This window comes from Papilio machaon, chromosome 9 (genome assembly GCF_912999745.1).
Source record: "Papilio machaon chromosome 9, ilPapMach1.1, whole genome shotgun sequence".
NCBI classification, from domain to species: domain Eukaryota; kingdom Metazoa; phylum Arthropoda; class Insecta; order Lepidoptera; family Papilionidae; genus Papilio; species Papilio machaon.
The window spans coordinates 2,523,693-2,595,781 of record NC_059994.1 but is presented as its reverse complement, the minus strand read 5'-3'; the positions used below and the strand labels follow the sequence as shown (position 1 = coordinate 2,595,781).

Below are 72,089 nucleotides of genomic sequence, written 5' to 3'. Positions count from 1 at the left end.
ATACCTACAATCAAACATCCATCCATCCATCCGTCCATCCATCCATACATCCATCCATCTAAGCTTTCTCTAATATAATATTATTAAGAAATATATTTGTAAGATGATATAGATTTTAATTTTATATTTTATACGATAAACAGGAAAAATGGAGGAAAATTTTAGGACAAGGTTTATTTAAACCCAGAGCTTAATTAAACTCAGTGACAGCGACTTGTGACGTGATTAGTAAGAAAAGTAATTAAGGTCCGCATCTTCGAGTATTTTTTAATTTTAAATTTTCATGATTATGAATAAAATAATTACGGTTAATGAGAAAGAAAATCTAGGACTGTAACATACATAGTTATGAAACAAATACTTGCCACCATGGTATTAAAAAACTCGCCAATGGTTCAGGACACAGCGTGCTGCGGAATTTTATAAATGTACACTGCCAAAACATAGGCAGAAAAAATAGGTGCTAAGAACCGGTTTACGTAATATGCTAGCATAATTATATCATTTATAGCCTACATCAGGTTTCAAAAGCATTGTTACAACTGACCAACTAGAAGTAAACAAGTTTATTATGACTAGTAACCTTGTTGAAGCTATTTGCTGACTTGAACGTAAAACTAATCAGAATTAGTTGTACTTATAAAATAGGACCATTATCCGACTGTATGGTTAAACTTTAACTGAAATTAACTGAAATTGTGAAACGGATATTTTTCTGACCAATCATCTCCTTTGACATATAAGGGCGCACCCCTTATATGATGGAAGGAAGGACTTGAATTTAATAGAGATAGAGAACATAGAAGAGAAATAAATTAAACACTAAATAAGCACATTTGGTCAGATCAGTTAATTAAACATTAATTATTAAGTAGTGCGATATATAAATAAATAATAAATAACTGCTTTATTGTAACAGTCAAATACACAATTATGTGGGAGCCTTGGTTCCTGAACTAGGGCAAATCCCTGTGTTTCAGGAGGTAATCCCTATCATTAAATTGATTTTACATTTAATGACAAAAGTAAAGAAATAATTATTTATTATTTTGAAAAAAAAAAGTTGAAAAAAATAACTAACTTTTTTTTTACAATTGGTTTTATTGCATACGTTTATATCTATGAATCTAAACCTTACAACATCATATTGTTAAGTTCTACGAAGATAATAATATTACTACACTATTCGTAAAAATGTATTTACCTTCTAAAGCATTTTGTGTTGGATAATTCCCCTTACCGTCGGTATACTTTTAAGACGTGTATGGCTTCTCAAGGCGTCTATACAAGAAATTTATATAACCGCAGAGGATAAAGTTTTTTGTAACTTAACACCAACTCGTCACATATAAGGCTTTACTGGAATCGCATAAACAAAAATGTACGTTTATTACTTATGAATCGGCACAGGAATTAATACATCGTAAAATGCTTTGCTGGCTCAGGGGTTAAGCACTTGACTTGCAATCTGCAGGTCCTGGGTTCGAATCCCGCCATGTACCAATGTGTTTTTCGATTTTCGATTTACATATGTACATTTATCCGACGTTCTTACAGTGAAGGAAAACGTCGTGATGCAACCTGCACATATCTGAGAAGAAATTCAATGATATGTGTGAAGTCAACCAACCCGCACTTGGCCAGCGTGGTTGACTATGGCCTAGTCACCCCTAACTTGGGGTAGGCTCCGAGCCCCTCGGTGGGGACGTATAGTGAGCTAATGATGAAAATGCTTTCCCAAAGATTCAAAATACATGTAAGTTATCCCGAAACTTACATTCATAAGACTCGTTTTCAAGATCAATTCATACGTACTTCTTTCTCAATTTGTTATGTCCCTAATCTGATTGTAAATATATCTGAATTGTCCGTTAGTTTTACGTCTCTGTCAAATATTTTCATAGCGCCTATGCAAAGCTTTGGCCAAACGTAAAATTTTCGATGCATTTTTTAATAATGATAATAAAATAAAATCGATAAAAAGCTTCGTTACATTTCGCTTAAGTTTATTTACATATTATAGTTTTACATATAGTTATGTCATAATTTATCAACGCTTTCATCAGGTATTATAAATATCAAATTGCTCCGTTTTCTGACAAAGACGAAGCGAACAAAAACCCTTAACGATCTATCATTCATTACACGAAATGTTTACGAACTTGTTACGGCAGATAGTTATTTTTAGCCGACTTCAAAAAGAAGGAGGTTATCAATTCGACTGTATTTTTTTTTTTATGTGTGTTACCGCGAAACTCCGCCCCTGGTGGTCCGATTTTGATGAAAAATATTTTAATCGAAAGGAAGTGCTTGCAGGTGGGTCCCATTTTTTTTTTTTAAATAACTAGAAGACTAGTAGATTTTGAATATAGCTTCAAAATTTGTTGCGAAAATTAGGGACATTTTTGTTTTCAGCGCTTACGTAGGCTAAACTATAGGACCTACATAAAAATGATGTATGGCGAATTGTAGCTCTTTAAATGTGCTAAATAAAAGTTCGCGATAGCATATATCTATCTTTTATAGTTTTCTCACAACAACCATTTTTTTCTTCAGAAACATCAATTAAATTCATGCCCTATTTCCGACCCTATTATTCGAGTTCAGTATTAACCCTTATGTAAATAAACATGTTCATTATCAAGAGAATTTAATGTAGATTATATTTGCAATTGAAACTATATCATTCTGTCTAATAGTTTAGGAGATATCGTAAGAATAAAATTACGCGGAAACGAAAAATGCTACATCACGTTACAATGAATAGCACAAATTTGCTTTCTGGGCTTACGTAGGTCAAACTATATGACTTACATAAAAATGATGTATTGAGTAATTGTAGATCCTTAAATTTGCTAAATAAAAGTCTTCGGTGGCATATATCTATCATCTATGGATGTCTCACAAAAACCATGTTATTGTGAACAAACTTCGATTAAAATGCACACGAAAAACACGAAAAACGTAAGCTTACGGCGCTATTATATTATATTCGATATAAATCCTTATCCAAATAAATATGTTTGATGGCTAGAGTATTAAATGCAGATTACATTAGCCTTTAAACTATGTAATTCTGATCAATAGTTTGGGAGATATTAAATAATTAAAAACTACGCGCATTCGAAAAATGCTACTGCGGCGCGCGGCTGGACAAAATTAAAGGCACGCTACGATGTATTAGTTCGGTAATTTTCAATTTGTATACCGATTTTGATAATTATTTCATTGTTTAAAGGATAAGTGGTTATCTGCTGCATTCTAAATTAGTTTTTGAATTGAAGTACACACATATTAAATAGGAAAGTCCTTTTCTTTATTTGTCTTATTTATGTCTTTATATGTATTAAGGAAATTTGTAATTGAACTTCAAATTCACTAAAAATTATGAAATAAAACAAAAATTTTAAGAAAAAAAAATAGCCGAATTCAAAAAAAAACAATCTCAAACAAAATGCACTCAAAAGTAACCTAAAAAACCAATTTCAAACAAAATGCACTCAAAAGTAACCTAAAAAACCAATTTCAAACAAAATGCACTTAAAAGTAACATAAAAAATGCAAACAAAATGCACTAAAAAGAAACAAAATAATGTCATGAAAACCCTCTAAACTCTAGTAGTTAGTAGTAGGGGCTCAGTTTTCCGCAACTCCACGACAAGCGCGTATTTTGCGTGTCTCTAAACTCTAAAGAAAGTTCTCTTCTTTCTTGTAACATGTCTATATTGTATAATTATAGTTATTTTTTTAATGATCAAGTAATTGTATTTTTGTGTTGCTTATGAAAAAACTATCAATTTATTCAAATACGTATACCGTATAATACGACTTTTTTAAATGCTAATCCTCATATTTCTGAAGGTTTAATTAATTAATACTATTATATTATAAAACAGTATAAAATGACTTTTTCTAATTGATAACTGCCCCTTGCGATAATAAGAAAGGACTAGTTAGAGTATTTATTAGAGACTGAGTAAACGCATGTCATTGCATTATTTATACACTAGCTGTCACCCGCGACTCTGTCCACGTGGCATTAAAAAAACTAACAACTAAAACTACGTGTTTTTCCAGACTATGTTCTAGATGTGTGCCCATTCTGGAGACACCTTCAAACAAACATCCAACAAGATAATTACCTATACGAAATACTAATAATTTTTTATAAAAAAAAAAACAATTAAAATACATATTTTGTCTCAGGATATATAATATAATATAATATAATATAATATAATATAATATAATATAATATAATATAATATAATATAATATAATATAATATAATATAATATAATATAATATAATATAATATAATATAATAAATAAATAAATAATTATGTCACTTAACTATTTATTCCAAAACCCGTTCAATTTCCGCTACTTAGAAATGTCACGGCTAATAAATTGGGTTGGATAGAATCTTGACGTAAATCTTTAATGAAATTTCATTTTATTAAACGTCAAAACCAGACTAAGATTTGCGCATAATCTATAGAAATTCTAGGAATTTACTTATATACGGTAGTATCTTTCGTATAGATAGTAGTTTTTTTTTTTTTGTAACAAGCATTGTAAAGGGTCCCTGATTAATAAGAGAAATAAAGATTATGTTAATGTTATTAAATAAATGGCAGTGTTGAGAGAAAAATTATTCATTAGAAAAGTCAATATACATCTATACATCTACAAACATCGAAAAAAAAACGAGATATATATTCCAATATTGTATTTAATTGAATTTCATAAACTCTGTCTACCCATCTTTTACGACCAGGATTAGTTATGAATTTATTTCATTCCCTTCTTTATTCAAACCAGCGGACAACGAAGAATCATTGCAGCGAACTTTCCAACGGCTGTTTTAATTAAAGTTTCCCTTTTACGTGATCTCAGTGTAGTTAGAGGTCCCCGAGGCGTCGTTACACTTAGCGGCGTGACAATTAACTTGGCTAAAGTGTTTAGGGTATCTTACACATTTATCCGTGATGTCTCCAAAGTACACTAAGGTCATTCGTACACAAGGCAACATATACTAAAATTTTATGATTGCGTCGCGAGAATTTTGTTACGCGCGTTCCGTAAACACAACGTTGAATCGTCGGCGCTAGATTTGGCCAGTACACGCATAGCTACTACATGTCAACTGTATAGATTTGTACCGCCATTTTGAAAATTGTAACAACTTTTCTCACGACGATCTTGATAAACAGTTTAGGAGCGACTGATGATAGCGATAAAAGAATTAAATTTCGTCGACGCGCGCTTTGTACGAATCTTAACATTGTATCTCGTAAGCCGCTTAGCGACTAAAATCACCGGGTTTTGTAGATGTAGTTTGCCTTGTGTACGAAGGGTCTAATAGACACGGAATTTGTTTAGAGTACACAGATGAACAATCTTACACACTTAAGTATAATTTCGTATTATTATTTTACCAGTCTGATTTATTTATTCGTAAATGACAAGATAAAGTAAGTGAAATAGATAGACTAGTAAAAATAAAATGTACCTTTCCATTTTCTCATTATGAAATCATATTTTATAATTATTTAAGCCAGACAATACAAAAGCTTTGGATTAAAAGTGTTTCTGAGATTTAAATTTTTGAACAATTGTTGCTTAAACAGAACTGAAAGTGTGGGAAGGGGAGAGGATTAAAATTAGACCTTCAACATATACGAGTAAATTCATCAGACAAAACACATAAATACTTCCACTTCACATTGTAAAACATACAGCAATATATAACGGTACCTATATTATTTCTAAAATAAGCACCGAATCAAGTTATCACAAAAGGTTTTGTTAATTTCACATGTTAATAAGATTTCGTTCTAATTCTGTTAACCTGTGAAGGCATCCTTAATGCTCACGCCCGGTAGCGAGTCGCCTGACACACTTAGCCCAGCCGACATCGAACGTGTCAACGATCTTCAATTATCTCAATTGAGACCCAACTCCGCTCAAGTACGGTTTGTCGCTTGAAAAGACAATTTAGGTGTTAGCAAGTGAGAAATAAATGTAAGACAGTTAACTTTTCGCTTATCAGTACTAATATTATAAAGCGAAAAGATTTGATTGTTTGTTTGCATTGAATAGGCTCCGAAACTATTGAACATATTTGAAAAATTCTAAATCAATCGAAAGTACTTGTGTAAAACATTGTTCTCGCATTATTGTTTTTTTTTTTTTTTTTAAAGTGTGCGGGGTCACGGAAGTAAGCTCACGCGTTCCCGTGGCCCCGCCATAATGCGTCAGAGGGCAGTCAGGTTTTAGTGGGTATTCCGGTCGCATTCTGCGGCCGGCGAGTCCCACACTGCCTACGCCATTGCACAGCCCGGCGTAGGGGTGCGTAAATGCATTTCCTGACGTTAAAAAAAAAAGGACGGAAACCTGGTGCACCGACTTTACGTAAGTGGGACTAGGTCAAGAAGTTGACGATTATGAAATATAAATACAATTTTTCTAGATACTTTCATATGCCTTTGTATCATCCTTAAAAATAAGAAAAATCCAATAACATTTAAGGCTCGGGAGCTAAGCGAGCAAACCATTACTTACAATCTAAGGAGCTTTATTGAACTGCAAGAAACGACTCTAACCGGCAAAGATTTATAGCAGATATTGTAATAAAGTTACATTATGATCAAAGATTACACCAGATTTTATGAAATGTAATTTAAACTATTTATTTTACTGCATTTATTTAGGTTATTAAATCGATGTTCCTACATAAACTACGGTAACCCACAATTTTGCAATTTGTACCTTATTTTATGTTTTTCTTTTATTAACTTAATAAATATTAATTTATGTTTTTTGAAAGTACTGTTCGAAATAAGAACTGTACACTTTACTAGTCCATTGTATATTCAAGATGATGTGTCGTATTTAATCGTATTTAAGTTTAAAAATTTTGAAACAGAACCTTAAGTGTTTCAATTTAAAATAAGAGCAAACGGGTATGTTAGTTTTTTTACCAAGTTTTTCCTTTATTTATAGGAATCTTAAGCCGTATATTATTGTAAAAAATTCTTTTTCATCTACGACTTTTTATTTCATTTCGTGAATTCTTTTCGGTTTTAATTAAAGCGGGTCGTCAGACTGTTCTCATTTCAGCAAAACATAGAATTCAAGTTATTGCAACGCGTGAAAAAATTGGATTGTTCATCCGATTTTATTATTTTCTAAAACTTCACGTCTGACACTAGTTGAAAACTCAAAGGTAAGCGTCTTACAAAAGTCTTGTACTCGTAAATCTGTTCGTTCGTATTAAGTTAAACTTTATAATTTTCCAACAAAAAAAAATATAACCTCAAAGCATTGTTTAATATAAAACTATTAAATATTATAAATACAATAAAAAGAATAGCAAATTGCTTTCCAATGTTTTGTAGAATTACTTATCTTTAATAGGAAATTTCTCATCTATTAAGTACATTAAAATCCTAATGGTTATTTCATACATCTACTAACAGTAATGTTCTTTACAAAAACTTACTTTTCACAATACTTTATACTCTTAGTTTACTTAGAACGCTGTCATATGAGCCATAGCGAAGCGATAAAATACTCTGAACTTAAATCTAAGCACTAGAACTGGTCTAGTTTTTATTTGTTTTCATGGTGATGAAGCTCGAGCGAGAATGAAGTGTTGACACGAGATATGACGTCACACTTTTGAAAGCAGTTCGGATAACACGCTATAAAATCGATGTCAACTAACACAGTTTTAAAGAAAGACTTTTGCATTTCAACTTCTCTTGATCTATGAAAAAGAAAATGATAACTCATATAATAGTGAAGTATGAATTTCCCCTGTCTTGTGATTAAATACTCTGACATTATTCAACTTTTTAAGAGTATCTGTACTTTTAATAATAAACATATATAACATAAATAAATAAATAAGAAAGATTACTTTTAAAAATATAACATACGAAGGAGTACAACTTTATAACTCGTAACCTTCATTCATAAAAAATTAAGTTCATATAATCAATTTAAATTAAAGCTAGCTCAATACATTTTAGATTGTTGTAAAAAATACATTGACAACTAAAACGGCGATCATTCTGTATTAGTAGTATAGTAGTATAGTGGTATAGTGTGCGATATTGTTCTTATGTAAGTGACTTTTTCTTTGAAAACTTTCTGTGTTAATGATACTTATTCAACCGATTAAATTTTGTTACTTTATTTTCAGATAAATTATTAGGAAATTGTTTACTAAACAAACTAGTAGCAACTTTTTTGGTGCAAGAATTTATTCTTCAAGAATTGTTCACAATTTAAACGGATTGACATACCTGAGCGGCAAGTGTTCTTAGACTTCAAGAATAACTAAGACCGAGGGTTCCCAGCGGCAGCTTTTGTTTACTTTTATATGTTGCTGAATCAAGCTCTTATTTTACTAAATCTACAAACGTACGAAAGAGAATGAAACTGGCTTAGGATTTTTTAACATGATTTTTTTTTATATCAAAAGGTGGCAAACGAGCAAACCGCCGCCTGAATTCGCCGAAATAGCGAGGCGACCGTTGCCCATAGACGTCTACAAATGCAGATGCGTTGCCTACCTTTAATCAACAGAGAAGGGTACGCATGGAAAGAGGATGTTTCACCTTCCTATGCGTCCCCCCTTTCGCTAAAAACGTTTAACTTTTAATTGATATTTACTACCTTTAAGCTATAAAGAAGAGGAAAAGATTTACAAAAGACAAATAAACCAAGGAAATATGACAGGAGGAAAGACTTGGTCTTGATAATTCAAACTATATAAAATACACGAAATATAGATAAAATATGGTTATCACGTTGAATATACAAACTCACTTTTGTTTTTTTTTTTTTATAGGAGAAGGGGGAACTTATGTGATCATTTAGATGAATACTGGAGTTATCTTTTTACTCGTATTACTAGGATTAAAAGTAAAAATAAGAAAAAAACATAATTTATCAATTTTCGTAAAATATTACAACAGAATTTGTAAATATTCTGAAATAACCAGGAAATTGCTAACAACCTTACACCACAAATTTTGTGCATCTGACAGCAACTGATCAAAAGAATTTTTCAGTCACGGGTGTAAATATTTCATTGAGGCATTTCTGAATCCTTACAGTTCAATAGTAAAACGAAATTCCTATGATCCGAGAAATTACCTATTGTTTTACTAGTTTTCGCCCGCAACGGATTCGCGTATGGATTTTTTTTTGGGCGGCGCTAAGCCGCCCTCTCGTTCCCCCTAACATGTTTTGGGTCAGAGACCTGGTGTGCGGATTTATTTTTATTTCTTTATTTAAAATAACTTAAATCTAATATCACAGTGTTAATTGTTAAGTCTAAGCTTAATTAGTAGCCATTGTATTCTTTCAGACTATTCTTTACATATATTATAAATTTCATCAAAATCCGTTCAGCCGTTCCGGCGATACCTTTAAACAAACATCTATCCATCCATTTAAACTTTCGCTTTTATAATATTAGTAACATAGTTACAATACTTATGAATTCAAGAGTTAATGATACGATACTATTGATATGCTGTAGATCTCCAACAAGGTAGAGGATAACATTGTAAAAGGAAATATACAAGCAATGTAAATACGAAATAGTGTCGACGAGCGTAATTAGGCTTTACGCTTTTGTAAGCGTCAACAGTAATGAATGGAGACACTTTGAATATATTGCCTTCTGCATATTCCATACGAAATCCCAAAGGTAACATGCATTATTTAAAATGTTGTAATGTTCCTGTACAAATCATATCTATGAGTTTTACATTTTACTGTTTTTTTTTTTAATTAATTTTGAGTTTCATCAGACCTAAGTAACATATCGTCAATTTTTTATAATGTATTAAAACATAACAGTTAAGTAAAAAAAATTAGCAACATAAATAGGCTGGAATAATTTTGTTTTCAATGTATATTTTGTCATTGATTTAAATATAAAAATGATTGCCTTCTGATTACAAAATCAACGGAAATGTAGTTGATACTGGATGAGCAAGAGTCCAATGGGCTGCGATATTTTTCTCGCGTATGACGGTAGTCCATCCAAGCTGGACAATGACTCTCGCTTATAGATGTTTCTCGCTTATCCATGCTCCAGTTTATTTTACAATGAAACAGGAATATGAGATAAATTATTTGACTGTTATTGGAATATTAATTTATTTTGATATGGTTAACGGTCAGTTTCAACTCGGCCAATATCTGATATTCGGTTAAATTAAAATTTCATAAGTTAACATTATCGACTATTAATGTACTGTTAAAGTAATTATAATTCGAAAATAATGTCAATTTTTCATTATATTATCGTAAAATCGAATTAATCTTTTAAAATAACACATATAGCAATGTCATAAAACCCAAAGTAAGGACATTACTGTCTAGGTAGAAAGTGTCATCGGGCATCATATTAAGACCCTAGGTCTTGAAAACTTACTTGAAACTTACCGCCTTCGCTGTACTAAATTTGACATTATTGTACCTTGATAGGACGATATTTCTGTGAGTTAGGTACGCCTAACAAGAGGCCGTTTAGGCTAGTAATTATGTCGAAATATTAATAAAATTTAAACATATGCTATATCTTAGCCAGGAATCTAATTTAGGACAAAGTACTTGATTTAAGTTCTTTTCAAATGTTAAAATAATTTTTATAATATTTATCATTCATTACACGATGGATTCCTATTAAAAAAGTTAAGAAATGAAAGAAATAGATAGACTAGATTTGCTTGTATTTACTTTCAAATAGCAACGGGCAACAGTTGCAATAAAGTGCTATTGTACAAAGCGCAGGCTAATAATCCAAATAAGGATTAAACGAAAACATACTCCAAATACAACATAGAAGCTTCAATATCGTTTGTAACAAAAACATAGAACACATTTCGATTTTGGTAATACAGGAAAAAATTCAAGGAGATAAGACGGATATTGTTCCAGTTCGAAACAGGATACTTACTTTTTTTCTAATCCAGAAAAAAATGATGGAATAATAATGATTCTTCTGAACTCGTTGTTTTGGCAATAAAAAACAACAGAATATAGTAAAAATAACAATTGAAAAAAGAGTAACGAAGGCTCAATTTTAATGTAAATTTTATTAACGGCCAGTAAGAACAATAAATACATTTTCTTAACAGCAAAAGAAATAACTCTGTATATAAAACTGGAATAAATTTCTTTACATTTCCCTAACAGTCTATTGAATTTGAATATCAATGAATCAAACCATTCAATTCATTGTCTAATCAATCAAGGAAAGTCCTCTTCACTTCTATGTCTTCGACGGCAACATTTTAATCATAATAATTGACAACAAATTGTACACCATTCATTTCCTCTGTAGTTTTCCAGAGTGCACGTACAAGTTCTATTTATATGTTGAAAGCAGCTCACATGTTATTTTTTGGTTTAAGATGTATTTTCCATGTATTTAAAAAATTAAGTTTTCAAAGTCTTTGTTATGTCTTATGAGTATTTTCAAATAGAAAAATCCATTTTATAACTTTTTTTCAAATATTTCATCTATCTTCATCATCATCAACCGGGACTTATCCCTATGGAGGGTCGGCACAGTATGTATTACTCCTCTATACATCTCTATCAGCCGTCATATCTGAATTCCCCTTCTTACGCATGTCCTCTTTCACACAATCCATCCATACTTTCCTTGGTCTCAATCAATCGACTAATATCATTACTTTTTTTGTTTATATGATCATCATCTCTCCGTATAACATGTCCAAACCACGCTAACCTTCTGCTCCTCAATTTCTCGATAACTGACACTACTTTTAAGCTTCCTCTGATATATACATTCTTAACTTAAACTTATCCAAAATATTAATATCTCAATAATATTCCTAACACTGGTTTTAATTCCTAAGCATGGATCATATCCCCATTTGAATCACGACTTGATTTAAATATTCCAATTGATTATTCCGTCAACTCGTTAGTTAACGAACAATTAAACAATGTTTGTAACAAACATAACTCTATCGGAATAACAATTAACCGGACTGCCGCCAACGATTTGAAAATAACATATTCATTAAATATACATCCGAATAATTTTTGTATTAGCTTGTATAAATACAGGTTTTTTTATCTACTTAATTATAAATTTAGTAATGTACTGCAGGTTAAAGATGTTTAAAGTCGCGTGTAACTGTCTCAAGTTCTCCGAATTTTATAAAAAATATAGTAATATTTGTAAGACAAGCATAGTTAATTACTTTGAAATAGGTCCCGTTTTGTGCTAATAATAATGCTTTGTCTAATGAATCCTGAAAATCCTGAATCTCTGCTTACCCTTCTGGGTATGGGCGTGAATGGTATGATATATTCAGGTAATAAATTAGCCAAATATAAATGTTTAAACTAAAATTATTGTCGGTTTAATTTTTATCAAGAATATTAAATAAAGCGCCTACTGATAAAATGCTGCAAAACAAGCTTGTATTTTAATAAAAGAATAGGCTTTTATAAGGGATTCGGGCAAGCATTTAAGCGAAAAGGTAACGATGTCCACTCAGGTTTATACCTGATTCAAGTATCATCCGTAGCTATAGAAAGTTATGCGGCAAACATTATACGGCCGCTTCTGAACGACCGAAATCCGAGAGGCACGTTTTCATTGGGTCGCTTTAAGTATTCAAAAGTATTTTTAATTTGATCCCTATCGTTGGACAACCATTGTGCCCATTTCATGAATAAAAGTAATTATTAAATTAAATTCCGAGTAAGAAAACCGAGTAAGTAAAATAAAAATATAGATACATATATAGCAAAATTACAAGTTAAAAGATGCTGGCTAGAAAGTCCACAGGTGGATATGCGCTTCTATAAAGATATTCGAATATATTACTCCTTCCATTCTCAATAGGATTTTCCTATTACTTGAGTGTAATGCATTTTCGCTCTACACCAAGCACGTGGTAAATCAGCACTTAAAAATTCAATCCACAATTCAATTTTTGCCCGTACCTAAATTGAACATAGATTGCTCACGTACACGTGGTATAAAATTAAATTTTATTTGTGGTTTGTAGTCAGAGAAATACGGAGTTAACTAATTGAAAATATATATCAGAACTTAACGAGATATTCTTACAAATATACATATAAATTTTTGTAGTTTTGTTTGTTTGTAGTTCTTTATTTTAAGATATGATACAAGTTTTAATGATAATTCACTTTAAAAGCTACAGGTGAATGAGAGATGTAATAAACTTGAGTGGCATTATGAAATAAGGAATATTACTTGTCTATGACATGTATTTTCACTCAAAATCAGGAGCTATATTCAAGAATAATGTAAAAATAGAATACTTTAAAGAATACATATGTACGTATATAGATCTTAGGTATTACATAATGGAAGTAAATGTAGTCGTTTTAACTGACTATTCTACGTTCTCGTCGCATTTCTTCTGGATTTAAAGTTAAGCACTAGTCGTAACTTTTATCAGAAAGTGTCAGTACACCAATATAGAAAGCGAAGTATTAAACTAATCATTTGTTGAGCTATTCATAGCGTAATATTATTTCTATTTGTAATGTAAACAAAGATAAAAATGCTAATATGTGTTACTTAATTTTATAGATAACGTTCAAAATAGGTGACCTATATACAAGATAAGTGTGCCAAGATAAAACTTGTTTACGTTTTGTAATAGTCATATCTGTGGATATGATGGTGAATTTTATGTTCCTATTATCAGATGAAAATTTCGTAACATGTCTTAGATGTTTTATAATTGAAAGGGAAATCTCGGATTCCTCAGTGCTGTATATTGGATGTACTTTGAAAAATGAAAAATGTAAATAGGTTTTTAGAGTAAAAATATTAATTAGTTTTAATTCAATTTTATTGTCGAAATATATTGTTCTACAGGAATTATTTTTACTTTGCCACATTATTCGCTGACAAATTTGGAATATTAATTTTAATTCCATTTTATTTAAGCATATTTGTAGCTAATTAACAATAGTGTTAAAGTCATTAATTAAAGTAACCGTACTGAAACCATGCAGTCAGAACATTCTGCTCAGTTTCAAAACCACAAATTAGATTGTAGACGGATTGAAATGTTTATTTGGCATAGCTGTGTTAAATTATTATAGTAACATTACTTTGACGTTTCATAAGTTTCTCACAATTAGATATTATCATTAAAATTAAGTATTCAAAGTCAAAAGTAATTGTGTTAATTTAAAACTCATTTTGTGTCAAAGTGAAGATAATGATTGTTTTTGTTGTGAGACTATGTGTGATTGAGTGAATAAATTTTGAAACATCCTCTATTTAAAACCAAAATAAATACATGGTATAGCTGAATTCAATATAAAGTATGTTAAATTAAAAAAATAAAATATACAATAAATAAAATAAATTGAGCAAAATGAAGCGTGAGTTATTCGATTGTTGGGATCCAAAGCTATAGTATTTGGACAATAGACATTCTTGTAAGTCTCATACTGAACACAGAGAAGTTACAGAATGTAGCACTAGGTCAGAACTTTAACGAAACGGCGAAGTATACGACATAGGAAATAACTGAAGTAGTTAGAAATCTATCATCTTAATTTAAACAACAGGATGGCGAAAATAATGACTGTTTTGAGAACGAATATTCATCCTTCATCCATCGTTATCCTAATTTTTTACTTACTGTTGTCATAATCTATCTATTCGAATGAAAGTTGTTTTTACTAAGCGTTCTAAAGTTAAATATAATACCAGCCTCTGTGTCTAAATCTAATCTCCTTATAAGAAAGGACTAGATAAATAGACTAGACTCAATAGACTCAACTAAGATGTCTTAGTAAAATTTTCAAAACTTATTCGAATTAATGCAACAAACAATAACATTACTTCCTTTGTAGTTAACGATACTAAAAACTAAAGACTTCCAAAAAAAAACGTTTAGAATGCGCCGTTGTTTAGGTAATTTGATTGGTCATTTAAACTGAATTAAGATTTGTTAACTTAACTTTGTCTATGTTGACCATATTTATAAGTTTTATTAATGACAAACAATATGTTACCTTTATATTTTTAAATATTTTTTTTACAATTTCATTTTAAATATCTTTAAAGTATGAAATCGGATTTGAGAATAAAATATAAGAAGTTAAATAGATTTTTCGTTAAGCTCCCTTTGTTTTATAGTATTAGTGAGATTGAGTTATTATTTAATCAAGAAATCCAGGGATCTAGATACTCTTTAATCTAAAATTCACAAGCTTTAAGAACTCGTTGACCCGAAGAATAAATTACCGTTCCCAACTCATCAATGTAACTCTATGTGTATGTTAGGTATCATGTTTTGAAAAGGAACATAGTATTTATCAAGTATCTTAAATATAATATAAAAGCTAAAATATATCATTAAAAGCCCTTTAGGCAAGGTTCCGAAGATACTGGCAGTGTTCCCCCTTTGAATAGGTAAACTAATTCTTTGTCCGAGGTAGCTGCCAGCTCTTCGGTCTCCTGTGAAGTACATAGTATTATAATGTGCGAGGACATTCGGTTGACTGTCATTATTTAATTAGATGTTCTTAGGTGCGCACAATATGTTATTATTTACCCTAACTAAAACTTAAGAAAACGATGCTTTTTCAAGTTAAAATACTAATAAAAAATATATACAAATATTTATTTTTATTGGTATAAATATCTTGAAATTCCAAATACTATGTAAGATTGATTATTTGCCGATATTTTCTCGGAACTAATCTTACTTATATTATAGATGCTATTAATTAAACATTAATAAGAAATATAACGCTATTTAAATAACTCAATCGAAACAAAAAATTACCCTCTTACCTGAGACAAAATAAATGATAACGTCTCATGAGCAAGTTCACTCACGTTCGCTTCCCTTTAATTGAAATTATTCTCGGAATTCTAATGTCTTGTTATTTGGAAAATAAAGGTAATGGCAAGCTCTTGAGTGGTATCATTGATTTCTTTTTGAACGATTGTTTTAAGAAAGAGTATAAATGTATAATGGAGTATATTAATACCCTAGTGGTAGATGGATCAGCGGCTTAGAGGTGATATTTTATTTATTGTTCGGGATATTGTTGTTTGACTTAATTTCCTTTAGCTATTATCTTTGAAGATGCGATTAAGTCAAGCAATCGTTACAAAATAGGTATAATTGAGTAAGACAGGTGCTGGTGTGGTAATAAATACTTAACCAAATAATGTGTTTATATTTGCCTTGTCTAAATATTCACTGGTACTTAAATTTCATTTAACTGCGCCCGCTTTTGAACAATTTGACCCGGAGGTCACCCACGCAATGTTAGCAATGAATGTATAATTTAGTGAACGATTCCACTCCCTGTTTTGTTTATTTTGTTCGACTGATCATCGACAATTGTGACTTATTTGAGTACCTTGTTCTTTGAACTTTTGTGGTACTTAATTCTTGGATCTTTAAAATGAGCATTTGCCCCTTCTATGTATCGTCAGATATTTACAAAGCCAACGCAAGAGAAAATGATCTGTGAATTCGCCGACTCAACTAGATCAGTAATTTCACTTTTACCAAAACGACTTATTCCTATGTGGAGGTGTAATATTTTACTTTTAGGTTTCTTCTCGTGTAGGATGTCAAGGTTTATAACATACCATACCAACTTAGTGTGAACGAGAGATATTGTACTTCTACGGTATGACTCATTAGTAAGATCTGTCCCTTCTTTTTTATTCTTTTATAGCAAGCAATATCTTCGTGCCAAAAAAACTAATATCAGTTAATCTGATTTTCGTTTATATTGTAAGTAGATAGGAGGAGGGTTTAGTCACTTGAATCAAATGAACCGCTACTGTTCTAGATTCGTTAGATCAGAATAAAAACCAAAGTTTGCATTTCCATATATCAAACATTTATTTATTTAGAACTTGACATTTTAACCAAGTACACCGGGCATAAGATTTTTTTTTGGAAATGTAACACAATCTCTTTGAATTAATAGACATTTATAAGAGGAAATTACAAGACATGCTTATAATATACACTTTCATAAAGAAGGTTATTTATTACAACATTCATTGAAATACTTATTTCTTAAACAAATCCTTAAAATCGATTTAGTTTTGGTCTGGAATTTATTATAGCGAAAAAAATAGAAATTTTTATAAAATTACGCTATGATTTTTTACAAATTTGTTCTCGTATATTATTTTATAATGTAACTTATATGAAATTGAAACGCTTAAGGCACAGCGAAATTACATCTAACTAGAATTTACAACTATAGACATACGTCTTTAAAAGTTGCAGGTAACATCGATTTTACTGTCACGAGTTGTGATATGTACAAAAATATTTCATAAATTTTATTATCTATATTACAAATTCCACTTATTATTTAACCATAGACACAGATTAAACTCAATTCAATAGTAAAATGATTCGATAGAATATAATGTTAGAGCACCACAGATATAAATAATAATTTATTCACATTCATACGAACAATAACACAAATTAATCTAAGATATCCATAATAAAGAGAAAAAAACATTAAAACCAGGTTCACCCCACTATTTTATAATATACACTCACACTTTAATCCATTGGCACTATTTAGCTATTGTAGTCTCTTTTATATCGGTCCCAAATCTAGAACCGATATTCCTCAAATCAGGCAACCGTATTTTCCCGTCTTTGTCTTTCTAGTTGTTTTCTATGACTATGACGTTTTCGTGCTATAATTGCCACAAGCGCTATTATAACTACTAACGCAACACCTATTCCTATCCACCAATATGTATTGTAGGATGCTTCTTTAGGTCTTGTTTCTTCATTTTGTTCCCCAGTCGCTACTGGATTTTTAATTTCGAGTACACCGACTGTAGATGTTTCAAAGCTAAATTTATTGTGAGTATCCCCACCAGTATCAATCACATTATCCATTATATTACCGTTTGTATCTACTGGTATTTGTTTAAGGTCTATATTATTCTGATTTATTGGTATGTCATTTTCATCAGGGACCCGTTCTTGGCTAACATCTGTTTCAGGTGGATCTACGTACTCGGCTATATCATTACTGTCAGTTGATGGATCTAATTGATTGTCTAAATATTCATCCAATAATCTGAAGTAATCAGTGAGCCCAGTATATTCTAAGCTGTTTTCCCTTTTTGCTAATAAATCGCTCACCATTTCTGGCCATTTGGCACTGAATCCTCTAATCATTGGTTCACTGAAAGTAAATTAATATTGTTGTAATTAAATTTAAATAGGATTTAAGTAAATATCAAAAAAGGTGACATGACTTACATCAGCCGTTCGTTCTTTTCCATCACGTGTTTGACTAAATCGTAATCATCCGATATAAGTTCTTCGGCGAATGATTGATAAATTTGATATTTTAATATGATTCCCATAAATTTTCTGAAAATAAAGTTTAAATATTTAAATAAAGTATATACAAACAAGACCGACGACATAGTTCGCACGGCGGAAGGTCTTGGATGCGGAAGGCGGAGGACCGCGTACTGTAGAACGCATTGGGAAAGGCCTATGCCCAGCAGCAAATAAAGGCTGTTATACTAACCCAACAAATGGTTTGTTAAATAAAACATAAGAATCTCCCAAAATGTCTTTGTTAGATGTTTCTAGCATTGAAAAGTTTGCCCGAAATTCTTTCCAACTCGCTGCAACTTTCGAAGATGGAATAGTACCCGTTAAAACTTTCAGTCGCCACTCGTCGGCAGCAATGTAATAATTTAACCTGAAAATCAGAACTATTTAGAAACAATCTATGCTGTAGGTACATATAATGTTCATTTCATTTAGTTTCTTCATACTTACTTTGGTAAATCTCTAAGTGCAATTATTAGCTGCAACACCAATCGATGATAATTTGGATTATAATTAAATCTCTCTAACGGATATAACTTGGCTCTGTCTAGAGTGTGAGGGTTTAAAGATAGCAGCGATATAAATCCTGGAATCGCTTCATAAATTGCTGCAAGTAACAAATAAAAGTGTTAAAACTAAACTCGTAAAAACAATCCAAAATTAGTAAAAATTTCTAGTACCTGAATATCGTGTAGCTTCTCTCAATACATACGTATTGTTACTATGTAAAGCCGATGTAATTTTATATTTCAGCTTAGTAACTGCTTCGTGAGCCTCAATATAGTTCACTAGACTAACATCTCCGCAAGTCACGAATCTCAATTTGTTGGGCTTACACGAATCTACAATACTGGTCGGACATGAACCATTGAAGTACGATTCCGCAAAAATTTCCGGTTCAATCTCACCGATTTCTAAGAATTTTAACAAATTCTCTGCTTGTTTAAACGCTTTTAATCCTCCGAATTCCTGGAATTTATAGAAAAATATCGCTAATAATTAAAGATTATAATTTAAGTATGAACATGAAATTTATCAATGATTCACGCACCTGAAGTCGTAAATGTACATGAAGTTTCTGATAAATATCAGCACGTTCAGGCAATAAATTCTCGATAATATTAGACCAGTCATCTCCATTCAATGATTCTGTATTAATTGATATAAATTTAATTATTATGAAGACAAATTTTCTAAATCAACAAACGTTTCCATTCTAATTGTTGAAATAACTTACTCAATAAGTGAACAGGCAAAGGTTTTCCAACAGCGTCTGCTCCTTTTAGTTTTAGAGCTATATATTTATGTAGCTTTACATACAAAGGATTTATATAATCCCAGATTTCTCTAACTTTTAATAGAGCACCTTCGTATTCAGCTAAAGAATCCCAATATTCTTCAACTGTTTTATAACCTATAAAATAAAAAACAATATTAAGAAACTTATTGAACGTAAACTGCTTTTGATGTAAAACCTTACTTAATCATATGTCACCTTGTAAAAGAAAAACATTTGTAAACACTTTTAAACTCACCATTTTCTTTTGAAGCATTTCTTAGCAACGGTAGAATATGTTCCAAATATTCCTTTTGGTTTGGAAGTTTTTGTTCCCATGAATTTTTCATACGAAGTAAAACGTCTTCATCATGCTGCTTTGCCATGTTTCTATTTAATTCTTTAAAATTATATAGAGTTAATATCTCACAAATAAGATATTGCCTATTTACACATTAATATAAATATATGTGAATATACAAGAAAACTAGAGTTTTACTTTTCAAAGTACAACACTTTTAATTAATCGAAACGTAAATAAAATTTAATTGACAATTTACAAATCAAAAATGTTGATACATTTTCAATCGACATATAAACAGAAATAGCATTGTTGCAAACTAAAAAGAAAAAGTTTTTATTTGTTTAAATGAAATTGATTATTTACCTCTTAAAGTGCAATTTGTTTGAGTTCCGCAATAGTAATCCGTTGCAAATCGCAGCTTATGTAACGCCGTATTACCGAAGGTTACAAGCTGAAACAATTCAATTAATTGTAAATATAATTGAAACTAAACAATTTATTATACAGTGTTGTACAGTAAAACATTATGTTTGTAGTTGTTCAGTTATGCTGTTAGCATTTAAAAGGAAATTTTAATTTCCAGCTGTAATTAATTATTAATCTAACCCAAAAATATCGCAAAGATGTATGCATATTCAAAACCCTGAATGATTTAACATCCAAATAAAAAAATGAAGCACGTTACCTTTTTTTTTAAATTTCATTCTTTCAAATAGTTACGTAAAATGCTGAAGTCAAAATTGTAACCCATGATGACTATAAATGTATTGGTTTTTTGCAGCGTAAAAGCACCATTTTTAGAGATAAAAAGCTCGCTTGACACGAATCAATTGTATTTTGTTTCTTTATTATAATCTAAATTTGTTACATTTAGAATACAAGTTAAATTAGAAACAAAGATGATTTCTTTCAATTGTTGCAAAAACTTTCTACTTCAATTGTTTTAACATACATTGCCCAACTTACCCTTATCCATTGTTCCGGCTCCAGTAAAGTGTCGCCCGGTTGTAGAAGAAGTTTAACTCTCCTCTTTAGTAAGTCGTCAGACGCCAGCGCTTTAGGACTTACTGCGCTCTTCACTTCGGCAGTTTGCTGCCGCGAAAGTATTCCGAATGCTTTGTCACGCTCCAACTGCGAACCCATTATACTGTGTTAAATTACATCTTCATGAGTTGTTTTAGACAACAATTTTCACTGTTTTAAATGAACTTCGGCAAATGTATGATACCATTTTATTGACAGAGTTAAACAAAATGAGCATGTAAAAGCAAAATAAAAAAAGTACCGATGATATTGATGTTTAATCTGTTAGCGTAATATTGTATAAATAATTATTTCCTGCCTCAAAATGCATCGAGCTCTCTATTGTTTGGTGTTTTCAAATATTATAGTTATTAAATAAGCTGAGTGTAACATTAAATTAGATGTAATTCAATCAACGTATACTTTAAAACATTTCATGTTTACAAAGCCAAAATACAAAATCAAATACTCATTTAAAAGTAACATAAATACGGTATAATTGGGTACTATAGTTATTTTACAATTCGACAAATAAGAGGGTACGATTATTGTCTGTTTATGGTTAAAAATCAAGATTTAAGAAAGGGCATAAAACATTAGTTACAAACTCCTTTATCAATTTTCAAAAAAAAAAAAAATTAAAAACCTTTTTAGCAAGTCCTTTCGGAGCACCTATCAGTTCATTCCAGCTTGCAGTAGCTCTCTGTTCGCAGTTATCTTCATAGTCCAACTCGACAAGGTCAACTAGAGACATCAGCCATCTCCTGTCATCGCCACTCGACGTTCCACTGGACAACAACGCGTACAAACACACACTAAATAGTGTGAACGATGCACGCATTGTTTGAGTCTGTAACAAATGATCAATATGTAATTTATCAACTCTTTTTCCTTACACCTCCACAGTATAAGATTTTATACTTCCAAATCGATATTCGTAACTTTAATGACTTCCTTCTTAATCATATAGCCTTTTAACCAATACATCTATCTCTTCTTTAGGACTCTCTGAATGCTCTTTAATTTCGGCTACATCTTTATATTTAAGTTATTAATTTCATAAGTATAATTCGAAACTAATTAAGTTATCAAAGAGTTTATTCTTGTATCACGTTTAATTCTCATGTTAGTTGTTTATAATTAAATTGAGATGATTAATTCTTGTCTGTTAATCATATTGTGTACAGAATATGAATAAATAGGACTCGAAACCTGTTTTGTAAGTTAGTTGGCTTCATCAAACACGCACTTTTATATCTGTTAAGATTCTAGGTAAATGTAAGTTACGAAAAAAATTTAAATTACTTAGAATAATTTAATTAATTATCTACTTTATTCGTCGAAAGTGAAGCTACCGTTCCCTTAGACGTCCCAATTACAGTTGCGTTACCTACTTTTAAGCGACGGAAGAGGGGACGCATGGAAAGAGAATACATATTTCCCCTTCATATGCATCCCCTCCTTCGTCACTTCCTTATAAGAAAATTGTTAAAAAGGCAAGGGGACTTGTGGTCGCCCATTGTTAAAAAAATCGAACACAATTCATAATTAAAGTTATTTTTTCTCTAAAATAAGCTTGCACTTCTCATTTACTTTCCGTTTGCACGAATTCTAGCGCGAAAAATAGGTACAATGTTTTCGCTTCACCTATTAATATAATGAAAAGAAAAACACTTAAGATGATCATTAATTGACAAGACTAGAAAAATATTGACTTCTATTACACATTACTCGGTACAGAACAAATACGTTAAGAGCGCGGAAACATCAATTAAACTTGTTTGCTATCATACACGCTGGATTGATATGACCTCTCTATTCCTTAATTTCTAACGAGCGGCAAAATTGACATCGAATGACAGACGTCTCTGGAACAGTTTTAATTACTGAAAATTAGTATTTTGTCAACGAAGGCAAAGGATTAACGAATTTGTATGGATTAAATAATATAACGTAACGTAAATAACTGTAAAATTAATAATATTAAAAACAAAGACATAATCTTTCATATTTAGAATATCCTCGAAAACCTCGGAAAGTTGATTTAGCAATGTTAAAAAGGTTATGGCATGTGACATTCGAACTCTTTTTTCACTAATTTACAATTTTAATTCGGGTATAAATAAACAAGTAAATTACTTTTATTAAATTCTATTGCTGTATTTTTTTTTCGAGTAGGAAATCTTCAAAAGACACCCTGCCTTCTGGGGAAAAGGCAGGGTTATGTGAGATTTGACTTATTAAAACCCCCTCGGTGGCCATCCTCAAGTGCAACTGGTAAGAGCCCCGGGATCTCCAATGTTCTCCAAAATTCTATTGCTGTATAAGATATTTGAACATTGTCTTTTATTTATCGGAAATAAAACAGGAGAACGGTATGAGACTGTTTGTAAAAAAATTTTAGTTTAATATTTTTTTACCGGAATTTTCTTGTAAATCTCACAAAAATGTACAATGTATTTGACAATTTAAAAAAATGTATAGTGCAAATTTGTTTAATAAATTTGCACTCATATTTATGATTATTTCCAAAAGCTTGGCAAAGTATCAGCAGTTTGAAGTTGTTCTCAAGTTTGTTCAACCGTAACAGAAATGTGCAATGCGCAATAATATTTCAGTTTAAGACATTAGCAGAACTTTCTTAGGAAAAAAGTGTTTGTTTATTTCAGGGATTCCCAAAGGGGTCGATATCGAACTTAAAGATTTCTGAACTAAACTAATTCTTCACTAATTCTTACTCTGTCTTCTTCTATTTATCTAAGTCAGAATGAAAAATAATAATATTAATAACAATGATTGATCTTAAAAGTAGATAATTTGGCCATGGGGGGTCTGTGGTAACGGTTCATTTTGGAAAAGGGGGTCACTTATCCAAAAATAGTTTGGGGATACCTGGTTCATTTTAACACATTAATGATCTTTATTACCAGTACAAAAATTGTTCCATTCGGGAATATAAAACCCAAATGTCATTTCTATTTCATCTCAATAATTCCAATTAAATACATTTTTTTTTTCTTTTTTTTAATTTCTACGTTTTTTACAACAATTTGGGTAGCAACATCCAAACATTGACAGGCATATACTTAGTAAAGAAAAAAGATAAAATTTCAAATGTTGAATGACATCATGTTCGATGCATTGAGTCGAGACTGCTTACGTCGCTGACAATAAATGTGGGTAGTTCGTCGTCTTTATGGTGTCAATAATGCGCTTTATATTGGTGATCAATAACTTTAACTGCTATATTTTTTTTGCCGTTTAAACGAAAAGGTTACCTTGTATTATTATTGATTCTGGCACACCGACCAATTTTCCTACATCTAGTCATATGTCGTCTATTAGTCTGTGGTGAATATATTCGTAATGATCCCTTTCTTAATATATATTAAATCAAAAATCAATAAAACGACAAAGAAAACATGTACAAAATTCGATTACGTAGTCACGTAGATTTTAAAATGTGAAACAACCAACCCTGTGTATCCAACCCTGAATCAAATCTTATCTGCATTATTTTTGAAGAACTTTGGACCTTATAGTGGGTTGAGTTCAAAATCCTCGTTTAAAATATATATCTCTGTTTTTTTTCAAGATAATGACAAGCATAACGATATGTTTTATACAGAGAATTCGGTCTCAGAAACCAACTGTAGGCACGGTATATCACTACGTGCGTTGTTATGAATACGAAGTTCATACAAGGCTAAGCTATAACACACGAATAATTATCATAACTGGTTTTCAAGTTTACCTCAAATGAAGTATACAAACCAATATCACTGATTACCTCACCATAGTTAATGTTGCTAATTAACATGCCCTCAGAAATGAAACATTACCAGGTATTTATAACTTTTAAAATGAACAAAATGGTTTTAAAATGTACACTTACCGTTGATTTCTGGTACCAAAAACTCTATATAAAACATATCAACGAATACATCCCTGCCATTATCTTTGACAAAACAGTGATATTTTTAACGGAGATTTTGGTGTCGGAAACCCACGATGTTGTCGCCACTGACTACTTTACAGTCCATAGACTTTCAAATGTTTTATTTGGTTTAAATTCCATACCTTGGTCATTCCTGTTTTAATGACAATGTAGATTCGTGGACAATATGCTAACGAACATTTCTTTCTAAGCTAGTTCTACCAAGATTTCACAATAATAATTTAAATCATTATAGTTTTCAATGTTTCTAAATATTTCGAGCACGCATCGATCAAGAATGTTTATAATTTACTTCTTTTATTTAATCAAGTTAATATTTAAGAAATAGAGATGTTCATCAATTTGCATAAACATTTTGGACCATAAAGTTTTTACATACCAAAGGCCAAAGTAACAAATTGATGATTTTAACTTTTTTTGTATTAAAAACTACCTCTTAGTTAAGTTAACAACATGCATTAAACAAAATACACATTTACAAATGTTATTTTTGCTGAAATAAATTATGCGGCCTATTTTTCTATATAATTGAAACTCCCAAATCTCTGCAGAAACGTTGTCAATTTGCACATTGGCCCTTATTCGTAGGAGTCATCGATATATAGGACAAAGAGTGTTGTAAGAAGTCATAATACATATAATATAGGTTAATGTTCTACATCTGGTTGTCTGTAACATCGTTATAGAATTAGATTGTAAGTGAACCAAATTGATATCTTCCATCCACTTACACTTAAAATTATTTATCGATCTTTATATCGTTTATTGCTTAGGCCTTATTAATAAAAAAAAAGAAAAAATCCAGTAAAATAATTTAATAATAATATTTTATACTTTAGCATATTCGGACGTATAATTTTAAAATTCAATGCACCACATTAAGCTACGTCTAAATTCGAAATTATTAATAATAGATAGATCTAAATAAATATCTAAACTGCTATTTTTAATTACTTGAAACATTATACTTATGGCAGTAACAACGTAACAATGGTATAATGCTAAGAGTGACGAAATGATAGTACTGTGACCTTTAACTAACAGATCAAATTCCATTCTACAGAATCAAATACAATGTACTCTGTGTTTGTGTGTTTAAAGACATTGATAACGAAATTATTTTACGCGCATGTGTTACGCATTGTTGTTTAAATATTGTGTTTATTGGAATAACAATAGATAACTAAATTAATCATAATTAAAAAAAAAGTTATTCTTAAACTACTCCAATAAACTTAATAATGACAAAATTGATTATATATTAGGGTGGCCCAAAAAAATAAAATTTTTGTTTTTTTCGATTCTCGTGTGAAAATATGTGAGTTTACTATGTTTTAAGAACGTCCACCAAAGGACAGGTTAAAAAAAATTCTTAAAAGGTCGCTCAGAATTTTTGAAAAATTCCAAAATTGCCGAAAATCAGATTTTTTTTTGTTTTAATTTTTTTTCTCGTCATGTCATCTTTTTCAGTGTAAAATAATATAAAGATTCTGAAAATTTGACGTCAAAATTTTATTTTCTAAAGGTCGCTCCGAATTTTTATAAATTTCCAAGGTAAATACTTTATATCTTTTTAAAAGAGAAATTAGGGGTTAGATTTCGAGAAGTAGGGTTAGAGAAATTAGTAGGGACATAAACGTAAGTATGTCTAATACATCTCAAATATAAAATGTCACCTATTTACTTCGGCCGACACCGACTGCGAAATAACAATAATTATACAATATAGACATGTTACAAGAAAGAAGAGAACTTTCTTTAGAGTTTAGAGACACGCAAAATACGCGCTTGTCGTGGAGTTGCGGAAAACTGAGCCCCTACTACTAACTACTAGAGTTTAGAGAGTTTTCATGACATTATTTTGTTTCTTTTTAGTGCATTTTGTTTGAATTTTTTTTAATGTTACTTTTGAGTGCATTTTGTTTGAAATTGGTTTTTTTAGGTTACTTTTGAGTGCATTTTGTTTGAAATTGGTTTTTTTAGGTTACTTTTGAGTGCAATTTGTTTGAAATTGTTTTTTTATGTTGCTTTTGAGTGCATTTTAAGAAATGTGGTACTTAACGATCTTTTTAGCATCTTTTAAAACTAGTTGTAAGGTTTTCACTACGCTATTAAAATTATTAATCGAATTTAAACTAATATTAAATTGTCTTTAATGGCGTTGTTCCTACTTACGTATAACATAAACATGAATTGATTAAAAGCAGCGGGCAAAAGCTAGTACTCACATGATTACTCATTTATTTTACTATGCTTCATTTTATACTGAAAATCTCGATGAAATCACGGTATATGACATTTGTATACTGCTTCTGAATATGCCTGTCTCGGCTTCAAATTATATTTATACAAAGTTATCTTTACGCTATCACATGTAGAAGTAGGTACTTGTTCTTTGTAAGTGAAACAAATGTTGAGCGTGACGACTCTGTTATACCGTTACAGTTCAACCCATGCAATGTGTACTATCGTTTACTAGAAAATAAACCTTATGACGTATGTGTTAAGTTTAATTTCCTATATCAAACTATCTTTCAGTCTGTCACCCGGGCTGATTACAGACTTGACGGCAATTTGAGGGAATTTGTATTAATTAAAGTTCGTTTCACTATACGCGGACATTTGTATTTTAGTGAAATGCTTATTCATAACTTAATTGTCACGATTAATAGGGAATAGTAATTAATTACCCAAGATATTAAAAGTAAAGCTTTAAGAATATTTATTTCAAATTAAATTTTAATAAATAAACCTAAAAATGCGAACGTTTAGATGGATTGAAGATATCTCCAGAACAGCTCAACGGATCTCGATGAAATTCGGCATAGATGTAGAACATAGTCTGAAGGAACACAAAGGCTACTCAATTAAGTATTTTTAATCCGGCATAAACAGTGTCACAGGCGACAAGCTAGTAGTTAGATAAAACCCAATTACGTGTAATTTACATGCAGGTTTCAATACGCGAACACAAGTCACAACATATCGTGTAGATTAATTTCACACCTTCACATATCTTGTTGTCATGACGATCTCATATCAATGATATTAATTATAATAAATTGATAATATACAGCTAATCTGTTCCGAAACCAGATCTATTACATAAGTCATAAATAATAAATTGTATTGTTGCATCAACTTAATAATTATATAATTATAGATTTCATGCTATTGTAACTGATTTGATACTTGTATTTTTTTACAGTCATCATCATCAGCTCAATATACGTCCCCACCGAGGGGCTCGGAGCCTACCCTAAGTTAGGGGTGACTAGGCCATAGTGAACCATGCTAGCCCAGTGCGAGTTGGTTGACTTAACAATATCTTTGAATTTCTTATCAGATATGGAGTGGTTGCATCACGAACTTTTCCTTCATCTTAAGAACGTCGGATAAATATACGCATGTAAATCGAATGTCGGAAAACACATTGGTACATGGCGGAATTCTAACCCAGGATATGCAGATTGGAAGTCAAGTACTCAACCCCTGAGCCACCGACGTTATTTTTTACAGTACAAACGAGCAAGTGCCTAACGGATTTCCCCCAAAATAGTGAAGTAACCGCTGCCCATATCTGCATTTGCTGACCAGTTGTCTACCTTTAATCAATAGAGATAGGGACGCTTAAAAAGAGACTATGTCTCTTACCAATGCGCCTCCTTCCCCGCGAAATCCACTCCCTCTTCCCATTCTTACCTAGTACGATAAGAGTAGGAAGGGCAAGAGGAATAAAATTGGTGCCGGAGGGGCACGCACACTTATCTGATGACGGTATTACTTCCACTTCACACTTATCTTCTGTGTGGTCATGGTATTACACCGGCTCATTCGTGCAATAGATATTATTGCGTGCTCTACCACTATTAAATCATTGATACATATTGACGTTGAGGTAACTTTCACACTCTCAGTCTCCTTGAAAAAACCAGAAAGACCAATATGTGTCAATACGAGGAGTGAAATAAAAGGAAGATAACTTTATAAAAAAAAAACATTGCATGATTCACAATTGAATATTTAAATGATTAATATGTTAATCTACTAAAGGCGAGAAATTAATATATTCCAGAGTAATAATTCATGAAAAACTTATTTAACAATGCAAAAGGAAAAAAGACGAAAAGAAGTTTGCACGATGAGATTTCATTAAGTTTTGTGGGTAGTTTTTCTACAGCGAAATTAATAAAAAAAAGTCGACCGATTTCATTTTAATAAATTTACAATTCATACGCCGTTGGACCTCGATTGACGTAACGACTTTTTTCAATTTATAACTCGAATTTAATAAAGTTTTTAAGATTTAACGTAATAAAGCCAAAGAAAATGTTGGCAAACTATAAGTTTAGCATGGATGTTCTTTTAACCTTACAAAAAATAGAACGTAGCGAGAAAATCAATACAAACGATTTTCAACTGCAAAAAGAATACCTACTACTTAAACAGGCGAATACCAACAAAAATATGAATTTGATTCTAGTTTTTGTTGAGTAAAACTAAGCTCAGATAATATAATAAAATGACTCATGACTCATGACAATTGGCGGTTTTGAACCCATTACTTTATCATTTGCAATCCTTACCTGAAACTGCTAAACCTATTACTAATTCCGAAGATCTATTGTTGATTTTGAAGATATGGAATATGTCGTTAAGATATCGAATAAGGGTACACTTTGAATATGTAATTGCGCGTAAAATTCCACGACAGGAACTGCTATTGTTGGTAAGGATATCTCTTTTGCATAAAATGAATTATAGCTTTACTAGTTGTACCCAAATACGATCGAGTAAAAGGATGTATATTTTGTACATAATATATGTTTATGCTCTTATTCATAAATCATCAAATTCAAAAGAGTATTTCGCTATGTATCCTGCACTGTAAGACTAACAAATGTCTGTGGATTTTTTTGTTTAAACATAAATCACTTGACTTGAACACTGTTTTGGTCATGTATAATGTTGGAGAGAAGGCAGTGAGTATATGTTTTCTACTCGTAAAGTCGCAATCAAGAATGACTAGACTAGTATAGCGAGCTGATGATGAAGATGATGGTGATGATGAAGTAAGACTAGTGTCATATGATTCATATTGTTCTGTGTTAAATTAGTCCACTTTACTGTTTTCATTGAACTTGTTGTTAAAACTCTCTTTTAAGATATAAGTTATACAATGTATCTGGAAATACTGTAACAAATGCATTGTAGTTTTTACTTAATAAACAAACGATATTAAATTTGATACAATATTATTATCTTCAATCTTATTTAATGTCCTCTATCGGTAAAGATGGTTTAGTATCATATTACTATGAGTCATAAAATTGACCAATAAAATTTAAGATTTTTAACAATGTAAATAAAACAGGAAATCCTTTATCAGTTCCCGCATTGCAAAATTAAACAATGGACGAGGCATCCGCTTCTAAGAAGCATTAAATTGATACCCTCTTAGAATACAAACATATTATGTATATTCAAATTATCAATAAGTTACCGCCTACGCAATTCTGATGAATAATACCACCTAAGTTATTCACTTGTCTATAGATCATTAGTATGACAGTTATACGAGTACTCATAGTATCGGATTGTAAAGCTCGCTGCACACCTTCGGCTTTAACTGCACAGTTTTAGCATAACAGTACAGTTAAAACTTTTGTAGGCAAAACTGAAAACTATGCAATTTAACTTACTTTTTTTAACTAACTTAATTTTGCATACACATGTACGATTCAACTTTACAGTTGTAACTATGCAGTTGAAACCGAAGGTGTGTAGCGGGCTTTATATTGTATTAATAATTTTTGTTTCTTGAACTTTGTAAGATTTCTTTGGTAATTGGTACTATTAAATATAACTTTTGTTATTAAGTTTATTGTTTCTTCTACTTTCAATTATATAATTATCTAACTAGTATTGTAAGTTTTTCAATTAGCTCTGTTAAACGATGATAATTTTCTATCGCTTTTAAATTTAATTTTATGTCTCAAGTACTGTTTTATATTTATTTAACACATTTCTGAACGTATGTAATACAAAATAAGATCGTCCAATTTTTACTTAATAATAATCAAAAATTATCTAGTACCTGGCGAATAAAATTAAAAAATATATCAAAACTTTATTTAATATTTTTGTAATTTATTTCATTTTACCGCTGTTTGGATATAAATTGTGACAGATGTGAGCCAACGAATGGATATAAAATTGGGGTGTATTTTTACGGCGTTAATCGTATCATAAATTAATTATATAATTTTAAAAACTAGGACAGGAAAGTTGTAACAATAAAAGTTTTTTTACCAACATAAAAATATGTAGATTTAAAATGTATTTCTCGCCTACATTATTAAGCTTGTAAATGCACTAATTATTTTTCTATATGGTTTTTTTGAGATGAAATTTTCCTATAATAGTTTTTGCTAAAAGGCACGTGATCAATAATTCGCAGTGCGCAGTTCTTAATAACCTCATCAAAGAAATACGAGCGTGTTCGGTTGGTATTCCTTGTAATTAGAGAATATTACCCAGCCATTTGTATTGTGCTGAAGTAGTTTGAAATTATTTGTTCCAACGCTCGCTGTATACCTCTGAAAATGGTATTTAATACACTACATTTGCCTAAAATAAAATTAGAAAACATTAGTTAGTTACCTATAAGTAGGAATATAACGCTTATATATAACAGAATTTTCATTTACTTGTACATAAATGTACCTAGAAGTCTTTTAAGAACAAGATAATTTTAGCCTAAAAACTATTATATAAAATTCTCTAATATATAAAATTCTCGTGTCACAGTTTTCGTCACCGTACTCCTCCGAAACGGCTTGACCGATTCTCATGAAATTTTGTGAGCATATTCAGTAGGTCTGAGAATCGACCAACATCTATTTTCCATACCCCCCCCCCCATTTTTTAACTGCGCGCGGACGGAGTCGCGGGCGACAGCTAGTAATATTTGATATTATAACGTTTGATATATTGATAAGCTTATGGAAACATATTAAATATGTTAAAATATAAATAATAATCACCTTTATGATAGAAAACCAACAACTAGTACAGGAAAGTTGAATATTTTTATACAAAACGTAAATATTCTAGTTCAACGCTTCTTTCTTCATGAACAGTTGACAGTTATTGTGCGAGAGGAAAATAGAATGCATTTTAAATTCTAAATTAAAATGCAGTATTATTTAAAAATGGAACAATGTTTTCAGTAATAATAATGTTGGCTACTTGGCAATTGCCTCGGTAAATAGGCTGCGTGTAATAGCCACTGCGCGCCGTTACGAATACAAAATAATGTTGTGTTTAATCTAAGCTTTGGTTCGGTTTTAGATTGTAAACATAAATAAGAGCCCATATAAGTAACAAAATTAATAATAGAATAAAAATAAAATGCACTAAACAATCCATGAATTATTTTATTTTTCTACAGTTAAAATAAATTATTGTTTGTTTTGTTCAACCGATTTGAAAATTTATTTCACTGTTGAGAAGGTATCCCAAGTGAAGTAGGATATATATATTACTAGTTTGTTTTTTAAATTCCACGCAGATGAAGTCGCGGGCAACTGCTAATCTTACTTCTCACTAATATTATAAATGCGAAGTTTAGATGGATAGATGGATGGATGTTTTATTGAAGGTATCTCCAGAACGGCTCCACGGATCACCTCAACGCCTTGACGTCTGTCTTACATAGTCTGGAAGAAGAGGCTACTAATTAAGCTTTTTTTATTCCGCATTATAAAATGACAAAAAGGCATGATGCCGCGTGGTTACCCTGAAATAGCGAAGCGTTCACTGCAATAAGTTAAATTAAAAAAACATATTCTGGAAAATCATATTTATCAAGTTAGTGTTCTCTATATATTCATATGAATGTTTAAAAAAAAAAGGAATATATTTATAGTGTTCTTGAATCATACTAGAGTAAAAAAGAGTCTGTAATTTTTTCTCACATATCTTTTAACAACTTCGACTAAGCCAAAGCCTGGAGCTGATTCACGAGAATAGTGTAATAGCGTATCCGCCTACAACGTTAAGTTTCGCAGATCGTATTCTGAACCATTCCACTCCGTCCTCGTAGTAATTGATTACATTTCCTTTTTTAATCAACCTAATAAGACTTGAATAATTACAAAAAAATTCTTTGTAGAAATAGGTCCCTTAGTACATAAAAATCTAGGTCATCTAATTATAATCTTAGATACAAAGAAAATAGTATTCCTCATTAAGGCATTGTTCTTTTTATATGCAAAATGACTTTTAGTGCATTTGAGCTTTGCTAAACAAGAACTTCATGTCTGGTTTAAATCATGAGATTTTGAATTGCATAGTAACATAGGAACGCCTGTAAATACACATTTATGAGTTTCACCTATATGCGCAGGAGTCGTCGTAAACATAGGCAACAACAAGAAGTTGACAATTTTAATATTCGTGTGGTTTCTTAACAATCCAGCATTATTGACTGCAACGCTTTTGCTTTATTTTATTAATCACCCGCGACACCGGACGCGTGAAATTAAAAAAAAAAACTTAATAAGTAGCCTACGTGTTGTTCCAGACTATGTTCTACAACTGTGTCAAATTTCATCAAAATCCGTTGAGACGTTCCGGAGTTTTCTAACAAACATCTATCCTTCAATCTAAAGTTTTACATTTATAATGTTAGTAAGATCTTCATCGTATAGAGATTGGGTTACTTTAGAGTACCATGTCCATCTAAGTAGTATTTATTTCAACTAAATATTAAATAAAAACTAAACTAACTAAAATAGAATAAAACTAAAACATTAGCTAAAAGCGTCTTAACTAAAATACTGATAAATCTCTGTCATCACTATTGTAAAAAACGGGTATCTTGAATTTAATACGTGACGATAAATATTATCAAGATCTTTTTTTTTAATTTCGTAAATATAGTATGAATACAAAAGGCCACGGTTAAATTCCTTCCACGTATATAAGGCGAGCTAGTTGAGAACATGGTTATATAATGGAATAAATTAACGGAACTTTGACCTTTATTCAGATCAACCTCCAAACATTACGACCATGGACATATAGCTGGAAATTAGCTTTTATTTAACAGCGCTGCAGCTCGGCTTTAACATTGTTCTTTTTGATTTAAATTTAACGTGAACAAATGCTAAGAGTTTTAATTTTTTTAACTTAATTGTCACTTATAAACATTAATTTCCACGCGAAATCACACCTCGATTGAGCAAAAAGTATATAATTAAAAGAAAAAACTTTTTAAAACCAAGCTTCTTACTGTTAATTAAGAGAGTAAAAAAGACAAACAATTAGTCAAGATGAATCAAACGAGCTCATACTTGATAAGGTTGTGTCGTTTCATTGCGAAGTTCCTATAGCCACCTACCATCTCCATCATCAGATCTACACTCCGTCATCATTTTATTGCATTGTCACGCGATTCACACATGTATGAAAAGCTTCAGCTCAATCAATAACTGGGAAGTGGATCAAATTTAATTTGCAAGATTTGATGTCAAACATCGGGATTGGAGAAACTAAATAAAAGCTTGTAAAATACATTTTAACAGACAGATTAAATTAATAAGTCACATGTACGTAATAATTATAGCATTCCGAGGACTCGAAGTGTAACAACCGTACTGCAATTACGAAAGTTTGACGGCTTGAAAGTTGCTATCTTTGTTTAGGACCAGACAAAGTTTGAGGTACCGCTTCGGGCAGTCATTTGTTTTGCAGGATGCCGCAAAATTTGTTTACCTTTGACAGTTATATTGTGATTATATTATCTAGATTTGTAAAAGTATATAATGTTTATATACTTTTAGTTTTAAATTTTAATTTCTCTCCTAAGATGTAATATTCTTAAATCGATTACAAAATAAATCTTCAAAAGTTTGTTTTTAATTTAAAAAATATTATTTCATTGGTAACAAAAAATAACGCTGGTTTTGCCATTACATATGGTAAAAATGGTTAAGTAAAGGCTTAAATTAAAGAAACAAATCGCGTAACTTCTTGACATCGGCACGGTGGTGCATAGACTGATAAGTGTGCTAGAAATTTGCAAAATGAAAGTGCAAACTTTACTGGGTGAAAGGAGCTAGTTTGTTACTATAGTAAAAAAAAAATAACTCACACAAATATATAATACTAACTGTCGCCCGCGACTCCGTCCGCGGGGAATTAAAAAAAACTTATTTACAGATTCTAGTTATAAATTACTGGGAATTACAGACTATGTTCTACATCTATGCCAAATTTCAGCAAGATCTATAGGGCCGTTCTGGAGATACCTTCAAACAAACATCCATCCATCCATCTAAACTTACGCATTTATAATATTAGTGAGATAAAGAATTCATAGATTATTCTGTTATTTCTACGATTAAGTGTTCAGTTTCGTTCCATTTAAAAAATTATATACACACATTTTTTTAATTTTTAATAAAGTTCAGATCATAGTTGAGGTCAAATTTAAAAATAATAAAACTTAACTTTCCTATTTTAAACGAAATTGTCTTATACCATATGTAAACAAAACACTATAAACACACCTACAATCTTTTATTAAACACAACACCTGTATAAATAAACATCACTGTACGACGTATTAAATTTTTATACATTTTCACGCACTCGAAAGTACAAGAGCATGTATCGGAAAGTAATATCAGGTGCTACTTGTTATATTATACAGTCAAGAACCTCACAAAAGGTTACACAATAAGTGTGTACTGTGTAACCGACTCCAGCGATATAATACACCTTTACGCATGAATAGATACACCAGCGCCCTCGGTTCTTGTAAAACGACCTAGATTAAACTTTTCGCTTCCTTATTCAACAACCGGAATGTTTTTACAGCTTCATACAATAGCTAAGTTTGAGTAAGAAACTAGCCTTTGATATAAACATTTTTTTAATATCATAAGATGGCACACTAGCTAGCGGCCACCTGAATTCGCTGAAATAGTGAAGCAACCCGTAGACTTCTGTAAGTGCAGATGCGTTGACTTCCTTTTATCGACGGACGAGGGGTACCAGAAAAAGGATATATCCTTCTCTTATGTGTCCTCTCCTCCGTCAAATTTATTTATCCTTCCCATGCTTTCCTTATTTGAAAAGGATGGGAAGAGAAAGGGGATTAAATTAAGGCCTTCGACACGCAGACTCATGAGACGAAACGCGGGATTGCTTCCACTTCTGTCTTATTAGTTGGTTGTTGGAATCCACTAGTATTGAAAGTACAAAAAACTCAATGTTTTTTTCATTAATGCGTATTATATTATTTTCTACGCATAATTAATAGTAAATGTCAATTACCTTTTTTGTAAACTATGTTATAATTTGCTTGATTGTATAATAACGGCGGATTCGAAGGTAACAACCTACTCATTATCGAAAACCTTGATATTAGACGGGAACACAAATGCAGGCAAATTGTTACAACTTTGTATACTGTGAATTATAAATGAATTAACAATGCGAAGGACTAACCGTTGGTTTCTGAGGACAAAATGTCTTTACAAAGCATGTCGTCATTCCTATTACTATATTTAGAAACATAGAAAACAATATTTTGAACGGGGATTTCGGTTTCAGAAACACACAGTAAGAAAGGGTAAATTCCTATTTTAGGTTAATGTTCGAAGCTAAAAGACGTTCGACGGGTCCCTTCCGGATTATATTCTACCCAATGCATTCCGTAATACTCTGAAGTTTTGGCCACCTGTTACCTGTACTTAAAACTGGATTGTGCAAAATTAACTAAATTATAGAAGTTCTTGAAACTTGCCTTTCATAAACATTTTATTATACACCATGGTTTTCTAATAAAGGTACAAGAGGCATGTTATACTATTTATATACTTTACATTACTAGCATACATATATTACATTACTAGCAGTCCACTGACGAATTAGACTGCCTATAAAAAACAAAGTAAGATATTGTTACATCAGTTTGTTTAAAATTAATTAGACCTAACTAACGCTTACTTAAATAGTAGTAAAAGAAAACATACACAAGACATTCTAGCACCTAACCTAAAGTTTAAAATTAAATCAGTACTTTTAAAATGTATAAATTCAACTACAAATAGTTCAGAAAACAGCATAAACATTTAAATACGTTTTCATATTAGGGTTGTGGAATAAAAAAACTTAGTAAAAACTATACTAAAGACACCTGATAAAGTTCTCGTTTGCCTATTATTCTTATTTAAATTGCTTATTTCACTGTTACTTTATTAGATGTAAGCCATATTTCTATACATAATACTATCTTACTAATATTATAAATGCGAAACTTTAGATGGAATGGATGTTTATTAGAAAGGATCTTTAGAACGGCTCAACGGATCTTGATGAAATTTGGCATAGATGTAGAGCATTGTCTGATAGAACGCATAGGCTGCTATTTGAGTTTTTTTTTTAATTTCACACAGACTAAGTCGCAGGCAAAAGCTACTATAACAGAAAAATATCACTTAAACAGTAATGAAAAATCTTTTGCTTAACATTTTGTAGCATACACTTAACGTAACACATTAGGCATGTCAAACACTCAGGGATTTCAAACTTGTGGCAACGTTTTCCTCACAAAATGTTAGTTTTCTCTTCTAAAAGGATATACTATCAGTTGAAGCTGACCTCATAAATAACGGATGTTGCGTGACGACCTCAATAGACAAGATTTCCTACTGTCTGTCTAGTCATCGCCTAGTAATAAAGAATAATATTCCAACAAAGAAAATTTACAGCGTAAATATCTGATAATGAACTTTACTTTAATAAAAATATTTCTGGAACAAATAATTTAAAAAGTGGTCTCCCGGGAACCGTTTAGTAAAGTTATAAATTAATTTTTAATCTGTTCTATCTATTTTGGTTTTATGTTTAGACATTTTTGAAACGAAATGTACATTTTTTGGTAAACCTTAGTAATATTGTAAAATGCAAATGTTTGGATGGATGAATTTTTGTTATAAGATATCTCCAGAACGGCTTCATGGATCTAAATGAAATATATATTGATGTATAAAATTGTCTGGGATAACATATAGGCTACTATTATGCTGATATTTTTATTAGTTTCCCGCGGAACAGTCTCAGGAAAAATCAAGAAAAACATATTTTTATAGTATTTCTAACCATTGAACTTAGATATTATTTTATCCATAATCGAGAGAACAGCGATAATATACAAATGCAGAAGGTAGACCTCCCACAAGAAGATAGAAAATTTGGTCAAGGTTGTTAGTAGCAATATTACAGTAGCCTTGACTAGGTTAATGGTTGGTTGGATAATGGTCTTTCAGGCATTACTGATGATAGAAGTAGCCATATAAAAGAAAGAAAATAAACAGGAAAGGATAACCCTTGTTTCATATATCGTTTTAATTAGGCAGGTCAATAGTTACATCCGCCATCGATAGTTCCGTAGAAATGGATTGTTTAAGACAACGTAAATAACCCGGGCGTTATAAAGCAATCAAATAGAAGCAGGAAATGGAGTATCGGACAAGAAATAGATGTGAAATTGTGGTCGATATAGCACTTCATTTGTAATTTGTTCTCCATACTATTTCCATTGCATTTACAACAGCTCTTATACACATCTTAGAGTTGTAAAGCGCGATGAAGTTGTTGGGAAGTTTCTAAGAGCTATTATTTATAACTTTAATACAAAGAGCTATGTTAACTTCACTTTTCATCATAATAGTCTTGCGATTAATATTTTTAATATCTAAACTATATATGACCCTACCGTAAAAATATTAAGCAGATATTTAAATAAACTTTAACTTGTACACACGTCAACTCATTTATACCGTGACTGTCCGCCCGGCGCGTATATTTGACAAGTAATGGCTGTTGAAACATTATGTTGCTTTATGTAGCTTGTAAAATGCGATCTGGACCAATAATAATTATACAATAATTTTAGTCCTCTTTCCCTTCCCACCCCTTTCTTATAAGTAAAGGATGGGAAGGGGAGGTGGATTTAATAGAGGAGGAGATGCATTGGAAGGTTAAATATTCTCTTTTTGTGCGTTTCCTCCTTCGTCGATTGAGGGTAGGCAACGCATCCGCAATTGCGAATTTCTATGGGTAGCGGTCGCTTCGCCATTTCGGCGAATTCATGTGGCCGCTTGCTCGTTTGCCACCTTGTAATATAAAAAAAACAATAAAGTATCTATACTATACTGAGAGCTGTGGAGAAATAAAACCAAATGGAACCCCATAATATCTGCTACGGTAAAGAGTTAAAACACGTGTTTTCTTAAACAGTGACCAATTTATTTTTATGATGAATATAATATGACCTATAACAAACAAAATAAAATCTTGGATACATGCAAATGTCAAATTATATACATACCGCTACTTCGTTTTTTGAGATTGTTGAATAATGGAAAGTTTTTGTTCTTCGAAAGAAAGATCACTGTTAAAAATAGATAAGCCTTACTGTAGATATTTATGTTATTTGAAAGTAATCTCATTACTTAAGTACTTCCTTCGTTAACGCAATCTCATTACGGCCTTGTAATTTCTGATCGTTTCTGACGTTAATGTTGATAAATCAATTTGAAGAGCAAAGTTTAAGAGATAACGCATTCGTTGTTGTCATTTTAAGTTTAACTATGATTAAAAACATTTCTCGTTAAAGGAAATATCAATAAAATAATATTTTTCGTATAATCAATTATGTTTTTCCTTGTTTTTAAGATTAAATGACATTTTCTGGTTACAACTCATGTCTGGCATATTAGTCATAAATACCACTAATAAGAATTTTAAAAAATAAGATCACGTTTCAACTATTCTTTTTATGGTAATCATTTCACTATAAGTCCTCACTGAGGGTTTTGGAGCCTACCCTAAGTTAGGGGTGACTAGGCGTTAGTCAACCACGCTGGCCCAGTGCTGGTTGGTTGACTTCACACATATCCTTGAATTTCTTCTCAGATATGTGAAGGTTGCATTACGATGTTTTCCTTCACCGTAAGAACATCGGATAAATGTACACATGTAAATCGAAAAACACATTGGTACATAGCGGGATTCGAACCCAGGACCTGCAGATTGCAAGTCAAGTGCTTAATCCCTGAGCCACCAATGCTACATTCTCTTTCTCTTTATACTTCAACCAAATTCAAACATTTGGCACTTTATCAAAATCCAACATCCTTAACCTTGTAACGGCGGACATAAAATATTATTTATTTTTTTGGAATTGGAACTGCAGAATTGATTACATATTTATTAAAATGATTGCCATCGAATATCGTTACAATGTTGCGTCAGTATCAGTTAACCTTTTTTTATTTAAATACTAAGGTTGTTACAAAAAATCAAACTAAAAACATTAATTTTTCATAGTAACTGAATTCGTTTCGCATATGTTTGAAATCCTTAAAGTGAATGTATCGAACCTTCACTTTAATAAAAAGCTAAAACTAATATCAAATGTGACCTATTAAATTGGTCCAACTATACTTTATTTCTTGAGGTTGTTTTTGAACCTTGTGTTTGAACACAATCTTGGTAATAGTCATAACAACGACGTTAGGCTAAAGTTTATTATGCATAAAGTATGCGATTATTTTTACATGCCACTCGGATATGGTTTCTGAACTTTGAAACTTCATTGTTTCTACGAATCGGTATGAAACAATGGATTTTGAAAAGTTGACTGGCTGTCTTGAAATGTAATTAAGAAAAAATTACTTATTCTACTATTTTTCATAGGTTAAAAACATGGTGTGATTGTATTATCTGAAAAAGACTGTGATGAAAACTTATTTATGTTACAAGAACTTTATTTGAACATTTGATATGTGATGCCACTAAATTAAATAAAATAATATATATAATGTTATATAAATCGATCAAATAGCATCCCCATTTCTTTACTGTTTTTTAATTAAAAATATTCCATCTTATAAAGTGGGTAAAGACGATGTCACAAGACTGGTCTGGAAATTTCTCCACAGACAAGGACACTATTGTTCTTAAGTTCAACAACAATGAGATTTTACATGATGGTGAACAGCTTTACTGATTCAAATAAATTGGAAATTATAATTATTCGTATGATTTTAAAATTATATTATTAAAAATAACATCCATAGTAATTTCATAGCAAGTGACGCCGGACAAACAATGAAACTTGTGTACCGTTAGTGTCGTATTGGGGTATTTATTGTGGTGGCAACATAATGAATAAGAGAACATGGAAATGTAGTGTATTTGTGCTACTAGGAAAATAAATACCAAAAATATATGTCGTTTACAAGTTTGCGAAAAATTCATGGTGACAAGTTAAATGTACCGTTATCTCCCTCTAATATGAAAAATACACACTTAAGTGTGTTGTTACGGCAGTACCATGACGGTTATTCCCTATGTTATATTTAACCAATATTTCTTACAACTTATTTCAAAATTTAATTGAAAAAATTAAATAGAACATTTTAAACTTTGTTCCGAACGTTTGAAATTTAGTGAAGCAGGAACCGATGAAGTTTTGTAAATTATTTAGTCCGCCCCGAAGTCAACAATGTAACTAAATCAGGTAGCCAGGGCGAGAACAAACCGTAACATTTCCTTTTTATTGTATCATAAAACCTCTTTCTGGACCGCTCTCGCCGCGATTACGTGCTTCTCTTTAGGAACGGGTCTATTGTATTATTTTTTTTTGAGACAACACAGAATGTTGGAGTTAAATAAAAAAATTCACACGTTTCAGCTTAACTGCAAAATCTACATTTATTAAAAAATATCGATATATTAGTTATATATGTGTGTCCGAAATCGGTATTTCTTTCGGGTAATCTTCGAAACGGCTTGATCGATTTTGACGGGACCATGACAGAAAGGTAGCTGATCGCTCAGCGCTGACGAAGTTGCGGGCAACCACTAATGTCAAATAGATGTACAACTTCTTTTTTGTTTTGTTATTTTCCAACGATAATGTACGATGCATAAGTAGTATACTATCAGAAATATAAAATTACACAAACATATATTGTTGTCTTTGTTTATACCAATAGAATGAGTGGGATAACCATATATTTGTCAGTTTTTATTAATGTTTTAAAAATGGAACCCCCAACGTAAAACTGTCACGGTGTTAGTGAAATTTACGCATACGGTAGGATTATGCGTCTAACCCTTTCATTATGTGAGAAGTTATATGAGCAAGATAGGAGCGTTGTGGCCGATCCCATAAATAACACTAAGTTGCTTTTTGTACACGAGAGAGGGAGTATGCTTCAAAAGGTTTGGACATTATTTTAATAAATTGACACTTTAGATGGTGCTATAAGTTTCGCCTTTGGCTTTATTGAACGATATATTGAATTAAGTGCTTTACTAAAATACACTTCATTACAACACTGAATACACTTACACTTACATTCCACAATTTTTTCGTACACCAAATTAAACTGGTTTCGGTGAACTTCTTATTGCTAAATTTCTTCTTCGATTTGTGCACTCAAATTAGTCCAGGTACATCGCCTGGGGAATCACTTATTTAGATGGTCAAAATGTTTCCCGTTGATCGGCCACACCTATCAATCTGTCCAATGGGAATTTCCGATAGGTAGATCGAACGGCCCGGGGTCCCGGTGCGATCAATTGGAGATTTCTCGTATTCGCACTTGAGGACGGCCACGAAGGTGTTTTAGTGAGTAGACATCTCATATAACCCTGTCTTTGCCCCGAAAAGGCAGTTTTTTTATTAATTTCCCCCTCAATAAAAAACGGCCGAACAGCCGTACAGGAAACACCCGAAATATCCTATAGCTTATAATAGTATTCAAAATATCGTCAGCAACAACGACGAAATATTATTTGAATAAGATGTAAGTAATCCACGTGTATTTTCTTACTCTTGTGTGTGAACTTCAAGGGCAAAAAACGCAACTAAAGACAAAACCAAACTTTAACAAAAAATTCTTAAGTGAAAATTTATTATTAAATTTGTTCAACTTCTTTATTTTCTGAATTAATCATTTATTACCGAACCTCGTCCCGATCAGTATTTTACCGGGATTTTTAGGGGATCGACTTTAATGGATAAAAGGTCAACACTTTTATTTACCGGTCAGGAATAAAGAAAATTGAACGTGGATCCGCTTCCCACATTTTTAAATATTTTATTAAGTACTTTGTACCTGAAGCTATAGGTATTATTTACACTTACTATATAAATAGTAGATCCCATATTTTCTAGTATACTTGTAAATACATACATATTTATAATGAACTAGCTTTTACCCGCGATTCCGTCCGCGCGGAATAAAAAATAGAAAACGGGGTAAAAATCCTATCCTATGTCCGTTTCCTGGTTCTAAGCTACCTGCCCACCAATTTTCAGTTAAATCGATTCAGCCGATCTTGAGTCGTGTTAGTTACACTATTTATATAGTGTAACTAACACGACTTTCTTTTATATATATATATAGATTTAACACATGAAATTGTGGTAAAAGTTTAGAAGGGTTTTTATTACTAGAATTTAGATTTTTAAGATTTACTTCGTACAACAAGCAAAAAGGATAATAACCCTTCAAAACTTGATCTCTCACCATATCGATAGGATGACCCTGAGTGGGAAGTTATCGTTTCTAATAACGGTGGTATGTTTTAAAAAAAATGTTAAAATAAATTTTAATGGCGTACCCGAATCGATGAATGAAATACATGTCTTTTTTATAAGAGAAGGGGCCAAACGAGCGGCGGGAACACCAAAGTGTTCATCGACGCCAATAATAGGCGGCGGTTTTAATTATCTCTTAGAATATTTAGAAGTTGAGAGAACGAGACGGCTTTAATCCCGAGCACAATGAGTATCACTGATTAAACATTAACGGCAGATTTTGTTCGGCGAATTGTTTGCGAGAAATTACTTTGACCTAACAAAGCATTGGCATTAGCGGCGGAGAAATTTGGCAAGAAATAGAGACACGAAATAGCTTTTGAGCACAATGCTCCTCATTTTTCTCCGTTTCTAGTGAACTGTCAGAAGTATACATTATATTGTAGGGACAAAAATAATACGCGATTTACTCCACAAAAGAAACCGCATACAAGACTTTAGACTTCACAAGTCCTAGATTAAACTAAACAAAACAAAAAAAAGCTCTAAAACCTACCGTAATGGAAACAAATTAAATAAGAATTAAAGTTATAGGATAAAAGACTGTACTCTTGTACTTTACTCTAAATAGACATATGATCAGTTTAAATTATAACGAACCCGTCTCTTTTTCTTTGTACACGTGATACAAGAGGGAGCTTTGATGCACTTTCGCAATTATGTCATCGTTCTTTGTTGTGACATTTGCTCTGAACACAATTACAAAATGAGATCGTAGTTGTATTTTAATTAAATGCTTTTATTAGGTACTCTAATATATGCCTAATTAAAATTCAAATTAAACCAAAGACTTGTCTTTTTAATTTGTATCAGGATTTTACTAAATTATTTAAGAACTGCTTAACTCACGTGTGATTGTCCGGTGACGCGGCACCGACTAGTAGGAGTGAGAGACGCGTTCAAAATTAACACTAGCCCTGAAGATGGACCCCCAACGGGTCCGAAACTAGTCGGTGCCGTCATCGGACGATCGCACGTGAGTTAAGTCGTTCTAAAATACTCGTAATTTATTATGTGTCACGAAAGTTTACACAATTTAAAGAATTTTGTTGTTAACAAATAAACAAATGAGACATAAAAAGTCAATCTTGTTTTTTATCTCAAAGCATTTACTAAAAAATCTATTCCTTCGGGGAACTAAATCACCCAGAATAGAAGAAGAAAATAGACGTGACCTTCAAATTTATTCGAGCGGGAACAGACATTGCCAGTTAAATGAACCTTTTCAATCTGACCTTACAATCAACAATAATGGTCCTACATTGTAGATTATTCGGAGTCAGGCCAAAAAGCAACATTTTGTTTTTTATTATACCGTAAAACCTCTTCTTCATAGCCTTCCGGGCTTGATATAGCGGTTTTTCCGTACAAAAGAGTTCCCCTATTTTATAATATAGCAAACATTACTTCGCAATTCTAGAATGTTCCATATTATTCCTTATGCTAAATACTAACATACCAAATCAATAAAATTAATATTACAGTATCACATGTCCAAGCAACCATCTTTGTTACGATTAACCTCGACATTCATAATAGGCATTAAAAGTGGTAAAACTACCGAATTATCCATAAAATCATTACAAACACAAAGAAATTAAAGAAAATTATACTTAAAGTACTTTAAATTACTTTTAGAACCTTAATTAGACAATTTAACAGCAACTAATTAGGACGATAAAGACAATTACTTGAATATTTTAAGCATTTAAAGTACTTAGTTTGAGGTGAACCAAATGCAATCGACTCTTTTCAACGTAAATTAAATTTTATTATCAAGTAAATTAAAATTTAAATTCAATTAAACGTCAGCACTTGTATTACATAGTGGAACTAATCCGACGTCATTGATCTTTACACAGATGTACGAGCTACGTAAGTAATTGTTGGAACGTGATTTGGATGTCAAATATATCCCGAGTGAGATCTCGAGCCTTCAACTAAAACCTTTTTCAAGCCGGGGTACTCGAAATATTTCGAGATTGAAAGCGTTCAATTGAGTTGTAAGAATAGAAAGAAACGTTAGCCATGGAATCATATTTGCGGAAAAAGATAAAATCTACGTACCAATAGATATATTGAAAGTGAATAATAATAATACATCTTTTGTTTTTTTTATGGAACCTTTATTCTTTTGTTTCAAATCATCATCAGGCTCGGAACCTACCCGATTAAGGGGTGACTAGGCCATAGTCAACCACGCTGGCCAAGTGAGGGTTGGTTGACTTCACACATATCATTGAATTTCTTCAGATATGTGCAGGTTGCATCAACATGTTTTCCCTTACCGTAAGAACGTCGGATAAATGTACATATGTAAATCGAAAATCACAATGGTACATGGCGGGATTCGAACCCAGGACCTGCAGATTACAAGTCAAGTGCTTAAACCCTGAGCCATCGACGCTCTCTTGTTTCAAAACGACTGACAAAATCTAGTCTTACTGTAAAACTTACTATTATAATAGCATAGGTGTTTTTACGCCTACTAATGTAGCTATTTCAATGTAATAATCATAATAATAGCTGTATGCTGTAAACATTTCTTATACATTATTCAAAACTATTATAATATTCTTTTGTTAAATTGGATATGTACTATTTCAATAAAATATAACGATAACGGCAGAAAATTATTCTTTATCTAAAATATGCTTGTTAATTTATTTATTTTTTAACATACATATTATCTTTAATTTCCACATAAAATATTTATAAACCATTGATAATACAACAAAAAACACCAGACATCAATATTTATAGCAAATACGTATAGAATTAATTAATAAAACTTTATCAGTCCAAATTTTTTATCTAACAAAAAAAAATCCACCTAAATAGCATCTTAAAAAGTCATGGATTTAGTCTACATAATTGTCTACAATTGTATTGCATCTAACACGAAAATCCAAAATTCCCTAAGGACTTTAAAGTGCTCATCGAAAGTAATCCTGTTTGCGTATATCTCGACTGGGATCCTCGCAAATGTTGTTTTTTCAAGAACCCTCTGTAACAAATTATGATTAAATGAATGAAACATTTACGTGAATTCTTTAATTTATTTTATTGCATTAGTTTTGGTTCATTATTACTATGATTAATACGATTATTTTGTTCTTCATCTTACTAACGTTCTGAACATTTAAATTATAAATCTTTCTGTCTTTTTTTTTCTTTTTTTTTATCTGTGCATACAGTTATTTCTTCTACTACCCAATATGTTTATTAAATATTGCAATGAATTTAGATCTATTAATAAACAAAGCATAAAATTATAAATGAAACTTGTACCATAAAAATAATTCATATATCGCCTGTAATTAGATACGTGAGACGTCATATATCCCATCACTCAGAAGAGATTCAGTTTAAAGTTTCGAAAACGACCAAACGATATAAGCACAGTAATAGATGTCCATTCTACTTAGAATAATGTAATTTTTCTTTAGTATTTTAGCAGAAATAATAAGGGGTCGCACACAGTATGTAGCCCTAAGTTAGATTAATGATGCGAAGTAATGAAATGACAAATGGGAGTGTACCTACCATAGATATATTAAATAGCTAACGTTGACCTTAACTTAGAAAAAGATAACAAATAAAAAATTATCTTTTTCTTGATTTATTAACATTTTACATAAATTCTTGATATGATTACCTACTGAAAGAAAACCTCTGCTTAGTCTTACAGTGACGTATGGGTTACAAAAGAATTTGAATTACGAATTATCAGGCTCTTAAACAGAAGTTAAAAAGGTTTCATTATTTAATAATAAAAATAATGGAAAAAATGATGGAAAACATCTTCTCTAAAACAAATGACTCATTAAAAATAGATAGCAAAAGTACTACACGAAAAATAACAAAACGCTATTTCGAGATATAAGTAATGATAACAATGTTAACGTAATCGTGTAAATGTTGTTTATTTCCTTGTTGTTATTTGTAGTTAGTGGACCAACTTAGTTATCTCTCATCTAAGTTATAGCCGAGCTGACTTGAGAACGAATTAACAAGTAATACTAGTTATTCGTACGTTATTCCTCTAAAGTCTTCGCTCCGTTGACTTCACGCCATGTTTAAATCAATTATGTGTTAGATAATAGTTTTAGAATGAAACTCTCTACAATTTAATAGTCTGTATTTGAATGCATGCAATGCAATGAATGACTAAAGTTATATTGCTTATATAATGGATATATACTTTATTGGAAAAGATTTATCGTAGAATTTTCTCGCGCGACACTTGTAAAATACCGTGTCTCTTTTTTAACAAATGGGAAAAAAGTGATGGCAATATCTATTCATCATCATCAGCTCACTACATGTCCCCACTGAGGGGCTCGGAACCTACCCTAACTTAGGGGTGACTAGGCTATAGTCAACCACGCTGGCCCAAAGCGGGTTGTTGACTTCACACATATCTTTGAATTTCTTCTCAGATATGTGCAGGTTGCATCACGATGTTTTCCTTCACCGTTAGAACGTCGGATAAATGTACATATGTAAATCAAAAAACACATTGGTACATGGTGGGATCCGAACTCAGGACCTGCAGATTGCAAGTCAAGTGCTTAACCCCTGAGCCACCGAGGCTCCGGCTTCGCAATATGTATTAGGAAAACATTATTATTATTACAAATCATGGCAGTTGAACTCTACAGCTAAAATCGGCAAAAGATACTTTGTTTTAAAATCGAAAGAACGCATTGGAATTTATTTTCAATTAAGATCTCGCGTTTACATTTGTGGACATCATATTTTGACGATTCTTAGTTTGTGATCTCTTCCGCCTTATCAATTTATTAAACGTAACGAGAAGTCCGATGATAACGGTAACTAGCTCAAAGTAATAACATCAATCATTGATAAGAAGTTTAGACGCATCCTTCCTCTGGACAACTAAGATGGAATATTACGTTATCATTAATTATACGACGAATGTGCAAATAATTTAGACTCGTTTAGAATTATACTCCTAGTTTAGGCAAGCTACAAAGCTATAGCTATTGTGAAGGATCTTGTTAATAAAACTATATGTTTTTTTCACATTTCATTTTTTATTGTGGAGTTATGCAGACACATGTCTATCCTTTTTCGATATCTACTCTGTCACTGAGATTGACATCTTAATATTTTTACATATTTTTCGTTTCAGCAAGTGTACTCTAACGAGATTATTTTTCAACGTAAACTATTTAAATAACAAAAAATACATCTATTATATAAAATTCTCGTGTCACGGGGTTCGAACTTGAATTCCTCCGAAACGGCTTGACCGATTCTCATGAAATTTTGTGAGCATATTCAGTAGGTCTGAGAATCGGCCAACATCTATTTTTCATGACCCCCCCCCCATTTAGTTTTTTTTAACTGCGCGCGGACGGAGTCGCGGGCGACTGCTAGTGTACTATAATATTACGATTACCGGTTATCAGAGATAGATAAACTTGTTCTCATACACCCCGTTCAAAACTTTACGGGTTTAGTAAATCCTGGCTACTAGATATTTTATCAACAAGTGAACCTACAATTTTATTTCCAGCCACACCTGTGACCAGCAGGTAGACCCCCTGAGAGATCACTTTAGGAACCACTGTGAAATACTATCAATATCACGCCGCAGAAAAGTTAGTTACGAAATACAGTCAAACCTGGAAAAGCGAGAGTCCAAGTGACGGATTTTTCTCGCTCACGGTGGTCGTTCATTGGAATCGGATAATGACCCTCGCTTATGAAGGTTTCTTGCTTATCCAGGTTCGACTGTATTGTTAAGGATTAACAACATGTGCATGACATAATATAGCTCGGTAACATAATACTTCCTTGGTCAGGTAACACGATTTTACGTCACATGCAAGTTGAGATATACAACTAGTTCCATATTACGTGAACTGTATTTATGCGAATTATTTTATATTCCGAACGATATCTTTCTATCATGTATTCTAGATGCGATTTTGAAAGTATACGAAACTATGCTAAAAAAGAAAAAGTCGAAGGTACTGATATAATCTGCATGAAATAGTTTATTAATTTCAACTATGTATATAATAATAAATAATAGTAATAATAGACAAATATTTTGAAACTCAATATACATAAATTAAAAGTTGAAAAGGAAATATATTATTAAGTAATATGTATTTTTAAACACATATTTTGTTAAAAACATGTTTCGTTGAAAATGTAGAAAACATTTATCTCCTAAAATATTACACATTCGTGTCAAATAATGTTGTTTAAAATACATTTATGATATCGGTAATGGTCCCTTTTGACCAATACGTGTGTTATTAATACCGAATATAGAAACATATAATTTTTCAATAAGTCACGCCCGTGAAGCAGAGGGGTAGGCAGAGACCACAGCTCGCATTTAGCGTGGTCCTGACACACCTCATACTTCTACATTCATACATCGGTTTAACGCTTTTCTTGATGGCTCTAAGACGTCCTCAACTACAGCTGCTATCGTGTCATATATTTCCTTTGTTAATCTCCTTTCATTATTTTTTTTAATGTTTATAGATGTTATTTATAATCTGTGCTTTTTACGTGACTAAATGTTGTTATTATGAATATCAAAACATATTGATCCATTCATGAGCTATAAATGAGTCAGTCATTCGACATGAGTAACCTTTATATTGATAGTACGATAGTGAAAATATTATGTTGTGACTACAAAGGATCTTTATATAGATGTCATTCAATAAATATATAACAACTTGACAGTAAATATATAATAATAATTACGCAATTACAAATGTTTAATAGACTTATGGCATCTGTTTTAATTAAAATATTGGTTAATTATACTTATGAATTAACTGATGGTAAAATTATATTTTAATGACATCAATAATTATTATTTGTATCGAGAAATATATTTTGTTGTCTGTTAAAAATGAAGTGTTCTAAAGTTATGTAGTGTCCATTTTGTTTCCAACAAATTACATAGAAACAATTTTAATTGTGTTTATTTTATTATTTGCTTCGTGTTATTAACCTTTTGCTGTTTGTCTTGATACTGTGCAGTTTTATTATTAACGTAATGAATAAAAAAGTCGGAAAAATTAAATAGTTTATTAAAGGTGGGTAGTTTTGTAAAAAAATCTCTTGTAAAATCAATCATACTAATATTGTAATTGCGAATGTTTAGATGGATGGATGGATGGATGTTTGTTTGAAGTTATTTCAGGAACGGGTCAACGGATCTTTATGATCATACAACATAGTCTGGAAGAGCACATAGGCTACTTATTAAGTCTTTTTTCAATTCTGCGCGTCGGATAGATAATATTACCACTTTAATTAAGATGAAATTAATTAAGATGAAAACACATTAAAGATTTTAATATAAAAATCTAGATAATCTTATTCGTAGGCACTAAAATTAAACCCTTTTAGTAAAAACAAGTTTAACCCACAGAATAACACAACTCTATTATTACAGATGAAGACTGTAACAGTAAAGTTGATTGAAGTCGTGCTTGTGAAAGTCTAAATTTGAAACACCAAGTCCATAATTCATTTTATGTTTCATGTTCGTTGTTCGTAAAGATTTAAATCGAAAAATACCCATGCGAGTTGTGATGTTTCCGGCAAAAAAAAGTCCTATTTGTTGTTGGTAGTAGGGAATAAACGCAGTATTTAATGAAAATACTTTTTTTTAATACCTGAATAATTTTACGAGCTGAACAACTTAAGTATAATATAGTTCTTTGATCCGGATATAGATAAGTTATCTATAAATAACTTCATAATCTATCCAGTGACATAAAGACATGCACTCATAGATAACAGGTTTTAGATAAAACTAAACCATTAAAACTAATAATCAGTAAACTAAGTTAACGTAAAAAAACGAGGCCACAAAATAATAAATAACCAACCTGCAAACACTCCGTTAAACAAAACGCCGGTTAACTTGAAAATCCACTCGTGACGTGACTTCGATTGCCAACAACACAAACAACAAAACTCAAAAACTCCAAAAATCACGGAACGTCAACACAAAACTTTTTCATTATTGCACACACTGCACCCGACCCTCGAAAAAAGTTTTAAAACCTCCTCGGTTCTCGCTAAGGCGGCAAAAAATCCGACAAATGATGGCACACACGTGCGTCGTCGATAGCGACCGGCAACGGACTGAATCGGGCTGAACAGACTGACAGATCGGACAGCGTTTAGCGAATCAAGATACGCAATTCTAGCGGCCAAGACGTTCCGGATTCGTGCACTCGGTTTCGTTTTTCCAACGTTATGCATGACGCACGATGCTGACCAATGATTTTTTATAGAAAACAATGATCGCGTTAATTTTACAAAAGTAACATCGTTCTACAACTCTTGAGCGAGCCATAACTCGTGAACGAATTTATATATTTGATAGTGGCAATAAAATTGACTATCTAACATTTTTACTTCAAAAGGAGACCAATAAATATTTTTGATGGAATTGCCAGTATCCGACATTTATTACGACCTACGTAACGTTCCACGTTTAATGTGATAACTTTTTTGTTTTTAACATAATGGTTACAAATAAAAGTCCTACAAAAATACTCGCTTCTTAATCATTAATGTTCCCAAGACCTATATTTAAAAATAGCATAATTAAATTCGTTAAATCATTTGATGCTCACGTTGCCCGAGGGGAATTTAATCAGGAGTCCTGGAGATTCTACGTGGGCCGATCTCTTAATGTGTAATACTGGTATTGCGGTATTAAAATTCCTTGACTCGGCACCTTTGCCGACTTCACCTTTGACGAGAAGAAATAAAATAAAGAAAATATTGTCAAGGTATAATGTAAGAAATTAAAAATGTGATTTAAAAATAAAAATTATCTACTGAAAGTGTTTTGCTATTAAAACACGGAGACGAGTATTAGTGCTAAACAAAATGAACAGATAAAAAAAATTATTAAAAAAAGACATGATAGCACAATTTACACAGCGCTCGAAAAACGTGTTGAAAACTCTTTGTTAAAATTTAGACAACCTAGTAATAAGTAAGCAAACTCGACAGATATTTATATCAAATTGCTCCGCAGAGATCCGGTCACGGCAGCCTCACATTTAAGAAGACGTTGACTTACAACTTTACTTTGTTAAACATAATAGAATGTCAAGTTTGGCTCGCTACTTTGATTGTATGAAAATAACGTGCAACTGCACGTTGCGTGAAATAATTTGAGGATATACTGACTATAACATAATTATATTGGATTAGTTTTGTTTATTGAACTTTGACTCTATTTAAAAGTAAATAAGGCAGACTATGAAGAATGACGTTTATGTAAAGAAGAAAAGAAGTTGTTTCAATTCAAACCTACCTCTTAAATATATGTTTTTGTACATGAAAATTTGAACTATGTTTTAAAAATATAGACTCAGTGTCTGCAGACTAATAATTGAAGAAAATATTAATTTCATTTGCTTATTTGATTGTGATAAGAGACTTAGAACGCTATAAAATGAATGATATGCCGAAAGTGAACGAAAAGAAATGATTGTTTAATATCAAGATAATTAAGTTAAGCCTAAGATAACTATCATTTGTTTCTTGTTTTTATTACCACAATTACTTGGATTACGTACAAACATAAATGAAGTTAGTAAGATAGAAGCCAAGAAAAGCTATTTGTTGAAACAATTGTAGAAACTACTATTTGGAATCACCGACGCGAATACAGTCGTCCCTAAGTGCATTGAGTTCTAGAGAATGTTAACTAAATTAAATTCTATGGAAACCATTCGACTTACATGTATTTTATGATATGAGAATAAAAAAAGCATATAAATATTATTAAATTTATACAAGAATGTTTTAATATTTTAAATTAATTTCTAGAATTTCACAGTTTAATTTGTTCTGTGGACAATATCTATTATTATCCTCGCCAAATTAAAACTATTAACATATAAGTACTAACTAATGTAACAAAAAAATATTTTATCTAAACCACACAAGATTAGAAATCTACTTCCAATGAACTATTCTAAAAAAATAATAGTACAAAATAGAAAGATGAAACGGAAAAAATAAACAATTAAAACTGCAATTAATATTCTACATTCTGCGAATTCTCGTAGTTCCAGTACAGTTTTATCCATTAATTATGTCTCCATCTATTATATAATGTAGTTGCTAAAAAGTATTTATTAAATAGTGTTAATTGTTTCTCTAAATATTGAATATTACTTATTGCTAGATATGTCGTTTTTTAGTCTAAATTTCTTATAGGATTAGGGAAAAAGGAAGAATGGATCACTCGATATTAACACGTTCACTGCCACCGAAGTTAGTGGCATGAATGCCACGTGGAAACGTGTTACATGGCTACCACCGTCTGTGTACATTTATAGCAAAACAATAGCTGCAGATGCGTAGGCTCACAAAACAAATAACAACTCTAGTTGTTATCGGAGACAAGTTCCCAGGCAATTGTTAGAAGATACGATGCAGTGAAATTGTCGTAAATACTCTGTGGTGAATTCTCGAGTTATGTAACTCACGAGTTCTATGCTAGATGTATTGCAGTAGAAACATCGAGAAAATACCATTGCGGAGCCTACCTGTATAGATCACGAACGTTCGTATACTATGAATAGAGATTCAACATGCAATGTGAACAATCAGAATTGAAATCAAACAAAACATATGTCGAAAATATTTGATCTCACTGGGATCCGACAGTTGTACTTCTGGTTGAGAAACTGGGTCAGTCAGTATTTCTTATCAACACGCACGCAATGCGTTTGAAATAGATCTTATAAAACTATAGCAGTCAAATATTACGACATTTCTAATTATTATTTGTTTTGTACTGAATTCCTCGTACATTGAATACAGAAACCGAGCAGACGTCATGAAAGTATGACTCATCTGTACGTCATCTAACGGCGGTTTCTTGATCGTCTACATTTTTTTAAATATATTGACGTAAGTATTTTTCTAGGCGTATTTTTCACTTAGAAGAATATTGGCGTTTGCCTCGATACTTACACATGTTGTGTTCTTTTCCATTCCTTCATCTAATCTTCTTCTTCTGTTTTAATACCTTTGTTCATAAGTTGAATTTTAAAATTCAATAAACCTTGGGTAACTAGTTGCAATATCTTCTCCATAAAATATAATTTTATCAACTTATAATATATTTGTATTATCATTTTGCTGTCTGTACCTTTTAGTACTTCACACAGTTTCCTTTCAACTCCAGTTTTGGCGCTGTCTTAAACTACAATTTGTTTTTTGTGCGGTATTTTAATCAGAATTAGATTTTTATTCAATATTATTTCAGTTTACGTTACGGTTGGTTATCAAGAGTAATTTTGCGCGCTATGAATTTTTACGATGCTGCAGTGAGCAGCCTAAGTTAACAAAAATGTTGTTAGGGTCGTCTATTAGCTTTCCTTGCTAAAGCCTCTTGACCTTATTATTTCCTTTTTAAATAAACTAGGATATAAATATGTCTACCAAGTACAAGATATTTATTAGACGATGAAAGTCATATCTGAATTTTTTATATCTAATAAAAATATATCCCCTTTTTTCTTTAATATTTTGTTAGTCTGGTCTAGATTTTTAGCCAGGCATTATTTGATCGTAAATGAAATGTAGCTAAAAGTGTGTCAAAAAGTCGAGACTAACTTTCTTACTTTCAGATTACTTTCCGTCCATTGATTTTGGAATATCAACTACTGAGCCGCGAGACTAACGAAATACAGATTTTTTTGCGAAGCTTATAATTTAATTGGTATCAAGGAATTCTGCACGGATTTTAAAAATAACAAAATAAAAATATTACATCATACCTATGGTTTAAACAAGATGACAAAAAGAAATATAAAACTAGACCATCATTTACGTTTCAATTCTCCTCCTATCATAAATTATTGCCGGGCTTTGTAAAGCTCTACCTAACAAAAAGCGACCACTCGAAAAAAAATCCTAACATAGGTTTATGTTCGTGTTATCAAAGCAATATGATATAGTCGTTTGTAGGAGGTTTACGTGCGATTTATATTTTACGGACAAATTTTTCGGTCGCTTCATTTTGTACTCTCGTGCTTCAACTGTGTAGTATTTTTTCTCTACGTTACATTATATCGTTATGACTGCTATGGTATTCAAATAATTTAATATTTTAGTAAATGATTGATGTAATTTTCATGCTATTCAGTTATAATTCAGAGTTTTGTTACATGAGCAAACTGAAGATAAAATATGTTATATTGTGTAAGAGAGCAACGTGAAAAAACTCCTGGGAAATGTGCAAATTGTCTGATAAAATTGATTACCTAGATTATAATATATCGCTTAGAACAATTCAATCGTCTTTTCCGGAAAGAGACATATTATTTTTTTTTACTTTTGTTTATAAAAAAACTAGTATCCAAGTTTTGGCAACAATCCAAACCAATGAAAATCGTATCAGATTTTGTAGTTTTCTATGCAAAATCACGTTTCTAAAGAATTTCAAATATTTAAAAACAACATAGATTAATTTATCTGTGGCATGTGCGACGTTTAAAATTTGTAAATTTTAGCAGTTCTTGTAATCACAATATGTATAGAAATCAGTGACTTTCTCTGACGTCAAATGTTTCCCCTTAGAAATTAATACTAATGAGAAAAATATGTCATAGTTGTTTTGCTAAATACTAGTTGCTGCTTTAATCTAGCTTTGTTCTATCATTCTTACCACGTATACATCCAAAAAAATGATAAAAACCATTGGTATATTGTATACAGTATAGATATTTGTTTTAAGCAATGAAATTTCTAATTTGCTAGAATTTTGATCCTTATACCATTGGTGCAGCAGTAAGACCTATTAAATATTTACTCGACTTCTAATTCGACTAGGGAATTCTGAATGCTAGTAAAGTGTATAAGATAAAATCCAATACAGACTATAATACGCCCGCATATTGCCGAAGCAAAGGCAATTTAGGTAAATCAAAACTGACGACCTGTAGTACACTCCAGTGAGTTATTATTAGAAATAGCTTTCTTAAATTGACTTACAGGATTAAAATAAGCTCGAAATTGGAGTAATTTGTTTTTCAAAGTATTTAATTTGTCACGATCGCGAGAGCTGATCAAATACTGATGTTATTTTGGTTTTTCTGGTCTGACTGATTTAAATTTATTATCATTCGCTTTCATCGATTTAATGAATTCATTTCAAAATATTGTGTTTGAAGCGCCTGTGGTAACATAAGCAGCAAATAATTTTAAAAATTAAATAGTAAACACAAATTGGAAAGGCTTAATGATCTTGGTCGCAGGATTTTAATGCGTTTGTTGGGAAAATTAACAAAAGTTCACATTTCGTTAGAAGTTAATGTCACCAAAATTATGTGTGATAATGTGACTCTTTATTGCTCTATGTAAGTGAATACTTAGTTAACTTCCTATTCCTTGTGGGATCACATGATGACACTTGAGCGTCTAACAAGGGATATAGACAAAGGTACGCTCACATATTACCAAAGGCAAGGCAATTTGGGTAAATCAAACCAAACGATCTTCAGTACACTCCAGTGTGTTCTTACAAGAAATGGCTTTCAGAGTTAATTTGTAACTGCTTCAAGTGATACGTATCCATTACATTAACGTTGTTGAGTTAATGACTTTTAGAGCTTATTTTTTAATTTAAGATTATGATACTCTGCTTTTTGTAAAATATACTTTTTACCTTTAACGGTTATTAGCTGCTAATGAGGTTTTGACGTTAAATTCTTTAAAGTAATAATAAGCTTTTAAATTAAACTTTTATTTTATGTCCGAAATGTAATTAAAGTTTTACTAGATAACTAATTAAGATAACTATTAGTAATACCATAATAGAAGTAAAAATTTTAATGGTAATAGCTTGATGTCTTCGTATAGTAGTTCAAAATTTTTTTACACTGTTATAAAACTCTGAAATTTTAGCATTATTTTTTTACACCCTATTCTGACATTGTTGACTTTCCGTTGAACAAAAAAAAACTTCAATCCCATCAATGTTACAAATAAATACAATAATATAGATCTACAATAGAAACGTCATTGAGGTGGAAAATCTATTAAGATGACGTAAAATTTCCTGTGGATTTCAATATCTGCGAACAGTACTATAGTTAAGTCGGATGGGACATTGACATGGACCTGAATAAATACACTCGTTCGGGACTGTCGGAGCAAATACTTTTTATTGTGTTCGGATATTTTTGGCTCACTTTGAACTATTCGATCAATGGTCATGAGTAGGGTTCAGTTCGAAGAAAGGTTTGGCAAATATTGACCATATTTGTGGAAACTTCGTCATTATACTAAGAGTAAATTCGAAACAAGTACTGGAAGGTAGAGTTTTCACAGTGATGGACACCAGCAACAACGACATCTATTGCACGAACAAGCCAGCCGCCGGCTCGTTCGGTGAAATGCCACGAAGACAGACGTGACGTGGATCTAATTCCGCGTTATGTCTGATGAGCGTGGTGCCTGAGGCCTAATTTCAGTCTTCTGTCCCTTCCCACCCTTTTTTTATAAGGTAATGGTAGTGGATTTGATGGAGTAGGGAACGCCAAACGGCAATCTGTACTGTCTGCGGAGTTGTCGAATTGTATTTAAAAATGTGTAAAAAACTAAATGAATATACATTTTGTGAATAAAAGTTTACGTATTAATATTTTTACTCATTTTTATCTCGATACGTAATTCACTAAAAGTATATATTCCAATCAATGTAGAGTGCAATACTTTATAGGTTATGAATGCTAGAAACATTTTCGATGTCGGTTTTAACTCTCAAAAGCCTATATAAGCTTAAAATTTGGTTCACTGATTTTAACTAATGAATTCAAGTTGGTTCAATTCGACAATGTTCTAGTTTTTACAAAAAAAAAATTGTAAACACTACGATATTTGTAATATTTTGTATAGTACAAAATTGCCTTAATCTTATAAAAATATATATCCACTTGAAGCTTGCTTGTAACAACGGAATTTAAAATATCACAGTACTAAAGAATAAAACAACAGAAATTACCTTGTTTCCTAAGATTACTTCCATTAATAATTTACGAGGCGGAATCGTTATGGATGGCGAGAGATAACGCAAATTTTATTATTATTTCACGTGGGAAATTTATGTGGCGTAAAGTGATTATACTTATAAATTTATGACGAGATGGAACTTATTTAAGTTACTTTCCAAGAATAACGAACGTAGCCTCATACTATAGATGTCGTCCTTTGAAATACGCTTCGTAACGTAATGCATTATATTAATACGCGAATCGAAAATTTTATACGTATTTTACATACTTAAAATTAAATTGAGTTTTATAGAATGTTTTTAGAATTTCGTACAATTGGCATCTTATCTTACTAATATTAATGCGAAAGTTTATTGGAAAGAATCTCCAGATCAGCTCGACGTATTTCGCTGAAACTCGGCAGAGATGTAGAACATAGTCTGGAAGAACACATAGGCTACTAATTTAGTTTTTTTTTTAATCCACGCGAACAAAGTCACGGGCGACAACTAGTAAATTATAAATTCATTAATGAACAAAAAACAAATGAACAATGTGCCCTGAATGTGTTAGGGGTGATCTTAAAAGAGATAATCCTACAAAATATTAACTTAATTATACAAATGTTTTCTTAATTAAAACAAACACGTTTATTTTCAATATGTGATTGCTTTGTGGGTTTAAATTGTTTGTGGTTGGATCAGGGTTCTGTTATTCCTTAATTAATGTCTAATCAAACTCCTCGTGTGCCTCAATTCTTTTATCATTTTAGGGTCTCGAACGTGAAAATGTGGGGTACATTTGTTAATGTGAATTATTCTTCTTCATTTCACATATAGGTCAAAGTAATTTTTTTTATGGAGATCCTTAACACCAAAGGATTTTCTGTAAATATAAATATATTCATAGTTGAAATAAATTTTAATGAAAGCGTCAGAAAAGATGAAAATTACAATCAACATATTACAAGATGTTTTGGACCTGGTTTTGCATTGGAAATATAAAAGGCAAAATTTGTGGTAGTATACCGGAAAAAATTAATTCATTGTTTTTTTTTTATAAATGGTGAAAATAAACATAAGATAATATAATTTAATTCATGAACGGTTAAGATGTTAGATATATTATGCTTAATATATTACATGTAAAAATAATAACTAAATGAGTATTTGCCTGGAGTTCTGAGCCACTAATATTTCAAGCCAACGATATTTTGTAGCACACAAATATTACACTTGGGATAAACGTGGAATTCGCTTAGTAGGCGGTTTGTTAATTATGAATCAGCCTTAACTTGTCAGTGCGATATGCGAATTCTAAATATAGTGCGAAGATGTTTTTTTGATATAGATACTGACGTAAGTTCGATTTATAACTGTAACCTTTAGGGTTTTTTTATATAAGTTAAGGGAGCAAACGAGCAGCGAGAACACCAAGATGTTCATCGACGCACATGGACATCTGCCAGAGGAACCGCAGATGCATTACCGGCCTTTTTTCATAGTCATTTTTTAGAAACATAATGTTCGTAAAAATTACATTCTTTAGACCAGCTTTTTTGAGCTCCCGAAATCCAGTTACTCATGAACATTATGTAAGGTTCGTAATGTGTTAAATAATAATTAAATTTGTGATCACAATGCTCATAAATGAACTTTACTTAATTATTTTATTTACTTCACAAAAAAACCGTAATGTACCCAAATAACTGTAATCTGTTGTCTTTTTACTTCTCTTTGCAGTTGATTAAAGCCAGCTTTTTCTTATCTCATTCATTTTTTTTAATTATTAATCTCATTTGTAAAGTTACTAACTTTTACGAATATATATTTTTTTCCAAAGCAGGAAGTAAGAAGACTATCTCGGAAGCTGTTTTTGCGAAACTGATTACACGAATCCTCGAAAACTAGAAACTTTGATAAGTTAGAAAAATAAATCTGAAAAAAGGCAAAGTTCTTATTCAAAAAGTTTAGGCCCATAAACGAAGTGATATCGAAAATATTGCCAAGTCGTTTGATGAAAAGAATTCTTACACGGAACTAGATTGAGAAAATCATTGCCTCTTGCTGATGAAAATACATTCCCCTTTTTACAAATCGTAATACTATAATTAATGGAATATAATATGTAAGTTTAATTAGGAATGGCAATGAAATACGATAATCTAGTTAACCAAATAATTGCCAATTCCATACCTAAAATATATTATCTTAAATTAAGAGCTTAATGCAAAACATTTTAAACATCATAAATAAGTACTTCGGACTCTATCATTATCGATATGTTTCGTTAAAATGTTTAACGTTAAAAAAAAAACTTTTAATATTATGATAAAAAGAAATTAATAATATTAACTAATGTGAAACTTAAAATATCAAACAACGATTTTAATTTGTGTACATTACCCATCTTAGATCATCTCCATAAATCTCCATACTTTATGAAGTTACATGGAGCGTGCGTGGTCATAATTCTGTGACGATTCAGAGGCTGATGTTTCTTGGAAATTTGCCAATTGGGTATCTTATACATACAATAAGAAAATATCCAAAATGTGTTTTTCTTTTCTGCTACTAATACAAATGTTTTTTTTTTAATGGAATAATTTTAGTAGTGAAAAAGAAATAACCATCTTTAAATCATTATAGGTAAACGTGATCACCACAAATTATTGTGATGTTTGTTATATTCGTAACTTCATTTAAACAGAAAAAAACGGAATAAAATAATTTTGGCATTTTGCATTATTCTATAGATTGATTCTAATTTTAAAAGATTATGCATTGAGTTATTAAATTAAATCAAATGTTTTTGGTAATATTTATAGACTGAGGTTAATCCAAAACTGTATCCACAATTATAGTATAAGTCAATAATAAATAATTTTCTTACATAAATCGAACCAGTCAGTGTCGACACTATTTTATGTTCATCGCTGCAGAATTTAATATCTTAGAGTAACTTAAAATGTGAATCAAAGTTTATGAAGCAAATCATCGTTAGTTTATCGAAATGAATCCCTACGAAAATAATTTATCTTCTAACTTGCTTGATATGGATAGATTTGATTCGACCTAAAGTCGGCTACACACCTTCAGTATTGACTGCACTTTTAATTGTCAAACTGTTCTGTTTAAACGTACGTGTGTAGACAACATTATAAGTATCAGTTATACTATAAAGAACAATCCGGCTGTCCAGTTCATAAAGTTATGCAGTTAAAACTATAGATGTGTAGCTGGCTTTAAGTCCAAATGGCTATGTCGAAACTTTATATCATAAAGTGCAAGATTAGTTTCCAATAAATTAAATTATCTAAGTTACTATAATTTAATCGATTTTGTCTTTTGCGTCACATTATTTCAGATAATATTGGCATTCCAAGCGATTGAACTGCTGTTTGTTCGACGCTCTTTTTGTCTCTTCTTGGCTCATAGGTATAATAAAAATGTTAAAAGAGTCGAAATATGATAGTTATATTCTTACGAGCGTATAAAACTTTAAACTATTCAATGCAACAAACTTAGTGTCGCAATTTAGAAAAAAGTTCTTATGTACGGTTAGATGGATAGACTGGTCGATATTTAATATTTGGACTGTATTTTAAAAAAGTTGAGGTTATAAAGTCGATATTGCAATTTTACAACTTTTATAAATAGCCAATGTAAAAAGAGTGCTCAATTTGTTCTCGTTACGTTTTTAAACAGACAAATTTCTCAAAGAAATGTGGTTCTTTCTTTCGTACTTTATCATGTAATTTTTTCTTTAGAGTCATCATATTTTAGAAGCGTACAAGCATTTAACAGTCTACAATAAACTTTTACGATATAATGGAAATGAGTAAAATATTGTGTTCTCAGTTTAATATATAAAGCTAAATGTTCTTATGGCGACAGCTAGTAGCTACTAAATACAATTCCTTTCGTGCATTTTTACAAGCTGTTCGCGAAAAGTGCACTATCATCCAAATTACATTGCGCTTTAAATTCAATATACACTCGCGAGCAACCAAATCGACTCACCCCTTGACAGCGCACATATGCATTGATTTTGCTAAAACGACAAATGTCAATTATAAAAATGATATGTCATTCGTAAGCTGAAGATTGATACTCTCATTTAACATCAATACCCTAAAAAAAATTGAAGCGCTGATTTAATGACGCATTTTAATTAGGCGTCAGGGAAAATTTGATCCATAAGGTATCCACGAGTTGCGCTACATTTCCCCGCTATAAAACCCGCCCACATCCGGTTTACCCTATCAGTCGCTTATCACAAGTTGGCCGGTACACATCTCAGTAAATTGCATTAAAAGTTTTAGTGAAACCATGGATACCACGCCAGAAAAAGCAGCTCAAGTTGTTGCCTTGTTGCAACAAGGGTTAAGTCAGCGAGCAGTCGCTGCCCAGCTCCAATTGAGCCAGTCTGCAGTGTCCCGAGTATACAAACGGTTCCAAGAGACTGGTGCCTTTAATCGGAGACCAAGAACGAGCCGCCACCGGTGCATTTCAGAGAGAGACGACCGTTTCATTGTCTCAACCTCGCTGCGCAATCGACACCTCACGGGTGTTGATGTGCAACAGGAATTGAGACATACACGAGGGGTGGCTGTAAGCGAATGGACGGTGAGAAGACGCTTGAAGGAAGCCAATTTGAGGCCAAAAAGGCCTGCGACGGGCCCCAAATTCACTGCAGGCCACCGTCAAGCGCGCCTTCATTTTGCTCGAGAACATCTCAATTGGAGCATTACGCATTGGCGGTCGGTACTGTTTACTGATGAGTGCAGAATGTGTTTGCATGGCAGTGACAGGAGAAGCCGAGTCTACAGGCGTCCGGGGGAACGTTTTTCCCAATGCTGTTTTGCTGAAACAGTGGCGTATGGCGGCGGTTCCTGCATGATGTGGGCTGGTATTTCCTTAGAGGGAAAAACTGATCTTGTTTTCGTGCCTGGGGGCGGCCGTGGAGGCGGGCTAACAGCTGATCGGTACATCATCGACATCCTACTGAGTCATGTTGTGCCCTACGCAGGGTTTGTCGGCGAAGACTTCGTGTTAATGCACGACAATGCCCGCTGTCACACGGCACGAGTCACTCGGCAATTTCTTGAAGAGGTCGAATTGCGCACGATGGACTGGCCTGCGCTCAGCCCGGATATGAATCCCATCGAGCACTTATGGGACGAGCTTAAACGAAGGGTTCGAGCCAGGAATCCAGTCCCTTCGAGCGTAGATGATCTAAAGTCAGCATTGTTAGTGGAGTGGAACGGCATTCCTCAAGAGACTGTAAAAAAATTGATCATTTCAATGAAAAACAGACTGCAGGCTGTAATAAAGGCTAGAGGGGGCAATAAAAAATATTGATTTAATATATATTTTTTTTAATTTCTACCAATTTTTGTGTAATTTCCAAAATACGAGACCTTTTCATAAATTCATAAATTCCGATTTTTCCTACTGTTACGTTCAGACGTCATTAACTTAAGAAATAATTAATGTATTTCAATAAAAATGACATCAAATTAAAGCTGACATCTTTAGCTTTCGAATGACATATCATATTTACAATTGACATTTGTCGTTTTAATAAAATCAATGCATAAGGGCGCCGTCAAGGAGTGAGTCGATTTGGTTGCTCGCGAGTGTAGTATAACATTTTAAGGTTATTGTCGAAGGCGATCTAGGTTAGTCGGAGCAGCTGTTACTGAAAATGGGACAAGTGATTTTCTGGTCATGAATAGAATATTTTTACTAAAGAAGTAAAATATTAAGGTTTAAAGATTTCAAACGAATACAGGCTTACTTGAAGCGCGGACGGGTCACGTCGACTGGAGAAAGCTTTTCTTATCGCGCGGCTAGTATTCAACTCTGTATCCAATTTACTTTAAAATATACAAGGAGAATTCAAGGATTTCGTTTGTATAACAATAACTTACAGGAATTTCTTGGTAACTTAACTTCTACATTTCAGTATATTTGTATACGAAAATGTGAAACATATTTGAAATAATGATATAACTTAACTAAAGCTTTTCTGCACATTATTAATGTAAATATCAAATTACTTCATATTTTAAATAAACTTACTTTTTTACATTAAATAAAATCCCTACAGAATAAAATATTCAAATTATTGCTCAAACAAACTTAGTTTGTTATAGATAATTTTATTTGCTATACACAACTCACGCCTGTAACCCAGAGGTGTAGGCAGAGATCACGTACCTCCATTAGGTGTGACCAAATACTAAATAAATTGCTATAGCCTATTTTAATTTTATAAAGGAAAATTCGGCCAAGAAAGGCGTTTAAAAATATTTTATCTTTCAAAGCGTTACTTTGAGATCGTTTAATGATAATATAAAAGCCTCCTAAAGTTGTATGTAATCACTTAATATAATGTAACTTACATAATATTATGTATCCAAAGCGTTGGGAAAGGATCTTATTTTTAATTCATGTGCATTAAGTAAGGCCGCGTAGTATAACATAAAGAGGTAACATTAAAACCTTTTCAATAATTTATGTAAATAAAGTTTAAAAAAGTAAGACTTTATAGCCACGTTTTATTTAGAGCAGGATCAGATGAAAGATGTTGAATTACCTAAATCAATAACTATATAACGAAAATTCATAGAAATAAAATGTACTTCTTGTGAAGACTTAAGTTTTTTATTCATAGAATAAACATTGGTTCCTTCACTAATTAATTAAAAGGAACTTCGTTCCATCCGGGTGTCCCTTGACACCTCTCAAGTGTTTTTTATGTCTTAAGGACGTATATAGGACATTATAACACGAGATTCACATGCATATATATTTTTTTATATCATAAGGTGACAAACGATCAACCGGCCATCTGAATACGCCTAAAACGCGAAGCGACCGCTGCCTATGGACATCCGCAATTGCAGATGTGTTGCCAAACCTTAATTGACAGAGGAGGAGACGCACAGAAAGAGGATATATTCTCTTGCTATACGTCCTCCATCCGATCTACTTCCCCTTCCCATCCTTTCCTTATAATAAAGGGAGAGAAGTGAACGTGGATTAAAATTAAGCCTTTGGCACTCACACTCATCAGACGAAACATAGAATTGCTTCCACTTGACGCCTGTCTTCTGTGTGGTCGTGGTATTTCACCGGTTGACCCGGCCCATTCGTGCACCCAACAAATGTTGTTGTCGTTACCACGGTTAAAAATATTCTATGTTGACTCACCTATTCTTTGTTTATGAAAATGGTACATGTAGATTTCACCACTTATTTCCTGACTATTGACCGTATAACAAATGAAACACATAAAAAATAGGCTACATTCAGGACTTATATTTCACAGCTTAGGAAATCGATTTATACGGCACATTAACGTTACAATTGAAAAAGGCAAAACAAAAATTTCACGCAATATGCTTGGAACATAAAAATTATATGAATACAAGTCATTAACGATGTGTATAACTGCGGCGATTAAGAGATTAAACGAGATGATAACGATCAACAACTGTCAATGTTAATGACAAAATATCTAGTAAACGAGTAAAGTAAAATGTTTTTTAGGATCGTTCAATAGGGTCATTGAACGATCCTAAAAACATTTTGACTTAAATCTGTGTCTATATTAATTATTTTTGTACTCGTTTTTTTTTCCGGTTCCTCTACTCCTTAGGCATCGTCCCGAATTCATGGAAGACTGCCATTATCCACCCGATCCCAAAGAAAGGCGATAGCTCGGATCCGTCCAACTACAGGCCGATTGCCATTACCCCTTTGTTCTCAAAAGTCATGGAAACGACCGTCAATTGCCAGCTTATGAGGTACCTTGAGGAGCATCAGCTGATTAGCGATCGGCAGTATGGATTCCGTCAGCGTCGCTCAGCTGGTGATCTTCTCGCGTACCTCACGCATCGATGGTCGGAGGCTATCGAGGGCAAGGGGGAGGCCCTGGCGGTTAGTTTGGACGTGGCCAAAGCCTTTGATCGGGTGTGGCACAAAGCACTTCTTGCGAAGTTGCCTTCCTACGGGCTGCCCGAGAAACTATGCGCCTGGATTTCTAGCTTCTTGGAGGGTCGGAGCATCAAGGTCGTTGTTGACGGTGCGTGCTCTGACCCGAAACCAATCAACGCTGGTGTCCCACAGGGCTGTGTACTGTCGCCCACATTGTTTCTTCTGCATATCAATGACATGCTGCAATTCAGCAACATTCATTGTTATGCAGACGATAGCACATGTGACGCACTGTACACGGCCCGTGCCAATGTTTCTCGGGCTACTGCCGATGAGAACCGGACCAAACTTGTGTCTGAACTGGAGACCCTACTGGGTGAAGTTTCGGATTGGGGTCGACGAAATCTCGTTGAATTCAATCCCAAAAAGACACAAGTATGCGCCATTACCGCTAAAAAACAACCCTTTGTCGTGGATCTTCGTTTTGAGGGCACTCCCCTGGTTGCCTCAGCCAGTATCGGTATTCTCGGCGTTGACATATCGAGTGACGTTCAGTTTCGCGGTCACTTGGAAGACAAGGCCAAGCTGGCCTCCAAAAAGCTGGGTGTGCTCAGTAGGGCGAAGCAGTATTTCCAGCCGGGCCACCGCCTACAACTGTACAAGGCGCAAGTTCGGCCCCACATGGAATACTGCTCGCACCTCTGGGCGGGAGCACCCCAATACCAGCTTCTTCCATTTGACCGCATACAACGAAGAGCGACTCGAATCGTCAACGACCGAGCTCTTACCGATCGTCTTGATACTCTGGCCTTGCGGAGGGACGTCAGTTCCCTCAGCATTTTTTATCGTTTATACCACGGGGAGTGTTCCGAAGAACTGTTTGGAACGATTCCTGCCGCCGAGTTTCGTCATCGGACGACCCGACAGACCGCCAGGTACCATCCATACCATCTGGATGGCTGGCATTCCACAACAGTGCGGTTTTCGCGTAATTTCTTGCCGCGCACGGCCGCGTTGTGGAATAGTCTGTCCTCGGCGGTATTTCCAAACCACTACGACTTAGGGTCCTTCAAGAAGCGAGCATATCTCTTTCTTAAAGGCCGGCAACGCATCTGCAATTCTCGTAGTGTTGCGGATGTCCATGGGCGTCGATGATCACTTCGGTGTTCGCGCCGCTCGTTTGCCCCCTTCTCTTATAAAAAAAAAAAAATGTCTTTAATTTTTTCCAGACATTACGAAGTGCAAAAGACAGCAAACTGGCAGACATTTTATGTCAGTAATTTTCTTTAATATATGCAAAAATATGCACAAGAAAAATGTCAGATACAGACAGATTATACCATTTATTTCTAGCTGGGAAGTTATTTAATGAAAACACCAAAGTCTGTCGAAATTAATTTTTCTGTCAGTTACAGTGTCGAAATAATTTTAAAATTTCTGAATAAATAAATATAGAAAAGATTTTTTACGAGTAAACACTACTGTAAATGTTAACAATATATTCCGTTCAACAAAGTTCAACTTTATTCAATCTACTTTTGTGTTTTTTTAATTGATCCTGAAAATTGTTACTGATTCAACATTAATAATTAAATTTATTTATTTAACTTTAAAGTGACTTCCTGGATATATCTTTGTATTGTCATTATTGTTTAACTTTTAAAAACAATAACATGAAAGTTATAATAGCATTACATTGAGGAAAATGGGGAGTAACAGCATGTGCTGGAGATTTGATATAAAATCTCATATCTGGACATGTGAGACAGTTTAGGTCTACGTATACAGAATATTAATAAACATATAACATTACATTTTTGTCTATAACTTTAACATATAACATAAAATAAATAAAAAATAAAACAAATAAAACATATTATTTAAAAATAAAATAATGTTGTTTTATTTCTTTCAGTACTTTTTATTTACTATTTTATTATAACAATTATCTCTATAAATAGAATTTAACACAAGTCAACATAAATTATTACGCATATTATTACACATAAGCTAAAAACAACATAAAGTCCTTTTAAATGTATTCTGAAAATTATATATAAGATTGTCTAAAAAACAAAATGAAACAAGGCACAAAACTTTTCCAATTTGCCATTATGTTGGCACAAAGCTAGGATGTCAACATTTGATAAAACAGATACGCAATTATGGTTAAATGCTTTGCGAATACAAATATTATTTTATATAAATATAAATACATAAAACCACAATTTTCTAATTTTATTTATGGTCTTTGAACTTGTTACGCTAATCTACGATAATGTATTTTATATCTTAAGCTTTTATACTCTTTCTAAGATAGTTTCTTTAGTGGATTAAATATTATTGCTCCTTTGTACAGAATAAGTAATTTAAACATCTATATAAATAGCATCGCAAGACTAATAATGAAATAAAAGTCCTTCCCTTAAGGCTACTGCAACGTACCGTACCATCATGTTAATTATATTTGTCTGTCTGAAAACTTTCATGTACGATAAATTAATAAACTAACTTCTATGTAAAGACAGCCATTTAATATTCTTTGAAAGGCTTTCGTTTATCGACATTTAATTGTAATAAAACTTCTTTTTAAAATATTAATAGCTAATGCTTTGAAAAGCCATATAAAATTAAAAGGATTTAAAAAAAAATTAAGAACTATATTTCTAAGAAACACTTAAACATTTAAATGAAATATAAAGAACCTCAAAATTGTCAACTAAGAAAAAAAAAATATTATAAAATAAAAATAACTAAAAATTAACAAACCAGCGAATGTAATAACATTATTTTTATTTATTTTTTCTAAAGTTCTGAAACAGTCCAATTAAAAAATATTCGACTTTTTGTTCCTCCCATACAAAACGCCAATTTCATATGTAAGGACCTAATATCTAAGCTTGAAATTACAAATAAATCACTTTTAATTACATGCGCATATTTGTGGGTACATGTGTGCATAAATTACCAAAAATATTTACTTTGATAATGAAATAATTTTATGAATTACTAGCTGTCGTCCGCGACTCCGACTGCGCGGAATTAAAAAAAAAACATAATATTGCCTATGTGTTCTTCCAGACTATGATCTACATCTATGCCAAATTTCATCAACATCCGTGGAGGAGATATCTTCAAACAAGCATCCATCTATCCATCCATCCAAACATTCGCATTTTAAATATTAGGTCCTTACATATGAAATTGGCGTTTTGTATGGGAGGAACAAAAAGTTGAATATTTTTTAATGTAATATATTTAATTAATCAAAGTATGAACCATTATTTTCTATGCACTTTTGCCATCTCATAGGTAGTTCATTGAACCCTTTACTAAAAAAAACAGTCGGACGGGAATCAATAAAATCTTTGAAGGCGATTTGGACTGCCCCATCGGAGTTAAATTTTTTCCCTTGCAAGAAGTTATCCAAATATCGAAAAAAATTGTAATCTGTTGGAGCAAGGTCCGGGGAGTACGGAGGATGTCTTAGACTTTCCAATTGAAGCTCTTCTAATTTAGTAGCCGTCTGTTGCACAGTGTGTGGTCTAGCGTTGTCGTGAAGCAGCAGTGGCGTGGAGCAATTGACCAGCCTAGGTTGTTTAGCCGCTAGCTTTTCCATCATGGTTTGCAATTGCTGACAATAGACATCAGTCGTAATAGTCTAGCCAGATTTGAGAAAACTGTAATGAACAATACCGGCACTAGTCCACCAAACGCTTACAAGTAACTTTTTTGGGGTTAATTTTCGCTTGGGGCAGGATTTGGCTGGCTGGCCAGGATCCAACCATTGCGCTTAGCGCTTCCGATTATCGTAAAGAACTCATTTTTCATCACAGGTAATGATTCGGTTTAAAATACCTTCATTATTGTGCCGGTTTAGTAATGTAACGCAACAGTCGACGCGCGTTTGCCGGTTTGCTTCAGTCAATTCGTGAGATACCCACCTTTCAAGCTTTTTAATCTTCCCAATTTGCTTCAAGTGAATTAAAACAGTTTTATCACTAACATCGCAGCCTGCAGCTAACTCTGACGTGGTTTGCGATGGATCCGCTTCCACAATAGCCTTCAACTCTTCATTATCAACTTGAGTCTCAGGCCGTCCACTGGGCTTGTTCTGCAGATCGAAATTTCCAGAACGAAAACGTTGGAACCAAAAACGAACTGTGTTTTCTTTTGCAACACGACCGCCATACACATCATTCACCCTTCGAGTCGTTTCCGCAGCACTAGTGCCACGGCGGAACTCGTACTCGTAAATAATGCGATATTTTAAGTTTTCCATTTTGTAAAATGAGTGACGCAAACAGAAAAAAACAGAAGAAAAAAAACAAATGAATGACGGTCATCGAACCACAAATACATGAGTCTATAGCTGTACAAATTTGAATTTGGAATTCCTTACCAAAGAGGAGAAATTCGTGATTAAAGTGGCCAGTACGAAAAACGCCAATTTCATATGTAAGGACCTAATATTAGTAACATTATTACAAAAAGTACGTTTATGCAACTTAATTTTAAAAAATGAACGCCCGTTCTCATTTTGAAAACAGTTTTCTACGCTTACGCTTGTGCAGTTTTTTGTATAACTTCTTTTCAACTGTTTTGAACTGGAACAAACAACAAACAAAATGCAAACATAAACCATTAACGTTTCCTTATTCTTTTCATTAACATTATCACTTCAAATTCTTTTATAAAACATTTTTTTTGCATTACAAAGTCTCCCAAGGAAATAAAAAAAAGAACTTCTTACGACAGTTAAACATAAGAAATGATGTACAAAAAATATTGTAAGTGATACTATTTTTTATAAATTGTAATCTAACATTGAAGTCTTTGATTATTGGAACGAAGTTCCTTATCGCGCGTTGTGAAAGGGGGCTAGACGGAAAAAATACTTACGAAAAGTTGTCACGACACTTTTTGCTATAATAAGTATGTTAACGACGAATGAGCGCTACTTCACCATGGCAACGACGTGACAATATATAACGAAAATTCATAGAAATAAAATATACTTCTTGTGAAGACTTAAGTTTTTTATTCGTAGAATAAACATTGGTTCCTTCACTAATTAATCGAAAGGAACTTCGTTCCATCCTGGTGTCCCTTGACACCTCTCAAGTTTTTTTTTATTGCTATATTAGACGGGTTTGTTGTAATACTAATAAATATCGCGTCAGCATTTAAACATTTTCATAATAATGTAGTTTACGACTATTGTTGATGTGAAATTATTGTGGCCTGACATAAATGACCTGATATAAATAGTGGTCTAAATTACTGAGAAATTCATTGCTGGCACTATGGTTAGGTCCTAAAATTCACATACATTAGCCTCCGTCAATATTCCGTTAGACTGATACCATTTAAATTTGCATTTCAAAGAGATCATTCTATAATAACAAATGACTATAGATTT

General features: G+C 32.1%; 1 protein-coding gene across 1 annotated transcript; it reads right to left on the bottom strand.

Annotated features, from left to right (window-relative positions):
* Positions 1–17,149: 17,149 nt before the first annotated feature.
* Positions 17,150–51,820, bottom strand: LOC106718792 (angiotensin-converting enzyme). The gene is made up of 12 exons (XM_014512980.2): positions 51,576–51,820; positions 21,672–21,875; positions 20,969–21,133; positions 20,366–20,453; positions 19,958–20,098; positions 19,660–19,836; positions 19,474–19,571; positions 19,103–19,391; positions 18,873–19,029; positions 18,616–18,792; positions 18,339–18,452; positions 17,150–18,261 (listed from the first exon to the last, which is right to left on the bottom strand). Exons 2-12 carry the CDS (start codon positions 21,864–21,866, stop codon positions 17,697–17,699), a joined length of 2,166 nt encoding a protein of 721 aa, XP_014368466.2. The 5' UTR covers positions 21,867–21,875; positions 51,576–51,820; the 3' UTR covers positions 17,150–17,696.
* Positions 51,821–72,089: the final 20,269 nt, after the last annotated feature.

Bases quoted from the DNA above. Each gene is read 5' to 3' on its own strand.
- LOC106718792 (XM_014512980.2), bottom strand. From the start codon at position 21,866: ATGCGTGCATCGTTCACACTATTTAGTGTGTGTTTGTACGCGTTGTTG. The intron at 21,134-21,671 runs GTTTTTAATTTT...ATGGGTTCGCAG, and splicing joins CGAAAGGACTTGCTAAAAAG to TTGGAGCGTGACAAAGCATT. The intron at 19,572-19,659 runs GTAAGTTATTTC...CAATTAATACAG, and splicing joins TTTGCCTGTTCACTTATTGA to AATCATTGAATGGAGATGAC.